The 52350-nt window shown below is 54.5% G+C and overlaps 2 protein-coding genes across 5 annotated transcripts; one reads left to right on the top strand and one right to left on the bottom strand.

Moving 5' to 3' along the window:
- Nucleotides 1-705: 705 nt before the first annotated feature.
- LRP3 (LDL receptor related protein 3) lies at nucleotides 706-14159 on the top strand. Of its 2 annotated transcripts, none has more exons than XM_066242995.1 (7): nucleotides 706-1250; nucleotides 3092-3139; nucleotides 9433-9571; nucleotides 11081-11295; nucleotides 11735-12851; nucleotides 13156-13288; nucleotides 13510-14159. In XM_066242995.1, the coding sequence occupies exons 1-7, from the start codon at nucleotides 1178-1180 to the stop codon at nucleotides 14092-14094; spliced, it is 2310 nt and encodes a 769-aa protein (XP_066099092.1). In that variant the 5' UTR covers nucleotides 706-1177; the 3' UTR covers nucleotides 14095-14159. The 2 variants fall into 2 exon arrangements, with proteins under 2 accessions (XP_066099092.1, XP_066099093.1); XM_066242996.1 differs by having other exon boundaries at nucleotides 13491-13820.
- A 622-nt stretch (nucleotides 14160-14781) lies between these two features.
- On the bottom strand, nucleotides 14782-31459 carry SLC7A10 (solute carrier family 7 member 10). 3 transcript variants are annotated; one of them, XM_066242998.1, is made up of 11 exons: nucleotides 31192-31438; nucleotides 21811-22015; nucleotides 19011-19162; nucleotides 18649-18774; nucleotides 18425-18578; nucleotides 17528-17651; nucleotides 17343-17446; nucleotides 16901-16997; nucleotides 16532-16681; nucleotides 15732-15909; nucleotides 14782-15443 (listed from the first exon to the last, which is right to left on the bottom strand). In XM_066242998.1, the coding sequence occupies exons 1-11, from the start codon at nucleotides 31340-31342 to the stop codon at nucleotides 15229-15231; spliced, it is 1656 nt and encodes a 551-aa protein (XP_066099095.1). In that variant the 5' UTR covers nucleotides 31343-31438; the 3' UTR covers nucleotides 14782-15228. The 3 variants fall into 3 exon arrangements, with proteins under 3 accessions (XP_066099095.1, XP_066099096.1, XP_066099094.1); XM_066242997.1 differs by having other exon boundaries at nucleotides 15225-15493; nucleotides 31192-31459; XM_066242999.1 differs by lacking the exon at nucleotides 17343-17446 and having other exon boundaries at nucleotides 14785-15493.
- Nucleotides 31460-52350: the final 20891 nt, after the last annotated feature.

Below are 52350 nucleotides of genomic sequence, written 5' to 3'. Positions count from 1 at the left end.
GAGCTTCAGCTGAGGATGGTTGGGGCCCTACCCTCCATGCCAGAGAACCTTTGGGCACCTCTGATTTCGCATCAATCTCAAGGAAGGAAGGCTGCCCAGTTTGACCCTAAATGGCCTCCTCAACCCTTCTTTATGTCTCTCCAGGTTTCTGCCTCTTCTTAGATGGTGGCCCTAATCCAGAAAAGCAGGCCTTCTCACCATTTCCCAGTGTCAGCCGGAATTACTGGGAGGACTCAGAGGCCCCTCCGAGGGGTGCTTTCCAGAACCTCTTAGACTGGCCAACAATATCCCCTTACAGCTCTTGCCGTGCACAGAGAAATTCATCTCAGGGATGTGACATGTTTCCTGGGGCTGTGGCAAACGAGGGGTTCAGGACAGAGGGGCAGGAACCTGTGCTATCCATGTTTTCCTGCCCTCAGGTCCCTCAAGCAGCCCTGTCTAGCCCTTTTCTCTAGCTGTCACCTTCTACCAGCCCTCCCTCCCCTGCGCTCAGCACCACTGGGCACCGGAGAGAGACCTGGCCTCCTCCACCACCAGGAGGCCAGGAGGCCAGGCAAGCGCTGACTCGGGCTGAAAAGCCCACCCTGAGCGCCAGGCGCGAACTGGACAGAGTAGCCTGCGCGGAGCTGTCCAGCACCCGAGGCGGGGCGCGCCCCCCCCGCACGCCCCCGCTTACTCCTCCCGCCTTGCCAGCGCCACTGCGGCTCGGCGGGCGCGTCACGTGGCTGGCGCGGCGCGGCCTCCAAGCTCCGGGCGGGCGGGAGGAACCACAGACCCACGGACCCACCACCGGCGGCACCGACCGGGCGGGCTAGGCGCAGTGCAAGGTGGTCCCGGGGGCGCCGGTCCCAGGCGAGCTGCGCGGCACGGCGCGGGGCATGGGCGCGCCGGGGGGCCCCGGGCACAGGCCAGCTGCGGCTGGGCGCCCGGGGTGCGGGGACAGCGGCGGGCAGGGGTCTTCCCTGGCGGCCGCCGCTGAACCCCCGCGGGGCCCGTGACGCCGTGGCCGATGTGGCCCCGCACGCTGCGGGCCTCCATCGCTGCCTCACAAAGACACCACCGAGACGCCATCCGCACCAGGCCCGCAACCGCTGCGGGAGTCAGAGCCTGAGTCCGAGCAGGAGTCGTAGCGGGATCCGGGGGCAGGAGGCAGCGCCCGTGGGCGGCCGGCCCCGGCATGGAGCAGAGGGTGGCCGCGGGGCCAGAGGGGGCGCCCGGCGCCCGGGCGCAGCTGGCCGTCGTCTGCTTGGGTGAGTGGGCCGCGCAGGCTCGGGAGTACGGGCCCCCGTCTCGTAGATCCGCGCCACGCTCTGACAGGACCCGGGCTTCCGGAGCCGGCACTGGGGGAGCTTCAGGCCTGCTGGGGTCGTAGGCCTGGGTGGGCAACTACGGCCGCCGAGCCCCGGCTCCCGCCGGGGCTCGGAATAGCGGATCCGAGCGCGGAGAACAGTGCGCAGGGCGGCCCGTGTGCGCAGGCGGCCGGGTGCGCAGGCAGCGGCTTTCCGGCCCACGGGGCTGCGCTTAGCCTGGCGGCGGTGGCAGTCGGGCCTCCGGAGCTGTGGACGAAGGCGAGGCTGGCTGTCCCCTGAAGAAGTCTCCGTTTTATGTCTAGAGTCAGGGTGGGGGCGGGTGCTGGCTGGAGCCTGGACTCAGGATGCCAAGCAGAAGGAGGCTTCTAGAATGCCCCATCTCCCTATTGGGTCTTCTCAGACCCAGGGGTGGCTTGTTCAACCCAGTGTGGTGTGTCTGGGGAGGGCTGGGGGACCTGTCTAGGTCAGGCACCTGGACAGGAGGGCTCCTACCCTGCTCAGGAATTTTTCTGTCCACCTTTCTAGGGCCCTATGTTGGGGAGAAAAGGAGAATTAAATCCTTAATGCACATGGCTTTTTTATTTACCATGATAAAGGAGGGAGGCCATTATCTGAGTGAGGGGTCATTGAGGAAGGTGCTGTAACCCCATAGGTTTGCCGAGGCCACTGGAATGACAGAGTAAAAAAGAATTTGGAAGGTTTTAAGCTTCATGAACCCCTTTCCCCCCAAGAATCAGGGAACTCGGTGTTTGGAGGGAAGGCACCTGCCTTTGTTGTTTGAGCTGGTCTCAGTTAGGGCTGTGACCCCGAAGTGCTTACTCCCCATCTATTGGTGGTCTTATGCTCTGGACTCTGAGCTGCTGGGTGGGCTTCCCTGGTGAGCAAGGCAGAAGGACAGGTCCTTTAGCTTCCCAAGGCTCTCCCTGTCCAGATGTGGCCCAGAGCTGGGTGTCCTGAGAGGGGACGGTTGCCCCTGCTTCCTCACCAGATTGGGGCTCTCCCTTCCAGGGATGCCCTCTGCCTTCCTTGGCTCACTTGATCTTTGGGGAAGGGGCACTCTGAACGCCTGGGAAATTGCGTTTGCCCATATCTTCCTCTGGTTCCCGTGCAGAAAAGCAATACATGAAGCAAAGAACAAACCCCAGGAGGTGGCTACTTGAGGGGGTGGCTGGCAGGAGAATTCTTTGCTTCCCTTCTCAAGATTAGTGTGGCACAGTGAGGACATCCCTGAAGTTGGCTACTATGCACCCCTGTAAAATGGAGTAATCAGAACAACTTCCCTCCCTCCCTGGCCTCCAGTGGACGAGGTGGCGGGCAAGGTCTCCTCAAAGGGAAGCAGCCCTTCAAGGTGGCAGGAACCCCTTTGACAGACAGAGCCTCTGCCCAGGCTGAGCCTGGGCCTCTCTCTGATGGGTGGTCCGGGCCCGAGCTTCTCAATCTGGAGAGGAGACAGCAACGCACCCCCTCCCAAGTGAGTTAGAATTCCCAGGAGTGGGGAATGGCAGGAGGGGTCTGGTGCAGCCAGGCTTGCATACTGCTCTCTCCTGTTGTTGGCGTGCAGGTGGGTACTGAGACCCTCTGCAGTTCCAGCAGGCCCGAGCTGGTGGCTGGGACTCTGTGGCAGTGCTCTAGGCTTTGCCCTGCGAGAGAAAACCAGCCTGGAGTTTGGGCTATGTTGTTTTTTGCACCCAAAAGGGCTGTTGCCGGCCCAAGGCAGGTGCCTGGGCCAGTCCCAAGAGCCACCCGCCCCCCTCACTGGACCCTCTTTGTGTTTCTCACAGTGAACATTGTTCTCACTGGCCGGCTCAGCAGCGCAGTTCCTGATTTAGGTGAGTAAGATGCCTCTCTCTTACCTCCCCTCTTCCTTGCCTCCTGGTTTAGTGAGCTCTGAGGACAGGCCTTCAGGGTCCTGGCTCCACCTGTGGTCAGTCCTTGTGCATCTTTTCTGCACCCCAGAGGAACTGTTTGGCCTGGGCAGGCTTAAACTGCCCCGAATCTCAGTTTCCTCTTCTAGAAAATGAGTGCAATACGAGGACCTATTTCAAAGCCTGTTACAGGGTTGAAGGAGCAAGTGAGGCAAGGTGCTCAGCGTAGTGTTGACACATGGTGGCTTAATACCACTAGCAAACTGTGATGAGCCTGGTACAGTGGACAGATTGTACTTTGTGTAGGCTGTGGGGTCCCCCAAGGGGATCTGCCTGTTTTAAAATCATAACTGAAATTTAATTTATAAAGGTGTGACTGAGTGATATGGAGGGGCCAATGCCATTGACAGAAGTTGTTACTTCTGTGTTTTGAGAGAAAGGGAAACTGGTCACACGATGCAGGGCCACCTGTTTGGTGAGGTTTGATGCAGCAATGTAGGGGAGACCTGGGCCAGAGCATCAATTGGAGTTTCCATAGGAGAGTCAAGGCAGAGCAAGGGAAGCAGTTTAGGATTAGCTGGATTGAATCATTTCAGCCCTAGGACAGCCTAGGGCAGGGGAAATATTGGCTTGGTGTGTGAGTTAGGTGAGATGGTGGGTGGGCGTTCAGGTTTGATTAGCCCTCCTGGGAAAAAGCAGGTTCTAGACAAACTGATAGCAAGAGAGAGGTAACACTTTGACCAATAGTTTGGCCCTGTGATTAGTGGGTGCCAAATAGACATACAGAATCTGAGAAGACACAGCTGGAGCTGTGCCCCTGCCTCTTGCCTGTCAGAATGGGTCTGTCCATCCACTGGCCATCTCTGCTTGTGCCTAGTGCCAAGCGCAGTAAAGACTGCCAGGAGCAGGAAGGGTGGCCCAGGCCATCGAGGCATTTGCTCTTTGCTAAGGGGGCTTCCAGAGGTTGGCAAATGCATAACTCTAGGTCCTCATGACCCTTGGTGCCCAGGAGACATCTGGGAAGGGCCTCAGGAAGCTGGGAGAATGTGTAGTCCCTGGTCTGGTCGTGGGGGTAGGGGTGCTGCTACTTTGTTTGCTGTCTGCTGTGCTGCATTAAGGGGAAGGAGCTACCTTGGACTTCTAGTACTTCTCAGGGCCCAGCTCATAGTAGAAGCTCAGTGAGGTTGGCTCAAAGAGAGGCGTCTTTGCTAGCCAAGGTCACTGGGAAGGGGCGGCCAACGGGCCAGAGAAGCTGTCTCACAGACACGGCCTCTCAGCCCCCCCCCCCATTCTCCTTGCACACCACTCCAGCTCCCTGCAGCCTGCCTCCTCTGCTGACTCCGCTGGCCCAGGGCCCTGCCTTGCTCAGCACTGAGCCAGCCCCAGGCCTGCCTGGCATCCTGGCCCCCACAGCAAGCTGCCAGTCTCCCCACACAATTCCAGGAGACCAATTGGCCGTGAGGGAGCAAGACAGGGGTGGCAGGTCTTAAAAATGTGAGTCCTGCCTGACCTGTGGTGGCGCAGTGGATAAAGCGTCAACCTGGAAACGCTGAGGTTGCTGGTTCAAAACCCTGGGCTTGCCTGGTCAAGGAACATATGGGAGTTGATGCTTCCTGCTCCTCCTCCCTTCTCCCTCTCTCTCTCCTCTCTATAATGAATAAATAAAAATCTTAAAAAAAAAATGTGAGTCCCCAGCCCTGGCCAGTTGGCGCTGTGGTAGAGCGTTGGCCCGGCGTGTGGAAGTCCCAGGTTCGATTTCCAGCCAGGGCACACAGGAGAAGCGCCCATCTGCTTCTCCACCCCTCCCCCTCTCCTTCCTCTCTGTCTCTCTCTTCCCCTCCTGCAGCCAAGGCTCCATTGGAGCAAAGTTTGCCCGGGCGCTGGGGATGGCTCTGTGGCCTCCACCTCAGGCACTAGATGGCATTTGCAACAGAGCAACGCCCCAGATGGGCAGAGCATCGCCCCCTGGTGGGCATGTTGGGATCCCGGTTGGGCGCATGCGGAAGTCTGTCTCTTTGTCTCCCCTCTTCTCACTTCAGAAAAATACAAAAAAAAAGTGAGTCCCCAGCCAGCTCTCTTGCTGGTGTGGGGAGTTGACATGTCTGCCACATGCATGTGCCCCAGGTTTAAAAGAGTGATGCTCCAGAGATGAGGTTCACCCCCAGAGCCAGAGAGAGAAGGACAGCCATCCAGGGCCACACGTTTGGGTGTTCTTAGCTATCAAGACCTCAGGCTGCAGCAGGGTCCACATGGCCTAACTCAGAGGCCATTGTTCACATCATGGTGCCTGTGCATGGTGTCCCCGGTGTCCTGAGCTGTGTACAGTCCGTGTGGTCACAGACGGTGGTCTGGGCCCTAGCTCTTCTGGAATCCAGCCTTGACCCTTCTAGTACTGCTAAGAGACAGCTTCTGGCTGCCTGAGGCGCCCCCTCTGCCCCCACCCAAGGCTCCATGGCTCTGCATGTTCAGGGTTTTCCCTGTGGCCCCTGCTGTGAGGATCCTGGACCACAGCTGTTCCCCTCCGCTTCCCAGCCCTCATGGGGCTCATACTCTGGAGGACCTGGCGGGGCCACCCTGGGGGCCTCAGCCCCTGCTGTCAGGCCCTGACTAATCCCTCCTGCACCTGGGACTCTTGGCTCCACTCTGCGCCCACTGTGACCTGGGGGTGGCTTGGGTGGGGTCTGTTCTCCACTCACCTGGCAGCTCCCCTGAGTTTCTGGGATGGAGCTCCCAGCTCCCTGTTGTCTGGTGACACCAGGCAGGTTGTCTGGAGTATTGATCGCCTCTCAAAACTGGATCCGCAAATTGTGCTTCACTAGGCCCTCTCAAGAGTATTTGATGACTCGTTGGACCAGAAAACAACGCTGCTCACTGGTCTAAAAATGCCCGGTCATCCCTTGCCCACTTGAGCAGGCCACTTTTCCACGAGGGCTGAGGAGATTTCCCGTCCAGGTGAGCACAGGTCCCCTTCAGTTACAGCTCGCCCAGCCCTCTCAGTGTCTCCCGAACACTTCCAACACCCTCTACCCTGCAGCCGTGTCTCCCCAAACACACAGCCCCCCAGCCCCCTCACTGCCGGCCCATCATCACACACTGTCACGACCCTCAGCTCCCATGTGAGTGTAGCCCCCTACTCACCTTATCACATGAATATTTGCCCAGAGACGGTCACTCTGCTCAGATTTCCCACCACCCTCAGAGAAGAGCACCCACTGACCCCATTTTACTGATGGACAAGCAGAGGCCCGGGGACTGAATTCGCAGCCCCTGTCTCCCCCACGTGCTTGGATCCTGGGTCAGTGTTTTGGGTGGGGGACGCCTGCTATCACAGCGGGGCCTGGGGCTGGTTGTCGGAGCTGGTGATAACCCCCAGGCCCCAGCCAGAGGCGTCCAGCCAGAGCTCCCAGGTTCCTGCTCTGACCCCAGCCTCCCTCTTGCTCCACATCCACTCTGCATGGGTCACTCTGCGGGGGCCGGGCTGACAGCTGCAGAAACCACGGCCTTTGTGGCCCCCTTGGGGAGGAGCAGGCAATAACCGGGTGGCGTTGCTGCCATGGATGTGGGAATTTCCGGGGCAGCCTTGGGGGGCCCTCGGTAGTGAGGCTGGTTGGGGGGATGTGTCGTCAGGGCTTTGTTCAGAGGCAGAGCTGGGCTGGCAGCTGCCCAGTCAGCTGCTTCTGATGTGGCTGGTGGTCTGAGAGACAGGCCTCCTGACCTCGGGAAGAGGGCCAGACGTAAGTCCTGGAGGGAGAAGTGTTCTGGCCAGAGAGTGAAAGGCATGCAGGCTGGGCCTTCCCTGGCCAGCGGGGATGGGAAACCTAGCCTCTGCGAGAGTTCCATTTTTAGGGGAGGCTTCCAGGCCACAGCAGGTATTGACAGGGCGTGCTTTCCCCAGAGCCTGTCCTGAGTGCTGGGGATACAGTGCTTCCCAGCCTGACCGGCTGCAGCCACCTGCCTCAGAGGCCTGGTGCTTCAGTTTAACATGATTCAGAGACTCCGTGTGGGGGAGATGCGCTCTGGCAGCCTGGGCCCTTCCTGCCTGTGAATTCCTACCAGCGCCCTCCAGAGAAGTTCTGGTTTGCATAGCCCCTCACCTCCCCGGGCATCCCTGGGCATCCCCCAGCCAGCAGGCAGGGCCCCTGTGAGGTCCACAAAGTTGTGCCTCACCTGTCGGAGGGAGCGGCCAGGTCATTCTGGGTTTAGTCCTTCCTCTCCTTGCTTGCGACCAGAATGCATCGCTCCCATTTTATGGGCGAGAAATCTGAAGCTCGGAGAGACTGGCCTCTCAGGCCACCCTGAGTGAGTGCCAAGTGAAGAGGTCTGGCTGGCACCTCTCTGACCTAGGACTGTTGAGGCTCTGCCGGCAAACCGAGCGTGGTCAGCCTTGCTTTAAGGTCCAGGGGTGGTGTTTCTCTTCTAGTCCTTTGAATGTTTTGTGAGCTGTTGAATGGGGGGTTTTGATTTCCTGGTAGTCACAGTATTGCCTCTCCAGACCTCCACAGTTACAGAAGGGGTTTCATGCCTCTACATGCTAAGCTGCTACTTGGACTGACCAAGCCACTCATTGGTACCTATTTATTGAGCACCTACTGTGTGTCAGGCCCTGTGTGGGGTCCTGGAGACATAATGTTGAGCCAGAACCAGAACCACTCAAAGGGAAATTGCTGCTATGGCAGGTGCTGTGCGGCGAGGGGAGGGGCTCAGGGGAGGGGGCTGCTGCCCGAGCCCGAGGGAGTGCGTGGGCCAGCAGGTGGGGGGAGCATCCTGCGGGGGCTGCAGGGCAGCGTCTCTCTCCCATGGGAGGGGCCACAGGAGGGGGGAGTGGAGAGATGGGTTACAGGGGGGACGAGGCAAAGAGGTGAAGGCCTGGTGCCACTGTGATGAACTTTGTCCTTGTCGTAACAGCGTGAGAGGTAGCTGGAGGGCTTTCACTCTCTTTTGTGCAGCTGTGTTGTTTGGGGCCCCAAAGAGTTCTGTTGAGAGGCAGCAGAGAGACCCTGCTTCCAGGGCAACAGTGGAAGGGGCCAGGCGGTGGGAGAGCAAGGAGGTCAGTCTCTGGACTCAGGTCATCATTCGTCTCCCTGAGCCGGTTTTCTGTCTGTATAGTGGGCCCTGCCTTTGCCACAGGGTGTTGGGAGGATCCAATGAAGCAGTGTGGGGAAGGGTTGAAGGAGCAGTCAGGGGTGGGGGCAGCCAACTGCAGGGGCCTTGCCTGGCCCCGGGAAGGCCAGGGCACACCAGGGCCGTCTTTGTGCCTTCAGCTGGGGAGTAGAAGGCATGTAGAAGGGAGTGAGTACAGTGAGCCCATGGGCTGGCTTGGTGGCCCCCTCCTGTTGGCAGGTGTGACACTCTGCACCAGTCCCTAATACAGCATACACTTGACACTTCATAAATATGTTGGCACAGGCAAAGCAGTGAGAGCTGAGCCTACCAGAGGAATAGGGTGGATTCTGACTGCCACTTGCTACTGGCTGTGTGGTCAAGGGCTGGTCACTTATTCTCTCTAAGCCTCAGTTTCCTCATCTGGTTATGAGCTCTACCTCCAGGGGCTGCCCACGCATACTCAGGATAAAACCCAAACTCCACACAAGGTGTGATCAGACCCAGCCTGCATTTCCAGCCCCATCTGGACGTTGGCCCTGTCCTTCAGGCCCGTTTTATTATCCTCACTCCACTCAGGATCTGCGTGAAGTTAGCCTGACCCATCATCTCCCTGCCCCCCAGCAGCCTGTGTGTTTGACAGAGCAAGGTGTTTGCCTGTCTTACTCAACATGCCCAGCACTGTGTTTGGCACATAGTAGGTATTCATCTCTGTGTTGGGTGAGCAAAGCTGCTCCTTTCTTGGGCTGAGGTCGGTATCAGTCAAGCTCCTGGGAGGCCAGGCAGACCTGGGGGCACAGAATTCTTAACTAAACTGAGGTACCAAGGCCAAGAGGCTGCACCTCGAGGGCGCCAAGGGGAGTTGGTGGGCTTGCTCCCAGCCCTGCCAGGAATGGAAGATAAGACCTAGGCTTGGTGCACAGGGTAGGGTTGGGGGCAACAGCTGCTGAGTCTATGTGGGAGCTCTTTGCCCCGCCATATACACCACGTCCATGAAGTCTTAAGTGACCTTGCCCTTGGCCATTCCCGCTCTTGGCTGTCCTTTATCCCACCTTGGAAAGGTCTGTGCTCAAGCCATGGGGGGCTCAAGTGCCTCCTGCTGTCCCACTTCCTACCCAAAGGTGAGGCCAGCACTCTTCTGTCTCCTATCCTGCCAGCTGCCTGCAGCGGGAAACTGGAGCAGCACACAGAACGGCGTGGTGTCATCTACAGCCCGGCCTGGCCCCTCAACTACCCCCCGGGCACCAACTGCAGCTGGTACATCCAGGGTGACCGTGGGGACATGATCACCGTCAGGTATAGAGGTCCTGGGGGTGTCTGAGGGAATCTCTATGGGTCTGCTGTGCTAAGTGTGTGCGTGATTATGTGTGAAGGTGCATGTGTGCACATGTGGGCAGAAATGCAGGGCACATGCAAGTATGTATTGTGTGAGTACATGTGTGCATATATGGAGAGTACAGGCATAAGCAGATGAGTGTATACGTGTGTAAGCACACATGTGTGCTTGTGTATGTATATGAACTCACATCTGAGAAGGTATAAAGGACATGTATGAATGTATGAGCACATGCATGTACATGAACACATGTCTGAGCAAGTTTAGAGGCCACGTGTGGGCAGGTGTGTATGTGCAAGTCCATGGGTGAGAGTCTAGGTGTGAACATGTGTGAGCTGAAAGGCTATGAGTTGCTGTGAGCATGTGTGAGCATGTGAGTGTGCCCGGTTCCCCAGATCTCTGTGTGCCTCTGTGCTGGCTACATGGAGCTGGGCCTCATCTTGCCCTGAGCTTCCCTCAGGGGCCACGGGGGCTGTCAGTCACCTCGGGCCTGCCAGGGAGGGGAGCCCAGGGAGCTGGTGGGCATGGTCCAGCTCTTTCTGAGGAGGCAGAGGTGTCTTCTCTGTTTTGCAGGGGTGGCTTAAGGCTAGGCTGGCATGGGTCCCAGAACAGGGTTTCCCTCGGGTCCTCAGGGCAGACTCAGCAGGGAGTGAACCAGGAAGGAGCCCACGTGCTCTGGCTGCAGAGACGTGCAGAGGGAAATGGGGTGAGGTGACCAGCTGGTGGGACTGAGGCTGGAACCCTGGCCTGGATGGCTGTGGGGATATTTGGCTAGGGAGTCACTCTCCGAAATGCCAGTGCCCAGAAGGCTCCCAGTTACTCCATAGCTCCAAAGCGTAGGATGTGATGAACATGATCAGGGTCTGTCTGTCCTAATGTCTGTGTCTGCTTTCCCAGGGTCACAGGGCCATGGTTCTCAGGTACACTCTCTTCAAAGACTCCAGGCCCTGAGACCTCATCCCACAGCCTGGACCAGGGGGTCCAGGGCTAGTATATTTCACACAGGTGACAAGCTGTCACCGAGCCCCAGCCTAGGCCAGCCCCGTGGGCACGCTCCCCCCTAACAGTGCACAGGCCTGTGAGTTTGTATAAGGGCTGTCCTAGCAGACCAAGTCTGGCTGGGATCTGGACCCTTGGGTTTCCCCACTTGGGAGAGTGTCACAGGAGGGACTTGCCCAGGATGGGGCCCAGTCTGGGCCTCCACGCTGGCTCTGGGGTGGAGGTGCTGTGTGTGTGCCGACAAGGCCTCCTGAGAGCTGCAGGGGCTGATGTGGTGGGTGCTGTTCAGTCGTCCCGATGCTTCTTGGAGCTGCCCTCGGAGCTCTGGGTGTCTGGGGGTGGAGGAGAAGGTGGGTGGGGCGGGGCTGGCCATCCTTGTTCTAAGCTCAGGCCTGATTGTTCCCTGCTGGTCTTCGGCCACGTGGGCCCGGCCTGCCTACCGAGGTCTGCGGTCCTCTCCACCCCTGCAGCTTCCGCAACTTTGACGTGGAGGAGTCCCACCAGTGCTCCCTGGACTGGGTCATGCTGGGCCCAGCGGTCCCGCCCCGCCAGGAGGCCTTTCGGTTCTGCGGCTCAGCCATCCCGCCTGCCTTCATCTCTGCCCGGGACCATGTCTGGATCTTCTTCCACTCTGACGCCTCCAGCTCTGGCCAGGCCCAGGGCTTCCGTCTCTCATACATCCGAGGTGACAGCATCAGCAGAGCAGCAGAGAGTACTCAGTACACCACACGGGCGCCCGGGGCCAGAGCAGCGCCCCCCACCTGCCCGTTCCCTGCAGGGTCTCCCCGGGAACCTCGTCAGTCTGATCACAGTGGTGGGGCTGGGATTGGTCATGTTGCTGCCTCTAGGTCACTGCCTCCACTTCAAAGACTTGGCTAGCATGGGGGCTCACCCCTTGTCCCAAGCTCCCTCTTTCCTCTCAGGTCAGGGAATTAGCTCACCCTGACATTCCACGGGTCTTTGTCCCTCAGATGGCTGTGGAGAGGCCAGGGGCTCTTTTCCATGTCTCCTGCAGAAGATATGGGAAGGGGGAACCACCCTGCCCACTCCTGGCCTCAGGCCCATTGCTGGAGGGAGGCTCTGGTCTCCCCCGAATGTCTTCCTTTCTGTTCTTTATCTCACAGGGAAGCTGGGCCAGGCGTCCTGCCAGGCAGACGAGTTCCACTGTGACAATGGCAAGTGCCTGCCGGGCCCGTGGCAGTGCAACACCATGGATGAGTGTGGCGATGGCTCCGATGAGGGCAACTGCTCATTACCTTCCTTTGAGCCACCTGGTACCTTGTGCCCCGGGGGCACCTTCCCCTGCAGCGGGGCCCGCTCCACCCGCTGCCTGCCCGTAGAGCGGCGCTGCGATGGCACGCAGGACTGCGGCGACGGTTCTGATGAGTCTGGCTGCCCTGACCTGACATGTGGTCGGCGGCTGGGCAGCTTCTATGGCTCCTTTGCCTCCCCAGACCTGTATGGTGGAGCCCGAGGAACCTCGGACCTTCACTGCACATGGCTAGTGGACACACAAGACTCGCGACGTGTGCTGTTACAGCTGGAGCTGCGGCTGGGCTATGACGACTATGTGCAGGTGTACGAAGGCCTGGGTGAGCACGGCGATCGCCTGCTGCAGACGCTGTCCTACCGGAGCAACCACCGGCCTGTGAGCCTCGAGGCTGCCCAGGGCCGCCTCACTGTGTCCTACCATGCCCGTGCCCGCAGCGCCGGCCATGGCTTCAATGCCACCTACCAGGTGAAGGGATACTGCCTCCCGTGGGAGCAGCCGTGTGGGAGCAGCAGTGAGGGCGACATGGGAGACGCGGCAGAGCAGGGCTGCTTCACGGAGCCACAGCGCTGCGATGGCTTGTGGCACTGCGCCAGTGGCCGAGACGAACAGGGCTGCCCCGCCTGCCCGCCCGATCAGTACCCCTGCGAGGGTGGCAGCGGCCAGTGCTACACGCCTGCCGATCGCTGCAACAACCAGAAGAGCTGCCCAGATGGTGCCGACGAGAAGAACTGTTTCTCCTGCCAGCCCGGCACTTTCCACTGCGGCACCAACCTGTGCATCTTTGAGACGTGGCGCTGCGACGGCCAGGAGGACTGCCAGGATGGCAGCGATGAGCACGGCTGCCTGGCGGCTGTGCCCCGAAAGGTCATCACTGCCGCCCTCATCGGCAGCCTGGTCTGTGGCCTGCTGCTCGTCATCGCCTTGGGCTGCGCCTTCAAGCTCTACTCCCTGCGCACACAGGAGTACAGGTGGGCGGTGGTGGCTCGCTGCTGCCCATGCCTGGGGTGGCGGGCTAGGGGCCTCGGTTTCTTCATTTCTCTGGAGAGAGGCTCTGGGTTCACTGTTTCTGCAGCTGTGGGTTTGTGACTTGGGGCTCGGGCCATACACGTGGCACTTCTCTTGTGCTTCCAGGGTTCAGGCATTTCAGGATGTCTGGAGGGAGTGGCAGGGCCCACATCCTGCTGTGAGCTCTTGCACAGGGTCCCCTGGGAGGTGAGAAGTGTGGGGTCCCGGCCAGCCCTGCTATGCTGCTCTTCTGCCCGTCGTTTGCAGGGCCTTCGAAACCCAGATGACACGCTTAGAGGCTGAGTTTGTGCAGCGGGAGGCACCCCCGTCCTACGGGCAGCTCATTGCACAGGGCCTCATTCCACCTGTGGAGGACTTTCCTGTCTACAGTGCATCCCAGGTGAGCTCCAGAGGGCATGAGACCCTACAGGTCCCCAGCTCCCAGATGGACTTTAGAGAATGCTGAGGCAAGGTTGGGTAGAGGGAGGCAGAAAGTGAGGCCTGGGGAAGGGGACATGGGGGCCATGGCCAGATGTGGGGGACAAGTTGATCTTTTGGGGTCTCGGGTCCCTTGGGGGTCGTGCTGACCTCTGTCCCCTCAGCCGCCGCCCCACCCTCCAGGCCTCCGTGCTCCAGAACCTTCGCACGGCCATGCGGCGACAGATGCGCCGGCACGCCTCCCGCCGAGGACCCTCTCGCCGCCGGCTGGGTCGCCTGTGGAACCGGCTCTTTCATCGGCCTCGGGCGCCGCGCGGACAGATCCCTCTGCTGACTGCGGCCCGTACCTCACAGACAGTGTTGGGTGACGGGCTCCTCCAGCCTGCACCAGGGGCTGCCCTGGACCCCCCAGCACCCCTTATGGACATGGGCAGCCCTGGGGCACCTGCAGATGGGCCCCCCAGTCCCCCCAGCCATGCCCCGGAGGTGGAACCTTCTGCGCTGCCCTCTTCAGGCCTGCCGGACCCAGAGCACAGTCCAATGGACAGGGACAGAAGGGCCTGCGGAGACACTCTGGGGGACAGCCTAGCCCCTGTGGACACGCCTCGGGAGTCCTGCTTGGCCCAGGACCCCCAACACCCAGCCCCCACTGCCAGCATCACCCTAGGCCCCCACCCACCAGAGCCACTGGGTGTCTGCCGAAGCCCTCCACCCCCCTGCTCCCCAACATTGGAAGTCAGTGACGACGAGGCCCTGCTGGTCTGCTGACCCACTGGACGTGCTGGTGACTGCCACAGCCCCGCTTTGTAACCAGGGAATATACAGTCATTTCTACCCTGCCTCTGCGTCCTTCTTTCTTGCCATGCGGCCCACAGAAGCCAGCCCACCAGCCCGCCACATTCAGCGTGCCCCGCCGGGGTGGGCACTGAGGCGGGGCTGAGGGCTTCAGTGGGGAGGAGAGCGGAGTGGTGCCCCTGGAGTCTCACTTCCACTTCCCCCTCTCCATTCTGGGGACCCGTTTCCAGAGAAGCAGGAGGTCCAGGGCAGAGGGCTCTGGGGTGTTGTCTGTGGCTTCTCACTTCACTCACTGGGGGGTGCCGGAGCTGTGCCTGGACTGACCGTGGCCGTGGACCTGTCTGTGGTGGGCGCTAGCCCTCCTCCCTCCTCCCCACAGACCCTGGAGGAGCGGGGCTAAGAGGCTTCTACCCTCATCATGCCTGCGGTGTCAGCACGGGCCTGGCCAAGCTCGTGATATTTTCCCTTCGCCCTCTAGCTGAGAGGGTCATTTTCCTGGGCACTGGGGCACTGAAAATGTGGACACAGGGTAGAGGAATCCTGTGGGTCTCTTGCAGGCCCTGAGGCCCTGGGAGATAATGCTAGATGCTTTCTTAGGGGACAGAGGCTGAGGCACAAACTGACTGGCCAAATCCAGCCCATTCTGTCTCAGGGCCTCAGTTTCCTTAACCTGTAAACTAAGATGAGGCCATGAGCTCTGAAATCCTGACACTCCCTCCATGGGAATTTATGGCAAGAAAAGCAATTCTGGTGGGAATCCCTGGACTCTCTCCAGGGGCTGAGACTCAGCCTGTCCTGCTGGGCCTGGGGAGGGGCACACCAGCCACTTTCCTATACTCAGTGTCCCTCTGGGGCAGGGGTGGCTTCGGACCCAGCTGCGGTCCCAGAATGGGAGAGCCCGGCTCAAACACCAGAGTCCCCCACGCCGAGGACGTCCTCCAGAGCCTGCCACCGTCCCCCGCCAGCTCCACAGGTGCCCCAGAGCCAGGCCCCCCGGCACTCACCTGAGACATGTTCCACCAGCCCTGTTTTATTCACAGATCTTTTCAGGAAAGGCTAGCAGGGCAGTGCGCCAGGGAACCCAGTTCACAGAGTAGGGCTTCCTTGTCACAGGCCTCTAAGAGTTGGATCTTTTTTCTTTTTTTCTTCAGGAAAAACAACTTTTTTTTTTTTTTTTGCAAAACACCTCCTCAATAAACAACATGTAAACAGAAATAGCTGCTTCAGGCTCCACAAGTGTCTCATTGTGTCTTCAAGGGCTTGTCCGAGGTGGGCAGTGGAGAGGGCTGACAGGGGCCATTTTCCTCTTCCTCGGGGGCGCCCTGGGGATAGACCACGAAACACAGCTCCTGCCCCCAGCGCGTCATTGACTCTGAGAACAGACAGACAGACAGATGGACCTTGGGGTCTGACCCCGTGGGAGAGGGGTCCTCAGGGAGCTGCCCCTTTGGTGGTGGGTCTCAGACACTTGGGCCACATCGTGGGGAGACATTTGGTGGTGGTTAGGCTCTGTGTTGCCAGTGCAGCTGCTGGGAGACCCCGCTCACGGGCGAGCCCCTCAGTGGGTCCCATCTCCAGCCCCAGTACCTGGGAGAGGCTGCCTGGCTCACCCGTGAGTCTGTGCACACACTTTGGTTTGCTTCTCCAGAACACTCCCAGGAAGAAAATGGGCACCCCGGTGAGGATGATGATGACGCCGACCCCACACACCATGGGCTCTGAGATGAAGCTGAAGACCAGCAGGAATGCCCAGAAGACCAAGTACGTGGCAGGGACAAGGAGGTTCACCTGGAGAGAGTGAGTAGTGCAACAAGGGCGCAGGACCCCCCCTCCTGCCCTACCACCCTGGGGGCCTGGCACTTTCTGCTCTTTTCTGGGAGCTGAAGCCTGAGGGGCTGGCCCCCTTCTGGCAGCAGCCCAGCATGCTGGAAGCCCATTCGTGGATGTCCAGCTGGCCAAACTGTTGCAGATTCGTCAAAGCGTCAGCAGGTCTGAGCTCCACACAGCGATTGTATGTGGACTTGTGACTTGCACTTGGCTGAAGGTCAGTTATTTTTTGGTCTGTCACATTTCAGGCACTGAACCCTTCTCCAGCTCAAGGATTTATATGCAAACAGGAGGAATTTTCTTTTAGTTCATTTAGGGTCTTCTGTTTTGGTGTGGGCTCCTGGAACCCTGTGCACCACGAGTGAGTATCTTAGCCTCATTATCCTGTCGGTAAACTGGGAGTATTCAGAGCACCCACCTTATGGGGTTGATAAGAGGACTGAATAGGTCAGTGCCCACAAGGCCCTGAGCAGGGCCTACACCCTGGTGAAAGCTGGAATCCCCTTCGCTGTCATCACCTGCCACTGATGCCCAAACGGGTGAAGCTTGGCTAGCTCTCGGCACGCCCACCCCCAGGCCTCACCTTGATGGGCCTGTGGAGCGCCGGCCGCCTCCAGCGCAGCACGAGCAGGCCCAGGATAGTGACGCCATAGCAGAGGTAGTTGATGAAGGACACATAGTTGATGAGCGTGTACGTGTCTCCCACAAGCATGATAACCGCCGTGGCCCCGCACTGGGAGAGGACTGAGCTGAGGGCTGGCCTCTCACCTGCCTCCTGTCAGCCCTGAGGGCTGTCCGGGGCCTGAGGGCTCAGGCCAGGAGGTCGGTGAGCCCTGGCCTTCCCCACTCCCTCCATGGGCTGCCCACCAGGGCCAGAGCTCATCCCTGCCACTACCCACATGGCTGGGTGGCTTGGGCTCTCTGCCCTACCAGCCTGGGTCCCCCAACTTACGCAGACGAGGAGGGCAGGGATAGGGGTACAGTGTCTGACGTGGATCATGGCCAGCAGGCTGGGCAGGTGCCCTTCTCGGGCTCCAGAGAAGCACAGCCTAGACAGAGATGGGTGGGGGTTGTGAGCCTGGCCTTGGGCCTCCCTTCTGGCCAGATCCTGGACTTCAGCGCTAGCCCTGATGTCCCTCTTGCGCTGTCACCTCTCACCCCCTGCTCCAGGCCCCAGCAGCCCCACTGGCAGTCCTTGTCCCCCTCTAGCCTGCCTCCCTCTTGCTTTTTGTTTCTCAGAGTTGGGATCAGACATCTATTACGGGGGAGTTCATCGTCTCAGCTTCAGGGGGGCCCACCTGACAGGCGTTCTCTTCCTTTGGGCCCCAGCACGGCTCACATGCCAGGGTTCCTACCTTGCCTCACCTGCACCTCCCCCTCCCCAGGCCAGTCACCTGGAGGAGGTGAACAGGTAGCCATTGATCCCTCCGAAAGTGGAAAGTGCCACGGAGACAGGCATGACCCAAGAAAAGTAGCCCAGCAGCTTCTCCCCGAAGGTCTGAGAGAGCACAGGAGAGAGGCATCGCGTGAGGCCGGCGGGGGCGGGGCAGGGCTGCGGACCAAGCGGGGCCCCACTCACCACGGCCACTGCATTAGAGGCCAGCAGCTCCTGGGGGGACATGGCAGTGAAGTAGGCGATGTTGGTGAAGGTATACACGAAGGTCACCAGCGGGATGGAGATGAAGATGGCTCGAGGTAGGTTCCTGGAGGCACAGGGGTGGAACGTATCAGTGTCGGCCCTCGGGGGGCTGTGGGCAGGGCCCAGGCATGAGGAGGGGGACCAGGGACCCAGCAACAGGAGCAGTGTCGTCTCCACCGCCTGTGTCTGATGGGGCTTTGGGGGCAGGGAAGGGGGCAGCACTGCTGTCTGTCTCACACCCCCGACCCCCTAACCCCAGCCTAGGCACAGGCTGGTGGGAGGAAAGGCAGATGGGGGAGGGGCTACATCATACCCTAAGAGGCGAGTCTAATATCTATCTACATGTAAAGAGAAGACTGCAGACAGCCAAAATCAGCCTTGGAAATTCCAGAAGTGCTCTGAGAACTCAGTCCATAGACCTAGGATGCCCGTGGGACTCCCTACCCTACCGGCCCAGCCCCAGCTGGAACTGCTCACTATGGGGTCCTTGGCTAAGCATCAGATGGAGCCACTGACTTCATCTGCAGGGACCATGTTGTGCACACATGTATTATATAATTTTTGGCCGAATGCAAATAGCTGGATCCATTTACAGCGGAACAATGATACTCAGTGTTTCTGAGGCCCACAAGGGGCTGTGACTTGCCCACAGCCACACATGATCAGACGGGAACATGAGCATCCCAGCTGTCTTCCCACAGCCATTCCTGGGGGACAGTAGCCTGGTCAGGCAGATGACCAGACCGAGTCACAGGTGACACGGCAGGCCTGCGCGGGGAGGCCGCCTCTCCTGTCACCGCCCCCCACCCCCAGGGCCCAGCCTGGTGCGCCACTCACTTTCGAGGATCAACTAGCTCCTCGGTGACATAGTTGAGGAAATTCCAGCCACTGAAGGCAAAGGAGCCCTGCAGGAAGGCCAGGGCCAGGTGACCCACGGAGGGTGTCATCCAGAAGTCAAAGGCATTGCTGGGCCTCAGCTCCTCGAAGTGTCCTGGGAGTCCAGAGGTCAGGGGTCAGCGCCATCTCCCCAGCCCTTAGGCACAGCCCCACCCTGGCCCTACCTTGCAAGATCTGGACAAAGCCCATGCCGATGATGAGTGACAGGGCCAGGAGCTTCCCGCCGGTGAAGATGTCCTGGATGCGAGTGGCCCAGCGCACACTGGAGCTGTTCACCCACGTGAGAAGCACTGGGGAGGAAAGGGGCCGGGCAGGTGAGCGCCTGAGGGCGGGACCCTCGGGGCGGGGGCGGGGGCACAGCCAGTCCAGCCTGAGCTGCAGGAGGTCGGCACACTCCACAGCGCCACAGTGCAAGAAGCCCCGCCCTGAGGCTGACCTCTCCGGAGCTGGCCGCAGGAGGGGACCCCAGTCCTCCCACACGTGGCAGGCAGCAGAGGCCCAGCCCAGCCCTGTGGCGGGCACTCACTCAGGCAGGCCATGGAGAGCACGCGAGAGGCCGCAGCAGGGGGGATGCAGTTGGGGAACACGGGCTGCAACACGTAGTTGGAGAAGGTCATGGAGATGACAGCCAGGCTGGTGGGGTACATGATGAGGACTGCGCTCCAGAGTAGCAGGAAGCTGCAACGAGCGAGGCCCCAAGCGGCATGGGCATCCCATCGTCTTCCTGGCAGAGCATGCCCAGGTGTGCGCAGTGGGGCTGCACCCCGGGTCCTGGAACCCGAGGGCTGGTGTGAACACTGGGGGTTGGCTTTGGTCCAGGGAGGCAGGTTCCAACAGAGACTGCATTCAGCACAGCGAAACAGCTATGCGCTGCCCTGGGGCAGGTGTCGAGAACTGCCTGGGGAACTAACCACCTTTCTAAAGGCCACGCAGCCCCCGGCCAGGAGCTGTTTCCAGCGCTGGAAGGGGGCAGAGTGTCCCCTGAATCTTGTCCAGCTGCAGATCTCAGCAGGCCCGGTGGCTGCAGATGGCAGACTCTGAGCTTCCATCCCCTGAGGGACCAGACCTTGCAGAGCCCTGGCCAGGAGTGGGGAGTAATTTATGTTCCTTCTTCCCTAATTGTGCCTCTGCGGGATGGCCGTATAGGAGTGGGGTTTCTGCTCAAGGCTGTGAGGCCCTACCTGTTCCCGGGGGCTCTGTCTGCATCCAGGGGGGTCGGTCTGTGGGAGTGGTCCTAGCCCCTAGTCCAGCTTTCTAGGGTGGGGATCACCTCATTGAGGGACACCATCAACCTCTGGTACCCTCCTTTTGGTCCTCACCCTTGCTCTGTAGCCCTGCTGGCTACCCCTTGTTTTTTTTGTTTTTTTTGTATTTTTCTGAAGCTGGAAATAGGGAGGCAGTCAGACAGACTCCCGCATGCACCCAACCGGGATCCACCCGGCACGCCCACCAGGGGGTGATGCTCTGCCCATCCGGGGCCTCGCGACCAGAGCCACTCTAGCGCCTGGGGCAGAGGCCAAGGAGCCATCCCCAGCGCCCGGGCCATCTTTTGCTCCAATGGAGCCTCAGCTGCGGGAGGGGAAGAGAGAGTCAGAGAGGAAGGAGAGGGGAAGCGGTGGGGAAGCAGATGGGTGCCTCTCCTGCGTGCCCTGGCCGGGAATCGAACCCAGGACTTCCGCACGCCAGGCCGACGCTTTACCACTGAGCCAACCGGCCAGGGCCTGCCCCTTTTGCACCCTCCCCCCAACCCCTTGGCTTCTGAGGCAGCCTAGCTCTATGACCCTCCGCATAGCTAGGAGCTCCCTTGTGCAAACCCTTAATGCTGGGTGCCTCCAGGCTGAGCAGAGGGTAGGTTCTTGGGTCCTCCTCTCCCTCCCATCTTCTCTAGTTTTCTTTCCAGCTACTCAGCACAATTCTCCCCTTTGAGGACCCTGACCCCAGATGACAGCACTCAGGGGTGTGCATGCCCTGTCAGGGCCACACCTAAAGTCCCGTTAAAGTCCCCAAACATTGTGAACTTCAGCCTAGACTTTTTCTCTGAGCTCCAGAAATCTGCGCCCCCCACCAAGACCTGATTGAGCATTTCCCCAGATATGCCACAAACCCCCCAATAAGCCCCACCCTTAAACCTCCCCCACCCCATCCCAGGAATCGCCACCTGGGGAGCCTCCCCAGTGGGAGAGGAAGTGCCACTCCTACTGTACCCACCTCTGCTAGTGCCATGCTGGCTACCAGCTCCTCCTCCTCCCTGACCAGGCTCCTATATGATTCTGGAATCTTCCTGTAGTTTTGTTGAGACCTTCAGCATGGCTCAGGGGGACAGCTGCAATTGCTTTGATCCCCCTTCACCAGGGGTCCCCAAACTTTTTACACAGGGGGCCAGTTCACTGTCTCTCAGACCGTTGGAGGGCCGCCACATACAGTGCTCCTCTCACTGACCACCAATGAAAGAGGTGCCCCTTCCAGAAGTGCGGCAGGGGGCCGAATAAATGGCTTCAGGGGGCCGCATGCGGCCCGGGGGCCATAGTTTGGGGATGCCTGCCATCTACCCTGAGGCTGCCCCACCCTCCAAGCTCTGTTGTCTCCCATGGATTTGACAAGCTGGCCCAGACCACTCTCTGTACCTGCTCCAACTCCTTACTTTTCGGCCGAGAAAATACCACTGTTCCTCCAGGCTTTGGCACAAACGTGGTTTTTCCTGGGCGCCTTCCCCAGGTGGTAGGCTGCTGGGCCACTGGCTCTCACCCACACACTCAACACTGGGATCCTCTAGGTTTCAATCACATTGGAGGGATTCCCTTCTGCACTGTGAGCAACGTGAGGACAGGGACATGGCTTTTAAGCACCCCTGGCCCTTAGCACACAGTAGGTGCTCAGCTAATTTTCACTGAATAGAGGAGTATTGGGAGCTATTTAAAGGAGAGCTCTTGGCAGGGCACTTGATAAGAATATCATGCCCTCCCACTCCCCTCATATGGGCTTACTAAAATCAAGGCTATCCTTACCTGGATGCTAGCATTACTTTGAGGTTTCAGATAGTAAGGGCCTCTCCATCCAGAAGTACTGAGTGGGGAGTGGGGCTTAGAGACAGCTTATTTAAAAGGAAACAGAGAGGTCAAAGGGCTGAAGTGTATAGTTTGAGTGATGTGGGCATTGGTCCCACCCACCCTATTCTTGGAAGGTGGCCCGACAGCTCCAACACCTTTCCTACATGGTCTGTCTGTGATGTGAAAAGCGAAGAGAAAATGCAGGTCCCGGCCCAGCTGTCCATCTATTATGGAGAGATCTCCCCACTGCCCGCCAGGCCGCTGCTGCCCCACACTTACCCAGCCAGGCCCCCGAAGATCTCATTGACGTAAGCATAGTCCCCGCCAGACTTAGGGATGGCGACTCCCAGCTCCGCATAGCAGAGGGAGCCCAGGGCGGTGATGCCCCCGCCCAGGACCCAGACGAAGAGGGCCAGACCCACAGAGCCAGAGTGCTCCAGGACCCCCTTGGGGGAGATGAAGATGCCGGAGCCTATGATGTTCCCTGCGGGGGAGATGGGGAGGCGTCAGCCTTCTCTGTGGGCCTCTGGATGCTGCAGAGTGGAAGAGAACCCAGGCTGCTCTCTGGAGGAGGAAGGAGGGCCTGGAGACCTGCGGCTGTCACTGGGTCCCTCAGACCCTGCAACCCCACTCTGGGCTCATCATCTACCTTCCCCAGTCCCTGCTATAGGAGTGGCACCTGTCCACTAAGCCAGCCTCCCCTGCCAGAGGTGGGGTCCTGTTTTGAGTTCTCTGCGCCCCCACCCCTTACTGCCACGAGTAAGAGGCAAGCTCAAGCAAGGAGGCGCAGCCACGCGAGGGATGGCAGAGTCGCGGCCCCTCCTGTGCGTTCCCACAGGGCCCAGGCTCAGCCCCTTGCCCCAGCCTGAGGCCTCCACTCCTCTCAACCTCAAGCTACCTGTCCTACTCCCAACCTGCGGGCCAGAGCTGGCCTTCTAAAGCAAGACCTTGACCAGGACTCTTTTCTACCACTTTCCCATTGACTGAAGACCAACCTCATGGAGGGACTCAGGAAGTGGCCCCTCCCCTGTGAAGTCCCCCTGACCGTGCTGGTTTGGGCTCCTCCTCCCGCTTCACAGCTCTGTGGGTCCCCAGACCTTGGCCTGTACTTTGTTTCTCTTTCATCCCCCGCTTCCCTGTCGGGGAGCTCCCCTGCCTGCTTCCTGGACTCCTCCCGGACCCGGGACCCAGGCTGCAGACACACTCTGAAGAGACCTTGTCTCCTGGCACTGTGAAAATGTCCCAGGACCTGGCAAGAGCCAGTGGGGTGTGTTTTCAGGGCCAGGAGTTGGTCAGCAGCCATCATGCAAGGAATGGAGAGGGCAATGGAGCGGGACTCTTGGCCCGGCCTGGGGTCTGGACACGAACGAACTGCCTCTCCCCCTGGGATAGCCCACTGGTTGCAGAGGTCGCTGCTCTCATCGCAGACCAGGTGGGGGCTCAGGAGACCTGGGGATCTCTCCCGGCTCAGGCCACCTCTCGAGTCCTGTCTGTACAAGGGCATTATTTATACCATGAGGGAAGCTGTCAGTTGTATCCACATGTATTCTGCCTTGTTGTTTGCATGACTCTGTGTACTGTCTGCAGCCTCACCTGTGTTTGCTCATCTCAATTTCTCAGCACACGATAGGTGCTCAGTACACATCTGCTGAGTACACTAATGGATGAAATAATGCCTCATGCCCAAAGTGACACCAATGCCTTGATGTGAGGGCCGATTTCCTCATCTATGGAACGGGGACAGCACTCTCCATTCGGCCCTCCCGGAGGGGGCTGGGAAGGAGAGCAGAGGGGATGGCTGGCTTCCAAGGCTGGGGTGCAAGTGCAATCTCTGGTCATGGCAGGTCTTCCCTGCCACAGTGTTTGGGAGTGCAACAAGGGGACATGCTCAGGGGCCAAGCCAGAATCTGCAGAGCAGTTTCCCAGGATAAGCAAGACTCTGAACGTCCACTTAGCCCTGAGCTCCCTGCCAGTTAGGGCAAAGTGGAGGCAGCGTCCTGATGGAAGTCTCATCTGTGTAAACGAATCAGGTCACATCCCTGGTGATTTGCACTAGGGCCTACCCCAGAGGACACAGTCCCAGAATCCACAGGCCATGAATAAAAAACAACACTCCTGGGATCTGAGGCTCAGCCCCTCAACAAGACCACCCCACCCACCATGGCCCTGCAGGGGTATGCCCGTCCATCAGGCAGAGCCCGCCTGCTCCACCTGCCAGGCCGCAGGCGGGTCTGGAAGAGGACACAGCTGTGGCTGCCAATCTGCATGCATCCCTTGTCCACGGTGCCACCCTCCACCCCCACCCCCGGTCGACACAGATTTCCAGTCTGGACCGCCACGATGCCCGCTTGGTTTTCCAGTCACATCCCCGGAGCCCTAAATACATCCAGATAAGGACGAGAGAATTAATGTCCTCCAGACCCTGGAGGTAAGCTGTGCCCTCAGCCTGCTCCCAGTGGGAGAGGGGCAACCTCCCTCACCTGCCGTAGGGGCCCAGGGCCTGGGTGGGTTGCTGGGTTTCTAAAAGTCCTTTGAGTTTGCTTTCCCCGGTAGCAGTCTATGTTCTCAGGACCTGCTGGAGTGGGATTTGCCAAAATCCAGTGAGGTTGGAAGCCAGCGGGGGCTGGGTGGCTTTGTAAGAAGCTGGGTGGCCTTGCAAGGTGCATTGCGGCTGGGGCATCCAGAGCCCTAAGCCACCCACCCTGTGGGGACCCTACCACGCTCCACAGTTCAGCCTGGCAGGGCCTCATGGGCATAGCCCTCAGCAAAGTCATACCTGATACCTTGTCCTTGAGGCTGGGGTCTGAAAGGGACAAGTCACTAGCCTGTGTCCAGTAGCTGAATACTGGGATGGCGGGATCTGGGGGAGGGGCTGGACACATGGCCTCAGGCTACGGTGAAGGACTGCTCTCCATGTGGCTCAAAGGAACACCTGTGCCAGCTAACGTTTCAGGTCCCTGGGGGCATCTTTCTGGGCCTGGGTACTGCAAGTTTGCGCTAGAAGGTGGCAGAAAACCCTGCGGAGGTCCATGGGCTCTTCTTGACACTGCACCATGTGTGCTGGGTGGGCTGGGTGGGCTCTGAGAGGAGCAGCAGGGGCTGTGGGCTTGGGCCAGCGGCAGAGAGCAAGAAGTGGTGGTGGTGGTGGGGAACGGGATGAAGGGACAGGGCTGGAGCTCCAGAGTTTGGATGAGTGCAGAGGTGAGGGGAAGGGGCAACGAGCTGTACAGAGGTGCTGCAGGGGTGCTGCCCAGCCATGGGGGCGGGCGCAGGCCTCCCTCCTGAGCCCTCACGTTTAGGTCCAGCAGAATCAGCCCTTTGAGGACCCTGCTCTGGAAGAAGAGGAGGAGGGACAGGAACCAGGGACCAGGGGATGGACCAGGAAGCACTGCTGAGTGCCTGCTCAGGTGTCTCACTGACGGCCGTCTGGAGAAATGTGGTTGCCAAGGCCTTCGTGTTCCCATCCACCCAATGAGACGGCCGCCCTGTGGTCCCTACAGGTCCATGGTGGGGCTAGAGCTCCTGGGCAGGTGGGCAAGGATGTGAGGAGCCCCTCCAACCCTCCTGCCCCACTTCCCCCACCCTGCACTGAGTGGTTTTTATCACATTAAGATGTTAGGGCTGATGGGGCTTACCCGGCTCCTCGGAGGAACGAAGAAAGGGCCATTGTTCCCCTGGCTGCTGCGGTGCGCACTGACCTATTTCTGGGAGGCAGTGCCCGACCATGGAGGTCACCGGGGTGGACCGTGGAGGTCACAGTGGTGGAAGGAGCCAGCTGTCCTTGGCGTGTGTGTGGGGAATGCACAGTCTGACTTGGGGAGGGGGCAGGAAGGTCCTGTCAGGCTGCTGGCAGCACCCTGCAGACCTAGGAACACTTTCAGGAGTTGTCTGTGTGGGCTCAGGCCAGTGGTGCCCTTCTGGGCCTCAGTTTCTCCTTATTCCTAGCAGAGCCACTGGGTGAGGGGGCAGCAGAGCGTTGGTCCAAACTGACTTTGACAGAGGCACTGCTGGGCAGGGTGCATGTGTCTTGTACATCTGCATGGGGCCCAAGGAAACATAGTCTGCTCACGGCCCCCTGTCCCATACTGTGTGGGTCTCTCTCCAGCTCACTGGCCTCCCTGAAGCAACATCGCTCCCAGGAAGCTCACCCTGATTCCCTACATTGGCCCATATAACCAGGATCCTGCCCTATTGCCATGGTATCTGGAGGATGGCCAGGAAGTGATTGATTCCTTTATTTGCCATCCTGAGGGTAGGGTCTGCTGAGATGAAATACCTGAGCTCCTTCAAAAGGACAGGGAACTCACAGGGCTGGGTCACCTTACACACACCTTGCCTATCCCTGACTCTTTCGGGGTGCATGGTCACACTGCCCTGTTGGGCCTGACCAGGGGCTGGCCATGGGCCAGGCCTTCTTCCTTTGCTCTGGGCAATGAGTCCCAGTATCTCCTATTAGAGTGTGATCCATGAAGCCTCTGGCCTCCAAATTCTCTGGAAGGTACAAACTGCTCCAAAGAGCTCCAAGTTCCCACTGATAGGCCCTCAGGCCCCTAGGCCATGGGCAATGGCACTTACTAGTTGAGATCTCCCAGATGTGGGTTTGAATCCCAGATTCCCCCACCCCACCCCTGTGGGGGCTGTGGACAAGGTACTTCACCTCACCTCTCGGCCTTCTTTTTTTTTTGTTTTTGTTTTTTAAATTTAAATTTATTTTTATTTATTCATTTTAGAGAGGAGAGGGAGAGACAGAGAGAGAGAGAGAGAGAGAGAGAGAGGAGAGACAGAGAGAGAGAGAGAGAGAGAGAGAGAGAGAGGAGAGACAGAGAGAGAGAAGGGGGGAGGAGCTGGAAGCATCAACTCCCATATGTGCCTTGACCAGGCAAGCCCAGGGTTTTGAACCGGTGACCTCAGCATTTCCAGGTCAACGCTTTATCCACTGCGCCACCACAGGTCAGGCATCGGCCTTCTTATCTGTCAAATGGGGAGACGAGGCAGTGATGCAGGCATGCTCCCACCCCACCTGGCATACTGGGGCCCCAGGAAGAGCCTATGGATGTTAGTATTGTCATTCACCTTAGAGACACCTCAGGTCACCCTATCTGGTCTTTGGAGACCTGACTTCTATGGAACCTCAATACCCTGGGGTCAGAAGCCAGGGCTCTAATTTGGGGGCCCTGCTGTCACCCTGTACGTCTAAGCACATGAATGTCCTTACAGTGAGCATGTGTCAGGCACCCGTCCAGTGGGACAAAAGTGCCTGCTGAGGCCTTGGCAGAACTCTAGGGAGGTGAGTGGGGATGTTTCCAGGACATGCCTAGAATTGCCAATTGGCCGGCATGTATGTCCAGCCTAACCCACTTTCCTTTTGAGAGGGGGATGAGCAGAAGTGTGGTGCCCTCTATGGCCGGCTTGCTCAGCCCAGCCCCGCCTCCTCTAGTGAGCCTTGACTGTGCACTGTCTCCAGGCTGAGTCTCACCAGGTCCAGCGGTCCAGCCCTGGCCTGTGTGCACCTCCCTTGTCATTAACATCTGGCCAGCTGACCCCTTCCTCTCACGGGGCAGCCTCCTGGTTCTCCCTCTATTTCACGGGCTTCTTGAGCTTCTCTGCTGGTTCCTTCCCATTTCTCCTAACTCCTAGAGGGCAGGTTCCCCAGGGCTTAGCCTTGGGGCCTCTTCCTGTTACAACACCCACTCCCTTGGAGAGCTCAGCCAGTACCCCAGCTTCTGCCGACCACTCCCAAATTTATATCCCTAGCACGGACCACCCTGCTCAACTAAACCCGTATATCCAAATGATTCTTCAACAAATAGGCATCTCTCATTTCACACGTTCAAAACGGGATTCCTAACTTTTAGCCCTCTTTCCCCCGAACCTGTTCCTCTCACAGTCTTCCCGGGTCAATAAATGGCAAACTGCGCTCCAGACTGCTCAGGACCAACCCTGAGCAGCCCAGCCACCTCCAGGTCTGAAGACCACAGAGAGGAGCCTGGATGGGCTGGATGGGCAGGTGTCGCCCTTGCCTCCCCTCTTTTTCCCACATCCTGTGTCCTCACACATCCTCCATCAGCACAGCTCCTTCAGCTCTACCAGGCACACCCAGAACCGAACCTCCTCTTCATACCTCCACGGCTGCCACTCTGCTCTGAGCCACTGTGACTCAAGGACCCTCCTGACCAGGCTTCTTGCTTCTGTTCCTGCTGCCCACAGCCTCTGTTCCACTGTGAGCCCTATCCCCGTCCTTCCCATCTTGTCACAACATCCCTCTTCTGCTCAAAGCCCTGCTGGGGCTCCCATGACACAAAGGGAAGGCAAAAAAACTGGACCCCAACCCACTCCTGCCTCATGTGCTATCTAGAATCCCCCCTCCTGCCTTAATTTTCTCAGCTGAGCACACTTATCTTAACCCTGCCAGCTGAACATCCAGCTGGTTATCTCGTTTGCCCTTTGACTTCCATGCTGCAGTGTCAGCTCCAGCAGGACAGGGATATTGTCTCGTTGCTCCCTAGAGCAGTGTGTGTCCAGCACCTAGAACAGTGCCCGACACTGTTCAGTACCTAATTGTTAAACACGATTGAGCGCTTGGCCTGAGTGGCTTCCCAGAGCACATAGGGCACCCGACCCTGGGCTGGTTGCAGCCTCGGGTCTTCAGTTTCCTCCTCTGTAAACTGGGGCAGTGGTGAGGCACAGACAAGCCCCTGTGTGACCTTCTGCCTCCTCGGGGTCTTGGTGAGGAGAGGCCAGAGTGCCGGAGAAGGCCATCCTCTGAGCAGCCCAGCCACCTCCAGGCCTGAAGACCACAGAGAGGAGCCTGGACAGGCTGGGTGGGCGGGGACTGGCTCTTAAGGAGAAGGGGTTCATGAAGCGTCAGACTCCTGAGTCCTTGAACATACTTGAGCCTGATTCACAAAGACCTCCATGGGCTGGATACTTGAGTCAAAGGGAGAGAGTGGAAGACAGGGTAGCCTAGTCAGCAGACCCGGGGGTGACTCCCACTCTGCTGGAGCTGGCCAAGTCCCTGCCTTGGGTGTGGGTTTAGAGGGAGCTGGCTGAGGTCCTTGAGTCAGGACAAGACACCCTGTACATACAGCCCTGGGTGGAAGTGTGGGAGACGGGGGAGATTTCTCTCTATCTGTTCACCCATCCAGAGTGGAGTGGAGCGCTCGGTAAAGCCTGGTTGGATGAGCTCAGTCTTAACCTTCCTCCATTAAGGCCTATGAATCTGGTCCCAGTTTTGCCCAGCAGTATACTTCTGATGGGCAAAGGATTGGGAAATGAGCCCAAATCTGTTCCCAAAACCCGAGTCCACCACTTGTAGCAGCGTCATTCAACTTCCAGCCTCAGTTTCCACGTCTGTAAAATGGGTATACAAAGTCCCATCTTGCAAAGCAGGCATGAGAACCACATGAGATAAAGGGAGAAGATGCTTTCATGCGGTACAGGAGGTGGTTTTCAGAACAGACACTGGATGCACAATATCTTGCCCAGCCCTGCCCCAGCTGGCTCTTTTCCCCCCAGGCTGGCCAGTTCACCTCCGGTGACGTCCACAGAGGCCAGCAGATGCTGTCCAAAACATATTTTAGGTGGAGTCTTATTTTAGGCCAAAGCCCTTCCATGTCATTCAATTCCTGAAAGCTCCACTCCTCAGCCTGGGACAGGGCTGGGGGTACAAGTGAAGACGATTACAGGATCTGGGAAAATCTATCTGGAAGTTTCGGAGATAAGTTCAGTAGCTGGTAACAAACAAGAAAGATTATGGACTATGATATAAAGTTCTCAAGACTTTGAAAGCTAAAATATGATATTTTACAGACATTTTTGACTTTCTGACCAGGTTGCCCAGGACAGGAAGGTCGGGTAATATGTGGGAGGTGGGCCCCCTAGAACGGTGAATGGGGAGTCGGTGGGCGCCTTCACGGCATCAGGTGGGGATGGCAGTGCAGACCCTGCCTTAGTCTACACCTGCTTCCTCGCTCATCTCTTGTCACCTCTGGTTCAGGTTGATGCTCCCCTGGTCTGTCTCCTGCGCAATCTAGCTGAGGAGAGTAGCCTTTTGTCTGCTTTTACCCTTCAAAACTCCCCAAGCAAGGTTGCTGGACCACCACTGAGTATTCTGGGTTGGGGTTTGGTCATCTGTGTTCTGGGTCTGCCACCCTTGGACAAGTCACCCCCTGAGAAGGTAGAGTAGGAATACAGCTCCAGGATATTGGACTTGCTGAGGGCCTAGGAAGAGCACTGAAGCTGGTTCCAGACATGCCTCTTGACCCCAGCCTCTTGGCCTATCCATGATGTGCGGGCTTCCCCTTCCTGGGGGCACAGCTCCTGGAAAGAGTGTGGATTGGGACAAAGCTCTAACCAGTATCCTGGCCAAATCCCTGGAACCAGCCCTTCCTGCCAGCAGACTGTCAAGAAGGAGCACCCTAGGCCAAGAAGGTCTCAGAGCCAGGCCAGGCCAGGACCCACTCCTGGAAGATGCCATTCCAGGGGCAATGGGGAGGCAGACAGCTACCTGCATAGAGGCTGCGTTCTGGGGCAACTCTTGGTGTGAGTGTAAATGCTAGCCAAGAGCCAGGCCTTAGCCAGGTCCAGGAGCCCCCAGTGTGTGGGCGGGAGGTTCAGCAAAGACCCAGGGCTACTCTCCTCAGCCCTCAACCTTCTCCATCCCCTGATCCCTGGTGGGTGGACAGTGGATGGACCAGCAGCTCCCATTGGTTGAGGAAGTGACAGATGAAGAACAATCAAGACCCCTGTCATTCATCACTCCAGCCATGACTCTTGGGGCACAGAAGTGTCTCTGAGTCACCTGGTGTGGACACAGGCTGTGCCAGTTCCTGAGAAGTCAGTGTTCTTGACTGGGGACAGAAAGAGGAAAACCCTATCACTGTTCTCACTGTACCCTGAGCGCCCCCCCCCACTCCCCATCTACCTAGATGTTCCCATATGGGGGCAGGACACATGCATGAACCCATTCTCAGGCGAGGAAGCTGGGGCCAGAGAACCAGAGGATGTGAGTGCCTATTGGGATCCCAGCTCAGGGAGCTGTTGGTTTTTTGCAGGCTTGGTCTGCCCACACCCCAACACTGGCATCTTGGAGTCTGATTGTTCCGTCCCCTTCTCGGGGGTCCTGCCACTAAACTGCAATAAATATATTCTGAACCTACTTCCCCACTGGGCTGGCTCTATCTGTCTGTCCAGTTTACCCACAGCCCCTCCTGATATTGAAGACTAAATCACTCACACAGCATGGCACTGGGACTCTGCACATAGCAGGGACTTAGCTTGAGCCACAGACCAGAACTTGAGGCCTTAGCCCGGTCAGCCTACCCAGCCCCCACACTTGCAAGGTCCCTGCTCTTTAGGCAGGACCACGATCCTCTCCATTGCTTAGATAAGAAAACTCAGGGTAATTGCCTTGCCAAAGCGCCTCACAGCGAAGTAAAGGCGGGAGGATTCAGGGCGCCCGAGGAGGTGGGAACTAGAAGCCCTGCGGCCACTGTGTGAGAGGTGACACTGCAGGTGCTCTGGCTTTCCGCTCACCTATGGTCCCATCGTCGCAGGCAGGTGGGAGCGCCAGGACAGCGGTGCTCCTTGTTCCAAGCGGCTGTGCACCTCTCGCCTTGGGCCCTGCACCCTAGGCACCCGCCCGCCAGGGGCCCCGCTCACCAATGATGATGGTGCAGGCGCTCACCAGCCCGATCTCCTTCTTGAGCGTCACCCGCTCCGAGGCGCCGGGGCCGGGGCCTGGACCGGGGGAAGGCGAGGGCGCAGGGCCGGGGTTCCCGCGCCCGCTTGGCTGCTGCGTGTGGCTGGCCATTTCTCTGTCCAGCCGCGTCCCGGCTCGGTGCGCTGTCCCGTCTATCCGACCGGCCGTCAGTCCGTCGGTGCGCTCGTTTGTCGGTGAGTGCGCCGCTCTCGCAGCCCGGACAGCGCTCACGGGCGGGCGCATGCGCTGGCGCGGGGCCCGGGCCGTGGGCCCCGGGCTGCTGGGGCCAGGAGCCGCGGAAGGAGGGCTGTCCGGCAGCCCCCTCCCCCACCTCCCTTAAAGGAAAATACCCCTGCTGTCCCCCTCCACAGTCCTGTCCTAGGAGGGAAGGAGAGGACTCGGGGCAGACCTAGAAAGAACTTCCTAGTTGAGAGAAGGAAGGAGTCCTTCTGCTGCCTGAGTTACATCCACGCTCGGGGTGGGGGCGAGGGAGCAGAGATCAAAGGCGAGACTGTTCCTGCCCTCAAGGAGACTGAGGAAGCTGGCAAAATAAGAACTGCTTGTGTATTGAGACCCACTGTGTGCCAGCGCTTCCATACTCCTTGAATTCTGGCACGACCTCGAGCACGTGTGTGGGGGAGGGTTGGAGGTTAGGTGGACGCTGAGGCCCAACGATTTGTAGAAGCAAGTGATGGGGGCGGAGAGGACGACCTTTTCTGATGTCTCGGCTTCCAGACAGTGGCGGCGGGGGGTGAGGGACAGCCCTAGGAGGCTTGGAGGCTGCGTCTTGGAATCCCTCTGAGGGGTCAGGATACCCTAAGCACCCACCATCAAAGTGGAGAGACAGGGCAGCCCGCACCCGCACTCACCGAAACCCGCACCTTGTGGGAGTCCTGGAAGGGTGTTGCCCAGCCCCCCACCCTCCCCGCCCCCACCAGATCGGGCTCCGGGCTGTGTCTGACAGGTTCTACTTGCAGACGCCTGGCCATAGGTTACAGTCGGGGCTCAGTGGACTAGAACTCTGGTCTTTAGGGAAAGCCCCACGCAGTCCAACCCGGCTCAAGGAGCCGAGGCCACCTCAATTATCGGGAGACACAGAGAAAGGGACTGTGGCCCCTGAGGTCGCAGGAGGAAGTCGGGCTTGAGGATCCGAGGGAAGGTGCCTCCTCCCAGGAGCTGCTGGACTGTGCCGCCCCGGCCCGCCGAGCAGACACCGGGGGGCGGGGGGCGGCGTCGGGGGCCACCGGGGCTGCGGGCGGGGCGAGCCTGGCACGGTGCAGCCGGCGGCGGAACAGCCTTTGTCTTTTCCTGGCGGCCGCTGCGACGCGCTGTCCCCTGCATGTGGATGAGGCCGCGCCAGGCGTCCCATCCTTCCCCTGCCGGCGGTCTTGCGGTTTGCGGGGGCCCCCCGCCCGGGGTCCGAAGACTGTAGGGTGGACCCGGGCTCGGGTGGGGGCTGGGGTGCCGTCTCAGGCTATGCGCCGAGCATCAAGTTGCGAGAGGTGGTTGGTGCAGGGGTTCGTCGAGTGAAAAGGGACTTCCGAAGTGGGGGGCGGGGACCTGGGGGTAGGGAGCGGGATCGCCTCTAGGTGGACGTGCTAGGGGGGACAGCGAGGAGAAATTTCAGCCTTCGTAGTCGGGTCGGAGTCGGCATTCTTGGCGCCCTCTGCCTCCCGCCCCAGGGAGACGCGTTCAGCAGCCGGCTCTCTTAAAGGAGCCCTGCTCAGGGGTTGGGGTTGGGGGAGACAGCAGAGTTCTGGAGACTTGATCATCGCAGTAGTCTTCACCTACTGGTTTGACTATCCCTATAGTTACTCTCTCAACGCTAGGGCCCAGCCAAAGCTAGTGCACCCTGAGGTTGGCGTGAGTCTCACAGGCCAGGAGCCTGTGGTTTTCCAGGGTGAAATGTCACCTGAAATGTGGAGTGTGTGTTTGAGGAGGACTGCTTCTCATGCACTGCACAGGATGGAATTTGCAGGTTGCTGTCCAGGCTCACAGCTCAGGAGATCATGTTAGCGGAATTAAACTTGAACCTGTAAACCCCAACGGGAAGAAAGGGTTGGCAAATTGGTTTACCATCCCAAAGTCAATCAGTATACAGTAATTTTAACAGAAAAACAAGGACAACCATAATCATTTTCTCAATAGACTTAGAAAACAGTCGTCCACAATTTAAACAAACAAAAACTCTTAACAAATTAGAAACAGACGAGAACTTTCTCAATCTGATAAAGGTATCTACTCAAACCCAAACTCCACCAAGAAACAACAAAATCATATGTTAATATCATGCTTAATGGTGAAATATTGGATAGTTTTTCACTGAGACTGGAAGTGAGAAGAATGTTAGCATTCTTCAATTGTATACATCACTGTGATGGAGGCCCTAGAGGTGCAATAAAGCAAGAAAAGGAAGTAAAAGGCACACTTTTTAGTGACCAAAATCCTGAACACTGGCAACACCAAATGTTGGTGACGATGTATAGCAATAGGAACTATCATTCATTGCTGGTGGAAATGCAAAATGGTACAGCTACATTGAAGACAGTTTGGCAGTTTCTTATAAAACTAAAATAACTCTTTTCACACAATCCAACAATCACGCTCCTTGGTATTTATTCAAAGGAGTTGAAAACTTATATTCACACAAAACCCAGCACATGGATGTTTATAGCAGCTTTATTCATAATTGCCAAAACTTGGAAGTAACCAAGATGTCCTTCTGTAGGTGATAAACTGTGGTAAACCTATTCAATGGAATAATATTTAGTGCTAGAAAGAAATGAGCTATCAAACTATAAAATGACACGGAGAAAAGTTAAATGCATGTTACTAAGCAAAAAAAGCCATCTGAAAAGCAGTAAGAAGATATGAAGATAGGAAAGGAAGACATATAACTTTCATTTACATATGACATGACTGGGTAGAAAATAAAAAAAAATTGTAAGTAAACTTAAGGTTAATTAGTTAAGCACTGGCTACAAGTTCAATATATAAAAAAAAGAATTGTATTTCTATATACCCACAAAAACTAGAAAATAAAATTTATAAAAAGCAATACCTAAAAATAGATCCAGTGAATTATGTGTGTGATTTCTAGATAGAAAAGTATAAAATATTACAGAGAAATTGTATAAAATGTAAATTAACTGAGGGATAGTCTCTATTAACGAATTGGGATTAAAATGTTGATTTTCTCTAAGTTGAACTACAGAATTGATTTATAAATCCAATGCACTTACAGTCAAAGCCCCAAAGGATTTGTTGTGGTTTACTTGGATTTTTTTTTTTAATGAAACCGAATCTAAAATATATATGAAGAAGAACAAAGTTGGAGGACTTATACCATAGTCACAGAGACAGTTTGGTATCAGTGCAAGAATAAGCAAATCAACCAGCAGAATAAAACAAAAAAAATGCAGAAACAGACCCATCCATCTATTGGCTCCTGGTTCATCACCACAAAGTTAACATCGCAAGACAGTGGAGAAAGGACAGACTTTTCAATAAATGCTGCTGGATTGATTATCATATTGGAAAAAAAAAAAGATTCTTTATCTATCTTACACCATACCCTAACACCAATTCTGTGGACATGAATGTGAAAAGTAAATGTATGTTGAAAGATAAAACCAGCCCTGGCCAGTTGGCTCAGTGGATAGAGCGTGCACCCAGCAAATGTGTGTCCTGGGTTCAATCCCCCATCAGAGCACAGAAGAGAAGTGACCGTCTGCTTCTCTTCCCCTCCCTCTCCTCTTTCTCTTTCTCTTCCCCTCCTGCCCCTGGTACTGAGGATAGCTAGGTTGGTCCAAGGGCATGAGCCTCAGGTACTAAAAATAGCTTGGTTGATTTGAGCATCCACCAGCCCCAGATGGAGTTTGCCAGGTACAGAAGTCTGTCTCACTGTCTCCCCTCTCACTTAAAAAAAAAAAAAAAAAAAAAAAAAAAAGGTAAAACCACAGAGATGCTAGAAGAAGACTAACAGGACAGAATAGATTTATTTTCTTTTCCAAGTTGAGAGCAAGGGAGATAAAGAGACTCCCATATGCACTCCAACTGGGATCCACTCAGCAACCCCCATCCGGGGCCATGCTCACAACTGAGCTATTTTAAGCACCTGAGACAGGCTCCATGGAGCCACCCTCAGTGCCTGGGACCAATGCACTCGAACCAATCGAGCCATGGTTGCAGGAGGAGAAGGAGAGAGAGAGAGAGAGAGAGAGAGAAAGAGAGAGAGAAGGGGAGGGGGGAGGGGGGAGGGGGAAGGGGGAAGAAGGTTGCTTCTCCTGGGCTCCCTGACCAGGAATCAACTGAGGACATCAACAAACTGGACTGATGCTCTACCTCTGAGCCAATTGCCCAGGGCCTAGATTTGTTTTCTTAAACAGAACACACACACAAACACTATCAGTAAAAAAGTGACAAATTGTACTCCATTAAAATTAGAAACTTCTGTTAATCAAAAGCTATGATTAAGAGAGGAAAAAGTAAGCCACATGTAAGAAAAGTTATTTCAATACATATATCTGATAAAGGACTCATATTTAAAAATATGAAAACTACTACAAATTGATATGAAAGAGACTTTAAATAGGTGCTTCACAAAAGAGGATGTCCAAGTAGCTGGTAAACTCTTGAACAGGTGTTCAAATTCATTAGTCATCAGGGAAATGGAAATTAAAACCATAATAAGATGTCATTGCACATTCATGAGAACACTTAAAATTAAACACCCGCAGTTTGTGCAATTTTTTGTGTGTAGGTTACACTGACTTCAACAAGAATAGGACATTAAACATGTCCTGGGCATGGTCCCTGGGAAGGACAGGACCCACACTGGGGGTCTCTGGGCCTCCTCTTTCTCCACCAGCTTCTCATGGGAGTTGAACCCACTTAGCGCTCCCACACGCGTTCTGGCCTCAGCTCCTCTTCCCCGTCTTACCTGCGAGTCCAGCCCAGGTACCCACTTAGGCAGTCTCTGTTTCTCCTTGATTTCTACCCTCCTGATCCCAAACCACTCCCTGTCCAAGTCTCAAGCATCTTTGTCAATGGCTCTTGGGGATCTCTCTTTGCTTCCGTATCAGGGGTCCTTGGCCTTGGACATCATTGCTTTTCTTTCTTGCCTTCTTCTCTCTTGTCCCTCTGAACCCTGGTTGGACAGCCCTACTCATGCCCAGTCCTAACACTACTCAAGCAAGAGTGCAAACCAAGGCTCCACATACTGTATGTCTAAATATTTAGAAGTTACAAATAAAATTCTGCCATGACCCAGCCCTCATTTATACCTTTCCTTTTTTTTTTTTTTTTTTTTTTTTTTTTTACGGAGAGAGGCATAGACAGGGACAGACAGACAGGAAGGAAGAGAGATGAGAAACATCAATTGTTGTGGCACCTTAGTTGTTCCATTGGTTGCTTTCTTATATGTGCCTTGACCAAGGGGTTGGGGGGGTACAGCAGAGCAAGTGACCCCTTGCTCAAGCCAGTGACCTTTGGACTCAAGCCAGTGACCATAGGGTCATGTCTATGATCACATGCTCAAGCCAGCGACCCCACACTTAAGCTGGTGAATCCACGTTCAAGCCAGCGACCTTGGGGTTTCGAACCTGGGTCCTCTGCATCTCAGTTCAATGCTCTATTTACTGTGCCACCGCCTGGTCAGACTACACCCTTCCTTGTACCACACTCCCTGGAGCATACTCTCTCCAGGCCAGTCCTGATGACCACTATCAACTGAAGCAGGTATTGACCAAGACTAAATGAATCTGAAGGTTTTGGCTAGAAATAAATTCTTCAGGGGGTAAGCAGAGGGTTACCTATAGGACACACATATGGTTTATCTTCAGGCATAATTGGAGAGTTCAAAAGTTTAAGTTCCCAGGCGAGTTGAATCAATACTAAAATCATTTCCTCTGCCTCAGCTTACTTGATTTTAGTAATTTAGCAGCTTGACTCTAATGAGTCCCTTTTATTTCTTCATATTTTCCTCACAGAGTAGGGAGAAGCTAGGACAGTATCAAAGATTCCTGGGCCTGAACACAAGCTTGGGATGGGAGCTGGCCTGGTCACCCTTTCCTCTTACATCACTTTCTTTTTTCTTTTTAACTTTTTTTATTTATTCATTTTAGAGAGGAGGGAGGTGGGGGGGGAGAGAGAGAGAGAGAGAGAGAGAGAAGAGGGGAGGAGCAGGAAGCATCAACTCCCATATGTACCTTGACCAGGTAAGCCAGGGTTTTGAACCAGCAACCTCAGCATTCCAGGTCGACACTTTATCCACTGCGCCACCACAGGTCAGGCCTACATCACTTTCTTAACCTGGGATTTCCAGGCCATTCTAATTCCCTCTCCAAATGTCACTATGGAAGAGACAGTAGTGGAGGCACAGTTATAGGGAAACTGGGCTGCCTGGATACTCTCTTGGTGATCTAGGACAGGCAACTGTAAACAAAAGCATTATTTTTTCCCCCTGGTTTCCCAGGGTGGAGGCTGTGACACCCCCCCACCCCCACTGCGCGCCACACATGCACACATCCCACTTTTAGCCTAGCATCTCCCAGCCTGGTGAGTGGGGGCTGTGTATTATACTTTTTTCTCTCCCGCAATTCACCTGTATTTATTAGTTTTCAAGCTTCAAAATGTATTGATACTAATATGAAAAAACAACAACCCTGTATTTGGTGTTGGTGACATTCTGGTTCTCCCTGGTATTGGGGGTCCATGGCAGGAACCGCCTTTCCTAGGCCCAGGGGCCCAGTCTGCACATTCAGTGCTTCTATAATGATCAAATAATGTTGCCACATAGAGCCCTCAGCCACTCCCTCCTGTTGTTGGGACCCATATCCCAGTAGGACAATAGGTATAAAGCAGATGTCAGAGCAAATTGGGATGTGTGCTCACTCTCCTTAAAGCTGCTGTCACCAGCTCTGCATGCTCAGATTTGGTCCCTACTTTGCCTTGATCATGCTGTCTCCCTGGCTGGCACCCCCTCACACCTTTATGCTCCCTGTTCCTTGTGAATAAGCCTGGTTTCCGCCTCTTCCAGGAAGCCATCCTGGGCTCCACACTGGATGATGTACCCATTCTATGCCAATGTTGCCACCTCTCCTTGCTGCTTCTCTTCCCACTGGGGCAGTACTTCTCAAAAGCAGAGATATGGCCCTCCTCTTGGCACACAGTAGGTCCTCAATTAAAATTCTGAGTCTGACCTGGGAATTAAGAGATGCAGGGTATAGTCTCAGCTTTGCGACTGACTTGTAAACTGAATGAGTCACTTAACATCTGTGAGGTGAAGGAAGTGGGGGTGGCACACGATCCGTTAGGGCCAACAGCTGTTGTGAGGGGCAGCTTGCCCTGGCTGTAGGGTTTTTCAGTCCATTGGTCCGAAAAAGGAAATGGGGGGAGAGGTGACATGTTGGGGAGCCTAAGACTTTCATGTCTTCCTGTGTCAACTTAAGGCACAGTCCCTGTGCAGCCCCTCCATTGGTGATGGTAAGGGCTGTGGGTAACAGAAACCACTAGGGAACATGAGAAATTGGGGCTTGGGCCTCTGCTCTGAAACTGGGCACTCTTTTCTTTCCTGGTTGTCTAAGCCCCAAATTCTGCATGGCCAGACTAGGGCACCCTTGAACCGTGGCCTTCACGGTTCAGGGTGCCTGCTATTCTACATGGTACCACCAGAGGGCAGCCTCCTGGTCCCTGGGATGGACCTTGGTAGCCTTCCTCTGAGATGTCAAGGAATCCAGGCCTCTGCTGGATCCTGTCCTAGGGCGTGCGGGAAGGTAGGCCAGGCTTTCTGGGACCAGGACTCAGCCTGTTCTGGAACCACCAGAATCAGTTGGGAGCCAGGGAAGTCCTTCCCAAAGGCTGCCCAGGCATCCTCTGGCTGCTGCCTGAGGGGGAGGCTGCCCGGAGCGGTGCAGGGGAGGCCCCGGGGCCACGGGAGCTGGCCTGGGTCAGGAAACTCATAGTGAAACCAAAGCGGTCTGGTAGTGAAATTCATTCTGAGCAGCACACCTGCCTCGGTGCGGGGTTGGGGAGGGACTGGGAGGTGATGGAGCCTCCTGTGGTAGCAGTGGCGTGGGGAGGGCCCTGACCTTTATCTGATGAGCCCCAGCCTTTCTCATTGCTTAGTGGAGCCACCCTGGCAGGCCAACCATGACCTGGTGAGCAGGGACTCTACAGGCCCCACGCCCAGCTTACCCCCCTGCCCAACAGGCAGGGAGGCAGTGAGCCTGGGAAAGGCGCAGGCGGCAGAGGGGCGCCACCGGAGGGGAGAAGGCAGTGTGGGGCTGGGCACTGAGGCAGGCCCCTCTGAGGCGCCAAACCCCAACAAACATCAAAACCAGAGACAAAAAAATTGGGGCAATCTAAGTGTGTACTTCTAACAAACCAACACTTTTAATGTGAAAACAAGACTGCACATAACCAGATACTGTTTAGATCTGAGAACATATGGGCTCCTGGGACGCTGCAGGTGGTTATTCCGTGGGTGTGGGCTGGCCGCTGGGGGCCTCTTCCTCACCCACGGTTTCTGTGGGGGTCACCCCAGTGCTGACGAATGCCAGAGCCAACAAGGGAAATGGGCGATGTGACTTCTCTGGGTTGTGGGCAATGAGCCACTCTGGAGAAATGGATGGAGGCCCACTTCTCCAGAGACCCTGTCCAGAGGGGTCCTACGGGATCTGGGTGCCCTCAGAAGAGTCTGTGGAGGAAGAATGGTCTCAGTAGGGTCTCTCTTCTCTCAGGCCCTGGCCACCCTGCAATAGCAAACTGGCTGTTAACCAATGTTCAGCCAGAGAAATAACAATAAAAGTAATTCAAGGGTTTTACAGATGCTGACATTTTTAGAGAAATTTTAAAGTCCTTACTATTGTAAGAAGATTTTATTATACCACACTGAGATACAAAATGTTCTAGGTATCTTTTTTTTTTTTTTTTGGTGAGAGGAGGGGAGATAGAGAGACAGACTCCCATGTGCACACTGACTAAGATCCACCGGCAACCCCTTCTGGGGCCGATGCTTGAATCAACTGAGCTATCCTCAGGGCCTGAGGCTGATACTCAAACCAATCGAGCCACTGTCTGCAAAAGGAGAAGAGGGAGAGAAGGGGGAGAGAAGCAGATGGTCGCTTCTCCTGTGTGCTCTGACCGGGAATTGAACGGGACGTTCATACGTGGGGTTGATGCTCTATCCATTGAGCCAACTGGCCAGAGCCTAGGTATCTTAGGCAAAGATTAAAATTATACAAATTAGCCTGACCTGTGGTGCCGCAGTGGATAAAGCGTTGACCTGGAATGCTGAGGTTGCCGGTTCAAAACCCTGGGCTTGCCAGGTCAAGGCACATATGGGAGTTGAAGCTTCCTGCTCCTCCCCCCTTCTCTCTCTCTCTCTCTCCTCTAAAATGAATAAATAAATAAATAAATAAAATAATTAAAAAAATAAAATTATACAAATTCATATGATTTTTTTTTTTGTATTTTTTTTTTTTTGTATTTTTCTGAAGCTGGAAAAGGGGAGAGACAGTCAGACAGACTCCCACATGCGCGCGACCGGGATCCACCTGGCACGCCCACTAGGGGCGACGCTCTGCCCACCAGGGGGCGATGCTCTGCCCCTCCGGGGCGTCGCTCTGCCGCGACCAGAGACACTCTAGCACCTGGGGCAGAGGCCAAGGAGCCATCCCCAGCACCCGGGCCATCTTTGCTCCAATGGAGCCTTGGCTGCGGGAGGGGAAGAGAGAGACAGAGAGGAAGGAGGGGTTGGGGGTGGAGAAGCAGATGGGCGCTTCTCCTATGTGCCCTGGCCGGGAATTGAACCTGGGTCCCCCTCACGCCAGGCCAATGCTCTACCGCTGAGCCAACTGGCCAGGGCTTTATATGATTTTTTTTTTAAATTATATTTATTGGGGTGACATTGGTTAGTAATAATATTATGTAAGTTTACGGTGTACATCTTTATGATATGACATCTGTGTACGCTATTATGTGCCCACCACCCAAAATCTACTTTGCTTCTGTCACTTGACTGTTATAGGGCCTTGGCTCTCTATACTGGCAATACATGAGCATCCCCCTGACAGCTTAAATATATTTATCTCAGACAAATGAAACCAGATCTCTGGGAATGAAGATAAGTATTTTTTAAAAGCTCTCCAGATGATTATATTTTGCTGCCAAGGTTAAGGATCACTAAGTTAGACAGCGAAGAGTAAGATTATAAACCTGGTGAGAGTAAGAACCATGCGTGATTTATTTAACACCGTGCCTGGGACCTGATAGATACTCAATAATGACTAATTAAGGACAGATAGTGTAAAGAGCTTACTTACACCATCTCCTTTAGTTGTTAAACCATCTTATGAAAAGTAGTATTTTTCTTGGTTTTACAGTGGGACAATGAGCTTTAGACACAGGCAGAAAGAAATCTGTTCAAGGTAAGGTAAGTAGGAAATAGTATTGACAAAAATTAGAAACTGTCTAATAGTAAAGTCTGTGCTTTGAAGTGGGGCTGAATTTGACTGTCTATTTCTCATCACCCAAAGGAACCAGCTTTCTGTTTTGTCATCAGGATAAACGATCCCTTAGCCCCTCATGTGGGTGGGAGAGCTCTGAGTTTCTAGCCCGAGGAGCCATGCTCTCACACTTGTTTGATGGTTACCTGCTGGAAGACATATTCTGTATTAGAACCAGTACATCAATACATTTTAAGTGGTAGTCAACCTGGTCCCTACCGCCCACTAGTGGGCGTTCCAGCTTTCATGGTGGGCGGTAGCAGAGCAACCAAAGTATAAATAAAAAGATAGATTTAACTATAGTAAGTTGTTTTATAAAGATTTATTCTGCCAAATTTAGCGAAAATCCGATATAAAGTACTTGGTAAGGTCGCTTCTCCTGTGTGCATATTATTATATGCTTTAACTTGCTGTAACTCTGCTTTATAAATTTTATAAAGTAAAGTTACCTCCCTACTTTATAAATCACCATTACTGTGGAACCGGTGGGCGGTTAGAAAATTTTACTATTAACAGAGATACAAAAGTGGGCGGTAGGTATAAAAAGATTGACTACCCCTGATTTAAATCTAAAACTAAACAATACTTACTGTCAACATATGAGATAATCTCTGATATTTTCTATTCTATTTTTTTTTAAATGTTAGTAAAAATTTAATTCCGTGACCTAGTAGGGGATCCTCAGCCACACTGAATCCGCACTGTGATAACTGGACACTGCAGATAGCATGGCCAAGGCCGGGCAGCAGTGCCTTTCCTACTGTGAAGAGAACATGGCTTTTCAGTACTGTACTGGTAACTAACTCATAATATCCTGATTTATTCCACTTGCCAAAAATGTATGTTTATTGTTTGCTGTCCATTACGTGCAACAGGAATGCATGCTTCATTAGGAGAGAGCTCCCTCTGCCTTGGACACCATTGTAGCACCAACTAGATATAAATAAAGTGCTGAGTTTATATTAGAAACTCTGTACATGCTCACTAAGTTGATGAAAACATAAGTGGATAAATCTCTACTATAATGATTTCCCAGACACGGTAACATTATGTAAAAATCTCAGTTATTTTCCAAATAGCTTTTATTTCCAAACTCCTAGTCATAAAGTTTTCATTCTATTAAAGAGCCAGCTTTGTCATTTTTTTTTCATTTAAACAAATGTATATATATATATATATATTTTTTTTTTTTCTAGTTAATTTTATTTTGTATTGGTTTCAGGGGTACAGCACAGTAGTTAGACAATGATGTCCTTACAGTGTTCCCCTGATATTCCAGGGCTGACCTGACGCCATACAAAGTTATTACAATATTAATGATGACATTCCCTATGCTGCATTTTACATCCCCGGGACTATTCTGTAACTACCAATCTGTACTTCTCAATCACTTCACCTTTTGCACCCAATCCCCCCAAAACCCTTTTCTTTAATAGCCATCCGTTTCTTCTCTATGAGTCTGTTTATGCTTTGTTTGTTTGTTTATATTGTTTTTTAGATTCCACATATAAGTGAAATCATGGCATTTGTCTTTCTCTGACTGATTTATGGATTAACATAATATTCTCTAGGCCCATCCATGCTGCTTGTTGCAAGTGGTAAAAATTCATTCCTTTTTAAGGCTGAATAATATTTCATTGTATATATGTACCACCACATTTTTACCCACTTGTTTATTGATGGGCACTTGGGTTGCTTCCATATCTTGGCTATGGTTACACAGGGGTGTATATAGCCTTTCAAATGAGTGTTTTGGGTTGTTTTGGACATATACGCAGAAGTGGAATTGCTGAGTCATAAGGCAGTTTCAATTTTAACTCTTTGAGGAACCTCCATACTGCTTTCCATGATGGCGGCACCAAATTGCATTCCCACCAACAGTGCACGAAGGTTCCCTTTTTTCCATATCCTTGTTGTTTGTGGATTTATGAATGACAGCCATTCTGACAGGTGTGAGTTTTAATTTGCATTTCTCTGACGATTAGTGATGTTGAGCATCTTGTCACATGTCTATTGGCCATCTGTATGTCCTCTTTGGACAAATGTCTTTTCAGGTTCTTTGACCATGTTTTTATTTTTATTTATTTATTTATTTATTTATTTATTTATTTAAGTATTTTTCTGAAGTGAGAAGCAGGGAGGCAGAGAGACAGACTCCCAGGTGCTTCCGATCGGGATCCACCCAGCATGCTCACAAGGGGGAGATGCTCTGCCCCTCTGGGGCATTGCTTTGTTGCAACCAGAGCCATTCTAGTGCCTGAGGTTGAGGCCACAGAGCCATCCTCAACGTCCTGGCCAACTTTTGCTCCAATGGAGCCTTGGCTGAGGGAAGGGAAGAGAAAGATAGAGAGACAGTAGAGGGGGAGGGGTGGAGAAACAGACAGGTGCTTCTCCTGTGTGCCCTGGCCAGGAATTGAACCCCAGAGTTCCACACACCAGGCCTACACTCTACCACTGAGCCAACCGGCCAGAGCCCTCTGACCATGTTTTTAATTGGATTTTTTTTGGTGTTGAGCTGTATGACTTCTTGATAAAATTTCAGTGTTAGCTCTTTATCAAATCTATTATTGGTGAGTGTCTTCTTCCATTCAATAGGTTGTCTTTCATGTTGTTGATGGTTTTTTTTTTCCAGTGTAAAACTTTTTAATTTGATGTAGTCCCATTTATCTTTTTTGTTTGTTTGTTTCCCTTGTCTTAGGAGTTATTAGAAAAAAAATGTTGCTTTGAAAATGTCAGAGATTTTACTGCCTACCTATGTTTTCTTCTAGGAATTTTATGGTTTCGAGTCTTACATGTAAGTCTTTAATCTATTTTGAGTTTATGCTCGTATATGGTGTAAGTTGGTGGTCTAGTTTCATTTTTTTGCATGTATCTGTTCAATTTTCCCAACATTATTTATTGGATAGACTGCCCTTACCCCATTGTATATTCTTGCCTTCTTTGTCAAATAGTAGCTGCCCATATAGGTATGGGTTTATTTCTGGGCTCTCTCTTCTGTCCCATTGTTTTATATTTCTGTTTTTATGCCGGTACCATGCTGTTCTAATTACTATAGCTTTATAGTGTATTTTGATATCAGGTTGTGTAATACCTCCATTTTATTCTTGCTTCTCAAAATTGCTGTGGCTATCCAAGGTATTTTGCGTTTCCATATAAGTTTTTGGATTATTTGTTCTATTTCTGTGAAATATGCCATTGGTATTTTCATAAGAATTTTGTTAAAATTATATATTGCTTTGTGTAGTATGAACATTTTAATGATGTTCATTCTTCTTACCCATGAGCATGGTTTAGGCTTCCATCTATTTGTTTCTTCTTTAGTTTCTCTTTTTATAGTCATAATTTTTTAAGTACAGGTCTTTTGCCTTCTTAGTTAAATTCCTCTCTAGATACTTTATTTACTTATTTTTGAGGCAATTGTAAGTGGGATTGGCTTCTTTGTTTTTCTTTTTGATAGTTCATTATTTGAGTTAAAAATACAGTTGATTTCTGAATATTAATTTTGTGTGCTACTGCTTTACTGAATTCATTGATCAGTTCTAGTAGTTTTCTTGGTGGGATCTTTAGGGGTCTCTCTATATATACAGTATCATGTCATCTGCAAATAATGACAGTTTTACTTCTTTCTTTCCAAACTGAATGCCTTTTATTTCTTCTTTTCTGATTTCTGTGGTAGAACTTCTAGTACTATGTTGAATAAGAGTGGTGAAAATGAACATTTCTGTGTTGTTCCTGATATTAAGGAAAATGCTTTTAGTTTTTTCCCACTGAGTATGGTATTAGCTGCAGGTTGGTCATATATGCCTTTACCATATTGCAATATGTTTCCTCTCTTCCCATTTTACTGAGAATTTTTATCATAAATTGGTGCTGGTTTTGTGAAACGATTTTTTTGCATTCATTGATATGATCATATGATTTTATTTTTTCTTAAGTGAGAAGTGGGGAGGCAGAGAGACAGACTCCGCATACACTCCAACTGGGATCCACCTGGCTAGACCCTTATGGGGTGATGCTCTGCCCATCTGGGACTGTTGCTCTGTTGCTTGGCAACTGAACTACTTTAACACCTGAGGTGAGGCCATGGAGCCATCCTGAGCGCCCAGGGCCAACTTGCTCCAACCAAGCCATGGCTACAGGAGGGAAAAAGAGAGAGAGAGAGAGAGAGAGAGAGAGAGAGAGAGGAGAAGGGAGAGGGGGAGGGATAGAGAAGCAGATGGTCACTACTCCTGTGTGCCCTGACTGGGAATCAAACTTGGGACATCCACACATTGGGCCAAAGCTCTACTGCTGAGTCAATCGGCCAGAGCCCATATGATTTTTTTGATCATACAATTTTTATTTTTTATTTATGTGGTGTATCGTGCTAATTGTTTGCAGATATTGTAATAACCTTGCATCCCAGGAATAAATCCCATTTGATCATGGTCTATGAGTATTTAATGTATTGCTGAAATTAGTTTGCTAATATTTTATTGAGGATTTTTGCATCGATGTTTATCGTGGATATCGGCCTGTAATTTTTTTCTTGGTAGTGTTGTCATCTGGTTTTGGCATCAGGATACGCTTATGTCATAAACTGAGCTTTGGAATCTTCCCTCCTCTTGAAATTTTTGGAATGGTTTGAGAAGGATAGGTGTTTTTCTTTGAATGTTTGGTAAACTTTACCTGTGAAGCCATCCACTCATCCCACTTTTCCCATCTACCCTCCAATTCATCCCTAGTGGTGTCAGAATCTGGATCTGAGAAGGTGGCCTGGCTGAGGCCATGACGCAGTTCAATTCTATTTTCATTCACTAAGCACCCCACAAACCAAAGGGGGTACATACTCAGGGCATGCGTAGGAGAGCAGTGGGTTAGAGCATGGGAGGGGAGTGACTTGGGAGGGACCCAGCATCTTGGCTCCCTGCTGGGAGCTTCCATCTGTTCTCCTAAAGGATTGTGGGAAAGGTGGGGACTTTATGGACACTGGAATCTGTTCATTCAAGAGTGCCCACCCAGGGAAGATCTGCCCCCACCCAAAGTGGAGCTAGAGCTAAGGGAGAGCTGGAGGAGGCAGAGAGAGACATTAACTTCAACCCAGAGGACCCCTTAGAGAGCCCAGCCCCTGGCACCTACCTTGGTGAAGCCTGAACTTCCAGCTCCTGAGGTGTTCCTGAGTCATGGGGCACTGGGCATGGCAGCAGCTGAAAGCACCCTAGGGCAGCCTTCTCCTCTCTCTTCATCTTCCCTGAAGCCTGCCTGGCCCTAACTAAGGTTTATGCCAGGCAAGCAGGCAAGGGCTATGGGCTGCAGCCGCCCCTACCAAGCCACTCCTCAGTCTTTGGCAAAGGTCCCTTCCTGTCCTATGGGTGCTGTGGTTTCCGAGACACCGCCTTTGTGCAGTTCAGGGACTGGAGGCCCAGTGTCTGGGGGGGAAGGCCTGGGAGGGGCACCCTGGTGGATGAGGCCATCTCTATGCTGGCAGGGCTGGGTGCACCTCCCCTGGGTCCTGGGAGGAGGCAAAGACCCTGATACTCTGCAGCCTGGAAAGTGAGACCTCAGCAATTCCTCTCTGTCAGCTCCTGCCAGGCCTCAGGGACCCAGCTGGGAAATGGGGAAAGTGGCCTTTGCCCTCTTCTTCCGTTGACTACTGGAGGAGAAGGCCAGTGGCGTACCTGACATTGGTCCCTTCAGGGCCACTGGGTCTGGGGTCCCAGGTTCTGGGCACTGCCCTGCACTGCTGGTCGTGCATGCCCCTTGCCTCAGTTGGTAGGGTGCAGGCTTCCTGCCTACCAGGCCTTTCCCCCAGTTCCTCGGGCTCCTCTCAGTGAAGCAAGCAGCCTGGCTCAGGCTCAGCTGAGGTTGCTCTTGGCCAATGTGGACATGCCTGCTCCTGGGCCTGGCCTGGCTCCCAAGTTTCTGCTCCTGCCTGCTGTTCTCAAGGGTCATCACCCTCACTGGTGTAGGCCTTGCTCACGGGCTGGTTCTTCGTAGGCTTCTGGTCATGGTGGAAACCTCCTGGGTGCTTGCTGCTTCTTGACTTTGGCCTCGTGCCTCTGCTTGGGTTTGTTTATACCAGCAGCATCTGTAAGGCTCCATGGTGGAGGCAGGAGGTGTCATTACATAATCCCCTCTGGGCCTCCATCCCCAGAGGTCACTAGCTGGTGGGTCACCAAAGACCCTCAGCCTAGAGGGCCCAAAGGATATCCCCATAGGCACTTGGGGCTCTGTCACTGTGTGTGGGAAGGATGAGAGAAGGGTGTGAGAGCGAGCACATGGGTGTGAGCCCAAGTCCTCGTGGGAGATGGGGAGCATGTGAGTGGGTGGAGGCCTCAGGCCAGGGCACCCTTGCTGCCTAGAAACCCCTGTCCCCAGGGAGTTAGAATGCAGGAAACAGTGCATTAGGAATGCTGGCCACTAGGTGTCACCAGGAACCCACAAGTCAGAAGAAGGGCCAGGTGAGGGGCCAGAGCCCTCGGTTCCTCCAGGTGTGCTCATTCCCTTAGGCAGGGGACGCTCCCTGGTCTGTCAATGGTCTGAGTGTCCGCTAGCTATGTGGTGCCAATGGATGGCATTGCCCTGTCCAGGAAGAGATATTCTCTGTGGAGGCCTCTCTGTCCCCACCCCTCACCCACACCGGCCTGGGCTGAGGGGTGGGGAAGCATACTCCCTCTCAGCCAGCCTGCCTCTCTCTGGACCAGGCCCTCTGCTGCAGGCATCTCCTCTCTGCCAGCACCCTCAGGTGAGCATTTGGACCTGGACCTGGACCTGCCGGCCTGGTCCAAGAGGAGGGTAGAGTCCTGCTTGCACCTACCCACCCCTGTCCCCACACAGGTCCAACTTGGCAATTAGATTCCTAAAGCCCCCTCGGGTTTCTGTGGGCCTTCTTCAGCCTTTCCTCTGCCCTTCTCAGGCCTGGCTCCCATCCCCTGCTGTGTATTCACTCATATAATGCTCAGCAAGAACCTACTATGTGCTGGGAGCAGGGGTCCAGCCAAACAGAACGACTGGGCCACACACACCTACTTCACGTGCTACAGAACATTAGAGTTGCCACATAAATGAACCAGGTAATTTGTGATGGAGACATTGTCACAAAGGAAATAAATCATGGAGGGACTGGGAAGGCTATCGGGATGGCTGTTTTTGGGGGGTCCTCAGGGAAGGCCTTTGTAAGGAGGTAAAAAGAAGGATCAGTTATGTGAACACCAGAGGGAAGAATATTCAGAGGAGCTAGAACAGTATGTGCAAAGGCCCTGAGGCAGGAACAAGCCAAACATGTTGTTAGTAAAACACTGAGGCCTATGTGGATGGAGTGCAGTGATGGAGGTTAAAGGGTGGGAACAAACAGACTATAAAGGACCTCAGGTTGTGTTGCTTTCTCCTCCCCAAGGACCCTTGATGTAGAGAGGTTGTCAGGGGCCATCCCCTCTGCAGAGTGGTGGAGCCTTCAAACCAGGATGTGGCCTAAGGGCCTGTCTTTTCGGGGGCTTTGTGTAGGTGGTGAGAATTGGATGGCACAGATGATGGGCAATTCAACAGGACCCAGCCCTCACATCCCTGTGGACTGAGGAGCAGGTAAAACCCAAAAGGGATTTTCCTCAAGGGTGGAGGGTCCCCCAAGACAGGGTAGGCAGAAGGTGGGGAGCTGGAAAGATCACTTTTGGGAAACCAATAAAGTCCTGGATAGGCTCTCCTCAGTTGGGAGCAAAGTTGAAGGGGGGGTAGAGCAGAGGGAAGGGTGACAGAGGTCCCATACTGAGTCGCTCCACTGATCAACACCCTGAAATGTCTCTGTCCCCTACAGAGCAAATCCAGAGACTGTATCATGGCAACGACCTTACGTACAGCCCCCTAACATTGCTCCTCAAGTAGATGTCCTCTTTGTACCCACTTGGCTCCAGCCACATGCTTCTTAAGCTGGCACATCCTTTCTTAAGGCCTCTGTGCTTGCTGTTCCTCTGCCTGGAACGCTCTTCCCAGACAGCCTCAGGCTTTCTGTCACCCCCCCCCTCAGGACCGCTCACATGTCACCTTCTCAGACGCCATCTTGGACCATTCCATTGAGAGTCGCATCCCCTACTCCAGCACTTTCTCTCCACTCTGTCCTGCTTTTCCCCCTGCTCACCATCTGGAATTCAATGTTGTTTACTTATTTATTAATAGTTTTGTTGCTGTCTCCGCCACTAGCCATACTAAGCCATATACTGAATGGTCTGTTTTGTTCACTGATGTTGGATGAATGAATGAGGACAGGTAGGACAGGGCTGTCCTCATCTCTCCTGACCTCGTCTGGCCACCACAGGACCATCCTTGGGCTTCAGCATCCATCCCTCTGGAGCAGAACCAAAGGCCTGAACAAGGTGCTGTCTGCTCCAGAGCTCTCTAGGCTTTGTCATGCTCTGCTCGATCTGCTTTGGGTCCTGCCACAGCCCCTGGAGGGAATTGTTGGGAGATGGTCCCCATGGGGAGCTTCCTAGGGCCCATCTAAGCTGGAAGCATTGGGCCAGGCTGGGTCCCGGGTGGCAGAGCCCCTGCTCACAGCACACCTGGCCCTGCTTCGTGCCCCTGTGAACTGTGTTTTAATCCAGCACATCACATTTAATGGCCTTACGCAAACGCTGCAAGGTGTGGAATGAGGACATTGGGGAGCGCCCCCCTTGTTACACAGGGACACTGGGGACATGTGGGAGGATGCGGGAAACCACATGGCAGGGAGAGAGAAGCCATCATGTCCCTGCCCCCCTCCGGGGTGGGGGGAAGCCATTGAGCTGCTGGGTGGAGACGCCCTGTTATCAGGGTCTCCCTGTGTCACAGCTTGAGTGGCAGGGCGGCACTTCCCCGGGAGCCTTTCACGTACATGCTTTCTACCCAAGGGCTGGGCTGCAGGGCACCCCCAGAGCCGCCCAGCTACGAGGTGGACCTTCTCTTTCTTACTGCCTCTTCTGATTTCCAAAAGGTGTTTACATCAGAACCCCACTAAAATTAACATTGTCCCCTGGAAGGAGATAAGGGGATTAAAGCCCAATGAATTGCTTTAAAAAGATTTGACTGAGACTACTCACAGACTCCTAGAACTGAAAGGTCAAAATCCAGCCTAGAGATTTTAAAATAGTTTTGGAGAAATGTCTTCAAAAGCCCAATACGTACAAGCAATGTTCTTTTGAGGAGGGAGGTAGACAGCTGGGAACATAGCTATTGGGAAACTTTGGAGGGACTTAAAGGAACCCTAGGGGTTCCTTGGAGTATGTTTTGCAAACAATAGATACGTACCCACTGCTGCTCACTGCAGAGAGGAATCCTACTGTAGTGAAGGGGACTTCTCTTCCTGACAATGACTCTTAGAGCCAGTCTGCAGTAACTGATGTTTCCAGCAGGGGTCACTCCTATGAGGAGGCCCCAGCCAGGCCCTGGTGGCATCAAGGAGACTTCTGGACCCTAGTGGGCTACGTGCCTCTGCCTCAGTGCCAGTGACCTCGAGCCTAGGTATGCTCTGAGCCAGGGCCCACCACACGCCCTCCCAGTGGACAGAGCTGCCCTGTGGTCACGCGGCCAGCTTGGCCAGGGCTGATCAGAAGCCCTTAGCTCTAGGACAGCTGCCAGGGCCGGGGCCATAGGGACTGGTAAGGGTTTCTGGCTAAGCTTAGATCAAGCCATTCCAAGGGACAGCTGGAGTGTCTCTCCAGTCAGCACCTGGAAGGGGGCCAAGCCTAGCCTCGGGTCCGGGCCAAACACATGTAAGTACACACAAACACACACACACACACACAATGCACCCACATGTACACATAATCATGCAGTTCACACATGCACACAACCTAATGTTCACACATGTACTCAGTGCACATAAACACACACACATATAACATGCACACAAATACATGCACCAATAAGCACATGAATGTACATACATGCGGATACACGTGCACGCACACACACTCCCCACCGTTTCTCCAGGCAGCCTCAAGTGTGGTTGAAAAACACCTATGAGTCCAGTCATTTTGGGGTGAGTCCAGCTGGGGGCAGGGGCCCCTTCACCTTCCCAGTTGTGGCATCTCCTCTCCCTGGCACTAGTCTTGACTCGGACTGGGCTGGTTGGGGCCTGTGTAAGGGAGTAGTGAGGGGCAGACGGGCTGTATGGCCACCTCTGGGGGTGCTCTGGGCAGAGGCTAGCGACTCAGTCACTACATCTTTCTGGGTGAGAAGGAGCTCACTTTATGCCTGTATCCCATATAAGTGAGCTTGGCATAGGGTCCCGGCGTGGGGGACAGCCTGACTCCAGGGTGCTAAGGTCACTGTTGTCAAGGAATGACCCAGGCTCACTCCCTAGAGCAGGTAAGACTGGGTGGCCTTTGAGGTCCCTGCAGCTGTGCGACCCGCCGCCTGGGGAGCCAGTCCAGTCCGCAGCCTGCTGTCCTCTCCAAGATGAGGTTGGGCTTATTGACTCTTTAGTTCCTGACTCCCCTAGGCCCTGTCATCTCAACCTGTGTACTTGGGGGCCAGAGGACATGGCCTCCCTGTCCCTGTTGTTCCCTCTGGCCATACAGGCCCAAGCATGCTGGACTATCAGCCCCAGGGTGATAACTGAAACCACCTGTGGTATGACAATCAGTCCCCTGCCTGGTGAGG

Source organism: Saccopteryx bilineata, chromosome 9, assembly GCF_036850765.1.
Source record: "Saccopteryx bilineata isolate mSacBil1 chromosome 9, mSacBil1_pri_phased_curated, whole genome shotgun sequence".
NCBI classification, from domain to species: Eukaryota; Metazoa; Chordata; class Mammalia; order Chiroptera; family Emballonuridae; genus Saccopteryx; species Saccopteryx bilineata.
This window is presented reverse-complemented; position numbering and strand designations above follow the sequence as displayed.

Excerpts from the sequence above, each read along its gene's own strand:
- LRP3 (XM_066242995.1), top strand. The coding sequence starts at position 1,178 with ATGGAGCAGAGGGTGGCCGCGGGGCCAGAGGGGGCGCCCGGCGCCCGG. Across the intron at positions 9,572-11,080 it reads GGGGACATGATCACCGTCAG|CTTCCGCAACTTTGACGTGG; the intron begins GTATAGAGGTCC and ends CCACCCCTGCAG. Across the intron at positions 12,852-13,155 it reads CTGCGCACACAGGAGTACAG|GGCCTTCGAAACCCAGATGA; the intron begins GTGGGCGGTGGT and ends CGTCGTTTGCAG.
- SLC7A10 (XM_066242998.1), bottom strand. The coding sequence starts at position 31,342 with ATGGCCAGCCACACGCAGCAGCCAAGCGGGCGCGGGAACCCCGGCCCT. Across the intron at positions 18,579-18,648 it reads CTTTGTCCAGATCTTGCAAG|GACACTTCGAGGAGCTGAGG; the intron begins GTAGGGCCAGGG and ends CTGGACTCCCAG. Across the intron at positions 16,998-17,342 it reads TACCTGTTCACCTCCTCCAG|GCTGTGCTTCTCTGGAGCCC; the intron begins GTGACTGGCCTG and ends ATCTCTGTCTAG.